This window comes from Myxine glutinosa, chromosome 4, assembly GCF_964187855.1.
Source record: "Myxine glutinosa chromosome 4, kmMyxGlut1.1, whole genome shotgun sequence".
Taxonomy (NCBI): domain Eukaryota; kingdom Metazoa; phylum Chordata; class Myxini; order Myxiniformes; family Myxinidae; genus Myxine; species Myxine glutinosa.
The window spans coordinates 65,977,313-66,048,297 of NC_136264.1; positions in this window are offsets into that span (position 1 = coordinate 65,977,313).

The following is a 70,985-nucleotide window of genomic DNA, read 5'->3' on the forward strand; positions in this document are numbered from 1 at the left end:
GCGTCATATAGTGTTGGTGGAGCGAGATATAGTGTTTGGGGAGCGAGAGATCGTGTTTGTGGAGCGAGAGATCGTGTTTGTGGAGCGTCATATAGTGTTGGTGGATCGAGATATTGTGTTTGTGGAGCGAGATATAGTGTTTGTGGAGCGAAAGATCATGTTGGTGGAGTGAGATATAGTGTTTGTGGAGCGAGATATCGTGTTTGTGGAGCAAGAGATCGTGTTTGTGGAGCGAGATATCGTGTTTGTGAAGCGAGATATCGTGTTTGTGGAGCAGAATATAGTGTTTATGGAGCGAGATATATTGGTTGTGGAGCAAGAGATCGTGTTTGTGGAGCGAGATATCGTGTTTGTGAAGCGAGATATCGTGTTTGTGGAGCAGAATATAGTGTTTATGGAGCGAGATATATTGGTTGTGGAGTGAGATATCGTGTTTGTGGAGCGAGATATAGTGTTTGTGGAGCGAGATATAGTGTTTGTGGAGCGAGATATAGTGTTTGTTGAGCAAGAGATCGTGTTTGTGGAGCGAGATATAGTGTTTGTGGAGCGAGATATAGTGTTTGTTGAGCAAGAGATCGTGTTGGTGGAGCGAGATATAGTGTTTGTGGAGCGAGATATAGTGTTTGGGGAGCGAGATATCGTGTTTGGGGAGCGAGATATATGTTTGTGGAGAGAGATATAGTGTTTGTGGAGCGAGATATATTGTTTGGGGATCGAGATATAGTGTTTGTGGAGCGAGATATAGTGTTTGTGGGGCGAGATATAGTGTTTGGGGAGCGAGATATAGTGTTTGTGGAGCGAGATATAGTGTTTGGGGAGCGAGATGTCGTGTTTGTGGAGTGAGATATCGTGTTTGTGGAGCGATATATAGTGTTTGTGGAGCGAGATATAGTGTTTGTGGAGCAAGAGATCGTGTTGGTGGAGCGAGATATAGTGTTTGTGGAGCGAGATATAGTGTTTGGGGAGCGAGCTATCGTGTTTGGGGAGCGAGATATATGTTTGTGGAGCGAGATATAGTGTTTGTGGAGCGAGATATAGTGTTTGTGAAGCGAGATGTAGTGTTTGTGGAGCGAGATATAGTGTTTGGGGAGCGAGATATAGTGTTTGTGGAGCGATATTTAGTATTTGGGGAGCGAGATATAGTGTTTGTCGAGCGAGAGATCGTGTTTGTGGAGTGAGATATGGTGTTTGTGGAGCGATATATAGTGTTTCTGGAGCGAGATATAGTGTTTGTGGAGCGAGATATAGTGTTTGTGAAGCGAGATATAGTGTTTGTGAAGCGAGATATAGTGTTTGTGAAACGAGATATAGTGTTTGTGGAGCGAGATGTAGTGTTTGTGGAGCGAGATGTCGTGTTTGTGGAGCGAGATATCGTAATTGTGGAGAGAGAGATCGTGTTTGTGGAGCGAGAGATCGTGTTTGTGAAGCGAGATATAGTGTTTGTGGAGCAAGATATTCATGTTGTGTTTGTGGAGCGAGATTTAGTGTTTGTGGAGCGAGATATAGTGTTTGTGGATCGAGATATAGTGTTTGTGGAGCGAGATATCGTGTTTATGGAGCGAGATATCGTGTTTGTGGAGCGAGATATAGTGTTTGTGGAGCGAGATATGGTGTTTGTGGAGCGAGATATGGTGTTTGTGAAGCGAGATATAGTGTTTGGGGAGCGAGATATCGTGTTTGTGGAGCGAGATATAGTGTTTGGGGAACGAGATATAGTGTTTGTGGAGCGAGATATCGTGTTTGTGGAGCGAGATATAGTGTTTGTGGAGCGAGATATAGTGTTTGTGGAGCGAGATATTGTGTTTGTAGAGCGAGGTATAGTGTTTGTGGAGCGAGATATAGTGTTTGTGGAGCGAGGTATAGTGTTTGTGAAGCGAGTTTTAGTGTTTGTGAAACGAGATATAGTGTTTGTCTAGTGAGATATAGTGTTTCTGGAGCGAGATATAGTGTTTGTGGAGCGAGATATAGTGTTTGTGGAGTGAGATATAGTGTTTGTAGAGCGAGATCGTGTTTGTGGGGCGAGAGATCGTGTTTGTGGAGCGAGATATAGTGTTTGTGGAGTGAGATATCGTGTTTGTGGATCGAGATATAGTGTTTGTGGAGCGAGAGATAGTTTTTTGTGGAGCGAGATATAGTGTTTGTGGAGCGAGAGATAGTGTTTATGGAGCGAGATATAGTGTTTGTGGAGCGAGATATAGTGTTTGGGGAGCGAGATATATTGTTTGTGGAGCGAGATATAGTGTTCGTGGAGCGAGATATAGTGTTTGTGGAGCGAGATATAGTGTTTGTGGAGCAAGAGATCGTGTTTGTGGAGAGAGATATAGTGTTTGTGGAGCGAGAGATAGTGTTTGTGGAGCGAGATTTAGTGTTTGTGGAGCGAGAGATCGTGTTTGTGGAGCGAGCGATCATCTTTGTGGAGCGAGAGATCGTGTTTGTGGTGCGAGATATCGTGTTTGTGGAGCGAGAGATCGTGTTTGTGGTCCGAGATATAGTGTTTGTGAAGCGAGATATATTGTTTGTGGAGCGAGCGATCATCTTTGTGGAGCGAGAGATCGTGTTTGTGGAGCGAGATATAGTGTTTGTGGAGCGAGATATAGTGTTTGGGGAGCGAGATATAATGTTTGTCGATCGATATATAGTGTTTGTGGAGCGAGAGATAGTGTTTGTGGAGCGAGATATAGTGTTTGTGGAGCGTCATATAGTGTTGGTGGAGCGAGATATAGTGTTTGGGGAGCGAGAGATCGTGTTTGTGGAGCGAGAGATCGTGTTTGTGGAGCGTCATATAGTGTTGGTGGATCGAGATATTGTGTTTGTGGAGCGAGATATAGTGTTTGTGGAGCGAAAGATCATGTTGGTGGAGTGAGATATAGTGTTTGTGGAGCGAGATATCGTGTTTGTGGAGCAAGAGATCGTGTTTGTGGAGCGAGATATCGTGTTTGTGAAGCGAGATATCGTGTTTGTGGAGCAGAATATAGTGTTTATGGAGCGAGATATATTGGTTGTGGAGCAAGAGATCGTGTTTGTGGAGCGAGATATCGTGTTTGTGAAGCGAGATATCGTGTTTGTGGAGCAGAATATAGTGTTTATGGAGCGAGATATATTGGTTGTGGAGTGAGATATCGTGTTTGTGGAGCGAGATATAGTGTTTGTGGAGCGAGATATAGTGTTTGTGGAGCGAGATATAGTGTTTGTTGAGCAAGAGATCGTGTTTGTGGAGCGAGATATAGTGTTTGTGGAGCGAGATATAGTGTTTGTTGAGCAAGAGATCGTGTTGGTGGAGCGAGATATAGTGTTTGTGGAGCGAGATATAGTGTTTGGGGAGCGAGATATCGTGTTTGGGGAGCGAGATATATGTTTGTGGAGAGAGATATAGTGTTTGTGGAGCGAGATATATTGTTTGGGGATCGAGATATAGTGTTTGTGGAGCGAGATATAGTGTTTGTGGGGCGAGATATAGTGTTTGGGGAGCGAGATATAGTGTTTGTGGAGCGAGATATAGTGTTTGGGGAGCGAGATGTCGTGTTTGTGGAGTGAGATATCGTGTTTGTGGAGCGATATATAGTGTTTGTGGAGCGAGATATAGTGTTTGTGGAGCAAGAGATCGTGTTGGTGGAGCGAGATATAGTGTTTGTGGAGCGAGATATAGTGTTTGGGGAGCGAGCTATCGTGTTTGGGGAGCGAGATATATGTTTGTGGAGCGAGATATAGTGTTTGTGGAGCGAGATATAGTGTTTGTGAAGCGAGATGTAGTGTTTGTGGAGCGAGATATAGTGTTTGGGGAGCGAGATATAGTGTTTGTGGAGCGATATTTAGTATTTGGGGAGCGAGATATAGTGTTTGTCGAGCGAGAGATCGTGTTTGTGGAGTGAGATATGGTGTTTGTGGAGCGATATATAGTGTTTCTGGAGCGAGATATAGTGTTTGTGGAGCGAGATATAGTGTTTGTGAAGCGAGATATAGTGTTTGTGAAGCGAGATATAGTGTTTGTGAAACGAGATATAGTGTTTGTGGAGCGAGATGTAGTGTTTGTGGAGCGAGATGTCGTGTTTGTGGAGCGAGATATCGTAATTGTGGAGAGAGAGATCGTGTTTGTGGAGCGAGAGATCGTGTTTGTGAAGCGAGATATAGTGTTTGTGGAGCAAGATATTCATGTTGTGTTTGTGGAGCGAGATTTAGTGTTTGTGGAGCGAGATATAGTGTTTGTGGATCGAGATATAGTGTTTGTGGAGCGAGATATCGTGTTTGTGGAGCGAGATATCGTGTTTGTGGAGCGAGATATAGTGTTTGTGGAGCGAGATATGGTGTTTGTGGAGCGAGATATGGTGTTTGTGAAGCGAGATATAGTGTTTGGGGAGCGAGATATCGTGTTTGTGGAGCGAGATATAGTGTTTGGGGAACGAGATATAGTGTTTGTGGAGCGAGATATCGTGTTTGTGGAGCGAGATATAGTGTTTGTGGAGCGAGATATAGTGTTTGTGGAGCGAGATATTGTGTTTGTAGAGCGAGGTATAGTGTTTGTGGAGCGAGATATAGTGTTTGTGGAGCGAGGTATAGTGTTTGTGAAGCGAGTTTTAGTGTTTGTGAAACGAGATATAGTGTTTGTCTAGTGAGATATAGTGTTTCTGGAGCGAGATATAGTGTTTGTGGAGCGAGATATAGTGTTTGTGGAGTGAGATATAGTGTTTGTAGAGCGAGATCGTGTTTGTGGGGCGAGAGATCGTGTTTGTGGAGCGAGATATAGTGTTTGTGGAGTGAGATATCGTGTTTGTGGATCGAGATATAGTGTTTGTGGAGCGAGAGATAGTTTTTTGTGGAGCGAGATATAGTGTTTGTGGAGCGAGAGATAGTGTTTATGGAGCGAGATATAGTGTTTGTGGAGCGAGATATAGTGTTTGGGGAGCGAGATATATTGTTTGTGGAGCGAGATATAGTGTTCGTGGAGCGAGATATAGTGTTTGTGGAGCGAGATATAGTGTTTGTGGAGCAAGAGATCGTGTTTGTGGAGAGAGATATAGTGTTTGTGGAGCGAGATATAGTGTTTGTGGAGCGAGATATAGTGTTTGTGGAGCGAGAGATCGTGTTTGTGGAGCGAGATATGGTGTTTGTGGAGCGAGATATAGTGTTTGTGGAGTGAGAGATCGTGTTTGTGAAGCGAGAGATAGTGTTTACGAAGCGAGATATCGTGTTTGTGGAGCGAGAGATAGTGTTTGTGAAGCGAGAGATAGTGTTTGTGGAGCGAGAGATAGTGTTTATGGAGCGAGATATAGTGTTTGTGGAGCGAGATATAGTGTTTGGGGAGCGAGATATATTGTTTGTGGAGCGAGATATAGTGTTCGTGGAGCGAGATATAGTGTTTGTGGAGCGAGATATAGTGTTTGTGGAGCAAGAGATCGTGTTTGTGGAGAGAGATATAGTGTTTGTGGAGTGAGATATGGTGTTTGTGGAGCGAGATATAGTGTTTGTGGAGCGAGAGATCGTGTTTGTGAAGCGAGAGATAGTGTTTACGAAGCGAGATATCGTGTTTGTGGAGCGAGAGATAGTGTTTGTGAAGCGAGAGATAGTGTTTGTGGAGCGAGAGATAGTGTTTATGGAGCGAGATATAGTGTTTGTGGAGCGAGATATAGTGTTTATGGAGCGAGAGATCGTGTTTGTGGAGCGAGATATAGTGTTTGTGGATCGAGATATAGTGTTTGTGGAGCGAGAGATAGTTTTTTGTGGAGCGAGATATAGTGTTTGTGGAGCGAGATATAGTGTTTGTGGAGCAAGAGATCGTGTTTGTGGAGAGAGATATAGTGTTTGTGGAGCGAGATATCGTGTTTTTGGAGCGAGATATAGTGTTTGTGGAGTGAGAGATCGTGTTTGTGAAGCGAGAGATAGTGTTTACGAAGCGATATATCGTGTTTGTGGATCGAGATATAGTGTTTGTGGAGCGAGAGATAGTTTTTTGTGGAGCGAGATATAGTGTTTGTGGAGCGATAGATCGTGTTTGTGGAGCGAGAGATCGTGTTTGTGGAGCGAGATATAGTGTTTATGGAGCGAGGCGTATTGTTTGTGGAGCGAGAGATCTTGTTTGAGGAGCGAGAGATCGTGTTTGTGAAGCGAGATATAGTGTTTGTGGAGTGGGATATAGTGTTTGTGGAGCGAGATATAGTGTTTGTGGAGCGAGATATAGTGTTTGTGGAGCGAGAGATCGTGTTTGTGGAGCGAGATATGGTGTTTGTGGAGCGAGATATAGTGTTTGTTGAGCGAGAGATCGTGTTTGTGGAGCTAGAGATAGTGTTTGTGGAGCGAGATATAGTGTTTGTGGAGTGAGATATAGTGTTTGTGGAGCGAGATATAGTGTTTGTTGAGCAAGAGATCGTGTTTGTGGAGTGAGATATAGTGTTTGTGGAGCGAGATATAGTGTTTGTTGAGCAAGAGATCGTGTTGGTGGAGCGAGATATAGTGTTTGTGGAGCGAGATATAGTGTTTGGGGAGCGAGATATCGTGTTTGGGGAGCGAGATATATGTTTGTGGAGCGAGATATAGTGTTTGTGGAGCGAGATATATTGTTTGGGGATCGAGATATAGTGTTTGTGGAGCGAGATATAGTGTTTGTGGGGCGAGATATAGTGTTTGGGGAGCGAGATATAGTGTTTGTGGAGCGAGATATAGTGTTTGGGGAGCGAGATGTCGTGTTTGTGGAGTGAGATATCGTGTTTGTGGAGCGATATATAGTGTTTGTGGAGCGAGATATAGTGTTTGTGGAGCAAGAGATCGTGTTGGTGGAGCGAGATATAGTGTTTGTGGAGCGAGATATAGTGTTTGGGGAGCGAGCTATCGTGTTTGGGGAGCGAGATATATGTTTGTGGAGCGAGATATAGTGTTTGTGGAGCGAGATATAGTGTTTGTGAAGCGAGATGTAGTGTTTGTGGAGCGAGATATAGTGTTTGGGGAGCGAGATATAGTGTTTGTGGAGCGATATTTAGTATTTGGGGAGCGAGATATAGTGTTTGTCGAGCGAGAGATCGTGTTTGTGGAGTGAGATATGGTGTTTGTGGAGCGATATATAGTGTTTCTGGAGCGAGATATAGTGTTTGTGGAGCGAGATATAGTGTTTGTGAAGCGAGATATAGTGTTTGTGAAGCGAGATATAGTGTTTGTGAAGCGAGATATAGTGTTTGTGGAGCGAGATGTAGTGTTTGTGGAGCGAGATGTCGTGTTTGTGGAGCGAGATATCGTAATTGTGGAGAGAGAGATCGTGTTTGTGGAGCGAGAGATCGTGTTTGTGAAGCGAGATATAGTGTTTGTGGAGCAAGATATTCATGTTGTGTTTGTGGAGCGAGATTTAGTGTTTGTGGAGCGAGATATAGTGTTTGTGGATCGAGATATAGTGTTTGTGGAGCGAGATATCGTGTTTGTGGAGCGAGATATCGTGTTTGTGGAGCGAGATATAGTGTTTGTGGAGCGAGATATGGTGTTTGTGGAGCGAGATATGGTGTTTGTGAAGCGAGATATAGTGTTTGGGGAGCGAGATATCGTGTTTGTGGAGCGAGATATAGTGTTTGGGGAACGAGATATAGTGTTTGTGGAGCGAGATATCGTGTTTGTGGAGCGAGATATAGTGTTTGTGGAGCGAGATATAGTGTTTGTGGAGCGAGATATTGTGTTTGTAGAGCGAGGTATAGTGTTTGTGGAGCGAGATATAGTGTTTGTGGAGCGAGGTATAGTGTTTGTGAAGCGAGTTTTAGTGTTTGTGAAACGAGATATAGTGTTTGTCTAGTGAGATATAGTGTTTCTGGAGCGAGATATAGTGTTTGTGGAGCGAGATATAGTGTTTGTGGAGTGAGATATAGTGTTTGTAGAGCGAGATCGTGTTTGTGGGGCGAGAGATCGTGTTTGTGGAGCGAGATATAGTGTTTGTGGAGTGAGATATCGTGTTTGTGGATCGAGATATAGTGTTTGTGGAGCGGGAGATAGTTTTTTGTGGAGCGAGATATAGTGTTTGTGGAGCGAGAGATAGTGTTTATGGAGCGAGATATAGTGTTTGTGGAGCGAGATATAGTGTTTGGGGAGCGAGATATATTGTTTGTGGAGCGAGATATAGTGTTCGTGGAGCGAGATATAGTGTTTGTGGAGCGAGATATAGTGTTTGTGGAGCAAGAGATCGTGTTTGTGGAGAGAGATATAGTGTTTGTGGAGCGAGATATAGTGTTTGTGGAGCGAGATATAGTGTTTGTGGAGCGAGAGATCGTGTTTGTGGAGCGAGATATGGTGTTTGTGGAGCGAGATATAGTGTTTGTGGAGTGAGAGATCGTGTTTGTGAAGCGAGAGATAGTGTTTACGAAGCGAGATATCGTGTTTGTGGAGCGAGAGATAGTGTTTGTGAAGCGAGAGATAGTGTTTGTGGAGCGAGAGATAGTGTTTATGGAGCGAGATATAGTGTTTGTGGAGCGAGATATAGTGTTTGGGGAGCGAGATATATTGTTTGTGGAGCGAGATATAGTGTTCGTGGAGCGAGATATAGTGTTTGTGGAGCGAGATATAGTGTTTGTGGAGCAAGAGATCGTGTTTGTGGAGAGAGATATAGTGTTTGTGGAGTGAGATATGGTGTTTGTGGAGCGAGATATAGTGTTTGTGGAGCGAGAGATCGTGTTTGTGAAGCGAGAGATAGTGTTTACGAAGCGAGATATCGTGTTTGTGGAGCGAGAGATAGTGTTTGTGAAGCGAGAGATAGTGTTTGTGGAGCGAGAGATAGTGTTTATGGAGCGAGATATAGTGTTTGTGGAGCGAGATATAGTGTTTATGGAGCGAGAGATCGTGTTTGTGGAGCGAGATATAGTGTTTGTGGATCGAGATATAGTGTTTGTGGAGCGAGAGATAGTTTTTTGTGGAGCGAGATATAGTGTTTGTGGAGCGAGATATAGTGTTTGTGGAGCAAGAGATCGTGTTTGTGGAGAGAGATATAGTGTTTGTGGAGCGAGATATCGTGTTTTTGGAGCGAGATATAGTGTTTGTGGAGTGAGAGATCGTGTTTGTGAAGCGAGAGATAGTGTTTACGAAGCGATATATCGTGTTTGTGGATCGAGATATAGTGTTTGTGGAGCGAGAGATAGTTTTTTGTGGAGCGAGATATAGTGTTTGTGGAGCGATAGATCGTGTTTGTGGAGCGAGAGATCGTGTTTGTGGAGCGAGATATAGTGTTTATGGAGCGAGGCGTATTGTTTGTGGAGCGAGAGATCTTGTTTGAGGAGCGAGAGATCGTGTTTGTGAAGCGAGATATAGTGTTTGTGGAGTGGGATATAGTGTTTGTGGAGCGAGATATAGTGTTTGTGGAGCGAGATATAGTGTTTGTGGAGCGAGAGATCGTGTTTGTGGAGCGAGATATGGTGTTTGTGGAGCGAGATATAGTGTTTGTTGAGCGAGAGATCGTGTTTGTGGAGCTAGAGATAGTGTTTGTGGAGCGAGATATAGTGTTTGTGGAGTGAGATATAGTGTTTGTGGAGCGAGATATAGTGTTTGTGGAGCAAGGCATCGTGTTTGTGGAGCGATATATAGTGTTTGTAGAGCGAGATCGTGTTTGTGGGGCGAGAGATCGTGTTTGTGGAGCGAGATATAGTGTTTGTGGAGCGAGATATGGTGTTTGTGGAGCGAGATATAGTGTTTGTGGAGCGAGATATATTGTTTGTGGAGCGACATATAGTGTTTGTGGAGCTAGAGATCGTGTTTGTGGAGCGAGAGATAGTGTTTGTGAAGCGAGAGATAGTGTTTGTGGACCGAGAGATAGTGTTTATGGAGCGAGAGATAGTGTTTGTGGAGTGAGATATCGTGTTTGTGGATCGAGATATAGTGTTTGTGGAGCGAGAGATAGTTTTTTGTGGAGCGAGATATAGTGTTTGTGGAGCGAGATATAGTGTTTGTGGAGCAAGAGATCGTGTTTGTGGAGAGATATATAGTGTTTTTGGAGCGAGATATAGTGTTTGTGGAGTGAGAGATCGTGTTTGTGAAGCGAGAGATAGTGTTTACGAAGCGAGATATCGTGTTTGTGGAGCAAGAGATCGTGTTTGTGGAGAGAGATACAGTGTTTGTGGAGCGAGATATAGTGTTTTTGGAGTGAGAGATAGTGTTTGTGAAGCGAGAGATAGTGTTTGTGGAGCGAGAGATAGTGTTTGTGAAGCGAGAGATAGTGTTTACGAAGCGAGATATCGTGTTTGTGGAGCAAGAGATCGTGTTTGTGGAGAGAGATACAGTGTTTGTGGAGCGAGATATAGTGTTTTTGGAGTGAGAGATAGTGTTTGTGAAGCGAGATATAGTGTTTTTGGAGTGAGAGATAGTGTTTGTGAAGCGAGATATAGTGTTTGTGGAGTGAGATATCGTGTTTGTGGATCGAGATATAGTGTTTGTGGAGCGAGAGATAGTTTTTTGTGGAGCGAGATATAGTGTTTGTGGAGCGAGATATAGTGTTTGTGGAGCAAGAGATCGTGTTTGTGGGGAGAGATATAGTGTTTTTGGAGCGAGATATAGTGTTTGTGGAGTGAGAGATCGTGTTTGTGAAGCGAGAGATAGTGTTTACGAAGCGAGATATCGTGTTTGTGGAGCAAGAGATCGTGTTTGTGGAGAGAGATATAGTGTTTGTGGAGCGAGATATAGTGTTTTTGGAGCGAGATATAGTGTTTGTGGAGTGAGAGATCGTGTTTGTGAAGCGAGAGATAGTGTTTACGAAGCGAGATATCGTGTTTGTGGAGCGAGAGATAGTGTTTGTGAAGCGAGAGATAGTGTTTGTGGAGCGAGAGATAGTGTTTATGGAGCGAGATATAGTGTTTGTGGAGCGAGATATAGTGTTTGGGGAGCGAGATCTATTGTTTGTGGAGCGAGATATAGTGTTCGTGGAGCGAGATATAGTGTTTGTGGAGCGAGATATAGTGTTTGTGGAGCAAGAGATCGTGTTTGTGGAGAGAGATATAGTGTTTGTGGAGCGAGATATAGTGTTTGTGGAGCGAGATATAGTGTTTGTGGAGCGAGAGATCGTGTTTGTGGAGCGAGATATGGTGTTTGTGGAGCGAGATATAGTGTTTGTGGAGTGAGAGATCGTGTTTGTGAAGCGAGAGATAGTGTTTACGAAGCGAGATATCGTGTTTGTGGAGCGAGAGATAGTGTTTGTGAAGCGAGAGATAGTGTTTGTGGAGCGAGAGATAGTGTTTATGGAGCGAGATATAGTGTTTGTGGAGCGAGATATAGTGTTTGGGGAGCGAGATATATTGTTTGTGGAGCGAGATATAGTGTTTGTGGAGCAAGAGATCGTGTTTGTGGAGAGAGATATAGTGTTTGTGGAGCGAGATATCGTGTTTTTGGAGCGAGATATAGTGTTTGTGGAGTGAGAGATCGTGTTTGTGAAGCGAGAGATAGTGTTTACGAAGCGATATATCGTGTTTGTGGATCGAGATATAGTTTTTTGTGGAGCGAGATATAGTGTTTGTGGAGCGATAGATCGTGTTTGTGGAGCGAGAGATCGTGTTTGTGGAGCGAGATATAGTGTTTATGGAGCGAGGCGTATTGTTTGTGGATTGAGAGATCTTGTTTGAGGAGCGAGAGATCGTGTTTGTGAAGCGAGATATAGTGTTTGTGAAGCGAGATATAGTGTTTGTGGAGCGAGATATAGTGTTTGTGGAGCGAGATATAGTGTTTGTGGAGCGAAATATAGTGTTTGTGGAGTGGGATATAGTGTTTGTGGAGCGAGTTATAGTGTTTGTGGAGCGAGATATAGTGTTTGTGGAGCGAGAGATCGTGTTTGTGGAGCGAGATATGGTGTTTGTGGAGCGAGAGATCGTGTTTGTGGAGCGAGATATGGTGTTTGTGGAGCGAGATATAGTGTTTTTGGAGCGAGAGATAGTGTTTGTGGAGCGAGATATAGTGTTTGTGGAGCGAGATAGTGTTTGTGGAGCGAGATATAGTGTTTGTGGAGCAAGGCATCGTGTTTGTGGAGCGATATATAGTGTTTGTAGAGCGAGATCGTGTTTGTGGGGCGAGAGATCGTGTTTGTGGAGCGAGATATAGTGTTTGTGGAGCGAGATATGGTGTTTGTGGAGCGAGATATAGTGTTTGTGGAGCGATATATAGTGTTTGTGGAGCGACATATAGTGTTTGTGGAGCTAGAGATCGTGTTTGTGGAGTGGAGATCGTGTTTGTGGAGCGAGAGATGGTGTTTGTGAAGCGAGATATAATGTTTGTGAAGCGAGATATAATGTTTGTGGAGTGAGATATAATGTTTGTGGAGCGAGATATAGTGTTTGTGGGGAGAGATATAGTGTTTGTGAAGCGAGATATAATGTTTGTGGAGCAAGATATAATGTTTGTGGAGCGAGATATAGTGTTTGTGGGGCGAGATATAGTGTTTGGGGAGCGAGATATATTGTTTGTGGAGCAAGATATAGTGTTGGTGTCGCGAGATATCGTGTTTGTGGAGCAAGATATAGTGTTTGTGGAGCGAGATATCGTGTTTGTGGAGCGAGATATAGTGTTTGTGAAGCGAGATATAGTGTTTGTGGAGCGAGATATAGTGTTTGTGGAGCGAGATATAGTGTTTGTGGAGTGAGATATAGTGTTTGTGGAGCGAGAGATCGTGTTTGTGGAGTGGAGATCGTGTTTGTGGAGCGAGAGATCGTGTTTGTGAAGCGAGATATAGTGTTTGTGGAGCAAGATATTCATGTTGTGTTTGTGGAGCGAGATTTAGTGTTTGTGGAGCGAGATATAGTGTTTGTGGATCGAGATATAGTGTTTGTGGAGCGAGATATCGTGTTTGTGGAGCGAGATATCGTGTTTGTGGAGCGAGATATAGTGTTTGTGGAGCGAGATATGGTGTTTGTGGAGCGAGATATGGTGTTTGTGAAGCGAGATATAGTGTTTGGGGAGCGAGATATCGTGTTTGTGGAGCGAGATATAGTGTTTGGGGAACGAGATATAGTGTTTGTGGAGCGAGATATCGTGTTTGTGGAGCGAGATATAGTGTTTGTGGAGCGAGATATAGTGTTTGTGGAGCGAGATATTGTGTTTGTAGAGCGAGGTATAGTGTTTGTGGAGCGAGATATAGTGTTTGTGGAGCGAGGTATAGTGTTTGTGAAGCGAGTTTTAGTGTTTGTGAAACGAGATATAGTGTTTGTCTAGTGAGATATAGTGTTTCTGGAGCGAGATATAGTGTTTGTGGAGCGAGATATAGTGTTTGTGGAGTGAGATATAGTGTTTGTAGAGCGAGATCGTGTTTGTGGGGCGAGAGATCGTGTTTGTGGAGCGAGATATAGTGTTTGTGGAGTGAGATATCGTGTTTGTGGATCGAGATATAGTGTTTGTGGAGCGAGAGATAGTTTTTTGTGGAGCGAGATATAGTGTTTGTGGAGCGAGAGATAGTGTTTATGGAGCGAGATATAGTGTTTGTGGAGCGAGATATAGTGTTTGGGGAGCGAGATATATTGTTTGTGGAGCGAGATATAGTGTTCGTGGAGCGAGATATAGTGTTTGTGGAGCGAGATATAGTGTTTGTGGAGCAAGAGATCGTGTTTGTGGAGAGAGATATAGTGTTTGTGGAGCGAGATATAGTGTTTGTGGAGCGAGATATAGTGTTTGTGGAGCGAGAGATCGTGTTTGTGGAGCGAGATATGGTGTTTGTGGAGCGAGATATAGTGTTTGTGGAGTGAGAGATCGTGTTTGTGAAGCGAGAGATAGTGTTTACGAAGCGAGATATCGTGTTTGTGGAGCGAGAGATAGTGTTTGTGAAGCGAGAGATAGTGTTTGTGGAGCGAGAGATAGTGTTTATGGAGCGAGATATAGTGTTTGTGGAGCGAGATATAGTGTTTGGGGAGCGAGATATATTGTTTGTGGAGCGAGATATAGTGTTCGTGGAGCGAGATATAGTGTTTGTGGAGCGAGATATAGTGTTTGTGGAGCAAGAGATCGTGTTTGTGGAGAGAGATATAGTGTTTGTGGAGTGAGATATGGTGTTTGTGGAGCGAGATATAGTGTTTGTGGAGCGAGAGATCGTGTTTGTGAAGCGAGAGATAGTGTTTACGAAGCGAGATATCGTGTTTGTGGAGCGAGAGATAGTGTTTGTGAAGCGAGAGATAGTGTTTGTGGAGCGAGAGATAGTGTTTATGGAGCGAGATATAGTGTTTGTGGAGCGAGATATAGTGTTTATGGAGCGAGAGATCGTGTTTGTGGAGCGAGATATAGTGTTTGTGGATCGAGATATAGTGTTTGTGGAGCGAGAGATAGTTTTTTGTGGAGCGAGATATAGTGTTTGTGGAGCGAGATATAGTGTTTGTGGAGCAAGAGATCGTGTTTGTGGAGAGAGATATAGTGTTTGTGGAGCGAGATATCATGTTTTTGGAGCGAGATATAGTGTTTGTGGAGTGAGAGATCGTGTTTGTGAAGCGAGAGATAGTGTTTACGAAGCGATATATCGTGTTTGTGGATCGAGATATAGTGTTTGTGGAGCGAGAGATAGTTTTTTGTGGAGCGAGATATAGTGTTTGTGGAGCGATAGATCGTGTTTGTGGAGCGAGAGATCGTGTTTGTGGAGCGAGATATAGTGTTTATGGAGCGAGGCGTATTGTTTGTGGAGCGAGAGATCTTGTTTGAGGAGCGAGAGATCGTGTTTGTGAAGCGAGATATAGTGTTTGTGGAGTGGGATATAGTGTTTGTGGAGCGAGATATAGTGTTTGTGGAGCGAGATATAGTGTTTGTGGAGCGAGAGATCGTGTTTGTGGAGCGAGATATGGTGTTTGTGGAGCGAGATATAGTGTTTGTTGAGCGAGAGATCGTGTTTGTGGAGCTAGAGATAGTGTTTGTGGAGCGAGATATAGTGTTTGTGGAGTGAGATATAGTGTTTGTGGAGCGAGATATAGTGTTTGTGGAGCAAGGCATCGTGTTTGTGGAGCGATATATAGTGTTTGTAGAGCGAGATCGTGTTTGTGGGGCGAGAGATCGTGTTTGTGGAGCGAGATATAGTGTTTGTGGAGCGAGATATGGTGTTTGTGGAGCGAGATATAGTGTTTGTGGAGCGAGATATATTGTTTGTGGAGCGACATATAGTGTTTGTGGAGCTAGAGATCGTGTTTGTGGAGCGAGAGATAGTGTTTGTGAAGCGAGAGATAGTGTTTGTGGACCGAGAGATAGTGTTTATGGAGCGAGAGATAGTGTTTGTGGAGTGAGATATCGTGTTTGTGGATCGAGATATAGTGTTTGTGGAGCGAGAGATAGTTTTTTGTGGAGCGAGATATAGTGTTTGTGGAGCGAGATATAGTGTTTGTGGAGCAAGAGATCGTGTTTGTGGAGAGATATATAGTGTTTTTGGAGCGAGATATAGTGTTTGTGGAGTGAGAGATCGTGTTTGTGAAGCGAGAGATAGTGTTTACGAAGCGAGATATCGTGTTTGTGGAGCAAGAGATCGTGTTTGTGGAGAGAGATACAGTGTTTGTGGAGCGAGATATAGTGTTTTTGGAGTGAGAGATAGTGTTTGTGAAGCGAGAGATAGTGTTTGTGGAGCGAGAGATAGTGTTTGTGAAGCGAGAGATAGTGTTTACGAAGCGAGATATCGTGTTTGTGGAGCAAGAGATCGTGTTTGTGGAGAGAGATACAGTGTTTGTGGAGCGAGATATAGTGTTTTTGGAGTGAGAGATAGTGTTTGTGAAGCGAGATATAGTGTTTTTGGAGTGAGAGATAGTGTTTGTGAAGCGAGATATAGTGTTTGTGGAGTGAGATATCGTGTTTGTGGATCGAGATATAGTGTTTGTGGAGCGAGAGATAGTTTTTTGTGGAGCGAGATATAGTGTTTGTGGAGCGAGATATAGTGTTTGTGGAGCAAGAGATCGTGTTTGTGGGGAGAGATATAGTGTTTTTGGAGCGAGATATAGTGTTTGTGGAGTGAGAGATCGTGTTTGTGAAGCGAGAGATAGTGTTTACGAAGCGAGATATCGTGTTTGTGGAGCAAGAGATCGTGTTTGTGGAGAGAGATATAGTGTTTGTGGAGCGAGATATAGTGTTTTTGGAGCGAGATATAGTGTTTGTGGAGTGAGAGATCGTGTTTGTGAAGCGAGAGATAGTGTTTACGAAGCGAGATATCGTGTTTGTGGAGCGAGAGATAGTGTTTGTGAAGCGAGAGATAGTGTTTGTGGAGCGAGAGATAGTGTTTATGGAGCGAGATATAGTGTTTGTGGAGCGAGATATAGTGTTTGGGGAGCGAGATATATTGTTTGTGGAGCGAGATATAGTGTTCGTGGAGCGAGATATAGTGTTTGTGGAGCGAGATATAGTGTTTGTGGAGCAAGAGATCGTGTTTGTGGAGAGAGATATAGTGTTTGTGGAGCGAGATATAGTGTTTGTGGAGCGAGATATAGTGTTTGTGGAGCGAGAGATCGTGTTTGTGGAGCGAGATATGGTGTTTGTGGAGCGAGATATAGTGTTTGTGGAGTGAGAGATCGTGTTTGTGAAGCGAGAGATAGTGTTTACGAAGCGAGATATCGTGTTTGTGGAGCGAGAGATAGTGTTTGTGAAGCGAGAGATAGTGTTTGTGGAGCGAGAGATAGTGTTTATGGAGCGAGATATAGTGTTTGTGGAGCGAGATATAGTGTTTGGGGAGCGAGATATATTGTTTGTGGAGCGAGATATAGTGTTTGTGGAGCAAGAGATCGTGTTTGTGGAGAGAGATATAGTGTTTGTGGAGCGAGATATCGTGTTTTTGGAGCGAGATATAGTGTTTGTGGAGTGAGAGATCGTGTTTGTGAAGTGAGAGATAGTGTTTACGAAGCGATATATCGTGTTTGTGGATCGAGATATAGTTTTTTGTGGAGCGAGATATAGTGTTTGTGGAGCGATAGATCGTGTTTGTGGAGCGAGAGATCGTGTTTGTGGAGCGAGATATAGTGTTTATGGAGCGAGGCGTATTGTTTGTGGATTGAGAGATCTTGTTTGAGGAGCGAGAGATCGTGTTTGTGAAGCGAGATATAGTGTTTGTGAAGCGAGATATAGTGTTTGTGGAGCGAGATATAGTGTTTGTGGAGCGAGATATAGTGTTTGTGGAGCGAAATATAGTGTTTGTGGAGTGGGATATAGTGTTTGTGGAGCGAGTTATAGTGTTTGTGGAGCGAGATATAGTGTTTGTGGAGCGAGAGATCGTGTTTGTGGAGCGAGATATGGTGTTTGTGGAGCGAGAGATCGTGTTTGTGGAGCGAGATATGGTGTTTGTGGAGCGAGATATAGTGTTTTTGGAGCGAGAGATAGTGTTTGTGGAGCGAGATATAGTGTTTGTGGAGCGAGATAGTGTTTGTGGAGCGAGATATAGTGTTTGTGGAGCAAGGCATCGTGTTTGTGGAGCGATATATAGTGTTTGTAGAGCGAGATCGTGTTTGTGGGGCGAGAGATCGTGTTTGTGGAGCGAGATATAGTGTTTGTGGAGCGAGATATGGTGTTTGTGGAGCGAGATATAGTGTTTGTGGAGCGATATATAGTGTTTGTGGAGCGACATATAGTGTTTGTGGAGCTAGAGATCGTGTTTGTGGAGTGGAGATCGTGTTTGTGGAGCGAGAGATGGTGTTTGTGAAGCGAGATATAATGTTTGTGAAGCGAGATATAATGTTTGTGGAGTGAGATATAATGTTTGTGGAGCGAGATATAGTGTTTGTGGGGCGAGATATAGTGTTTGTGAAGCGAGATATAATGTTTGTGGAGCAAGATATAATGTTTGTGGAGCGAGATATAGTGTTTGTGGGGCGAGATATAGTGTTTGGGGAGCGAGATATATTGTTTGTGGAGCAAGATATAGTGTTGGTGTCGCGAGATATCGTGTTTGTGGAGCAAGATATAGTGTTTGTGGAGCGAGATATCGTGTTTGTGGAGCGAGATATAGTGTTTGTGAAGCGAGATATAGTGTTTGTGGAGCGAGATATAGTGTTTGTGGAGCGAGATATAGTGTTTGTGGAGTGAGATATAGTGTTTGTGGAGCGAGAGATCGTGTTTGTGGAGTGGAGATCGTGTTTGTGGAGAGAGAGATGGTGTTTGTGAAGCGAGATATAATGTTTGTGGAGCGAGATATAATGTTTGTGGAGCGAGATATAGTGTTTGTGGGGCGAGATATAGTGTTTGTGGAGCGAGATATAGTGTTTGTGGAGCGAGATATAGTGTTTGTGGAGCTAGATATAGTGTTTGTGGAGTGAGATATAGTGTTTGTGGAGCGAGATATAGTGTTTGGGGAGCGAGATATATTGTTTGTGGAGCGAGATATAGTGTTGGTGTCGTGAGATATCGTGTTTGTGGAGCGAGAGATCGTGTTTGTGGAACGAGATATAGTGTTTGTGGAGCGGAATATAGTGTTTGTGGAGCGAGATATATTGTTTGTGGAGCGAGATATACTGTTTGTGGAGCAAGATAGTGTTTGTGGAGCAAGATATCGTGTTTGTGGAGCGAGGTATCGTGTTTGTGGAGTGAGATATAGTGTTTGTGGAGTGAGATATAGTGTTTGTGGAGCGAGATATAGTGTTTGTGGAGTGAGATATGGTGTTTGTGGAGCGAGATATAGTGTTTGTGGAGTGAGATATAGTGTTTGTGGAGCGAGATATCGTGTTTGTGGAGCGAGATATAGTGTTTGTGGAGCGAGATATAGTGTTTGTGGAGCTAGATATAGTGTTTGTGGAGTGAGATATAGTGTTTTGTGGAGCGAGATATAGTGTTTGTGGAGCTAGATATAGTGTTTGTGGAGTGAGATATAGTGTTTGTGGAGCGAGATATCGTGTTTGTGGAGCGAGATATAGTGTTTGTGGAGCGAGATATGGTGTTTGTGGAGTGAGATATGGTGTTTGTGGAGCGAGATATAGTGTTTGTGGAGTGAGATATAGTGTTTGTGGAGCGAGATATCGTGTTTGTGGAGCGAGATATAGTGTTTGTGGAGCGAGATATAGTGTTTGTGGAGCGAGATATAGTGTTTGTGGAGTGAGATATAGTGTTTGTGGAGCGAGATATAGTGTTTGTGGAGCGAGATCTAGTGTTTGTGGAGTGAGATATAGTGTTTGTGGAGCGAGATATCGTGTCTGTGGAGCGAGATATAGTGTTTGTGGAGCGAGATATAGTGTTTGTGGAGCGAGATATCGTGTTTGTGGAGCGAGATATAGTGTTTGTGGAGCGAGAGATGGTGTTTGAAGCGAGATATAATGTTGGTGAAGCGAGATATAATGTTTGTGGAGCGAGATATAATGTCTGTGGAGCGAGATATAGTGTTTGTGGGGCGAGATATAGTGTTTGTGGAGCGAGATATAGTGTTTGTGGAGCGAGATATAGTGTTTGTGGAGCTAGATATAGTGTTTTTGGAGCGAGATATAGTGTTTGTGGAGTGAGATATAGTGTTTGGGGAGCGAGATATAGTGTTTGGGAAGCGAGGTATAGTGTTTGTGGAGCGAGATATAGTGTTTGTGGAGCGAGATATAGTGTTTGTGGAGCTAGATATAGTGTTTGTGGAGCGAGATATTCATATAGTGTTTGTGGAGCGAGATATAGTGTTTGCGGAGCGAGATATAGTGTTTGTGGAGCGTGATATCGTGTTTGTGGAGTGACATATAGTGTTTGTGGAGCGTGATATAGTGTTTGTGGAGCGAGATATAGTGTTTGTGGAGCGAGAGATCGTGTTTGTGGAGCGAGAGATAGTGTTTGTGGAGTGAGAGATAGTGTTTGTGGAGCGAGATATAGTGTTTGTGGAGCGAGAGATAGTGTTTGTGGAGCGAGATATAGTGTTTGTGGAGCGAGATATAGTGTTTGTGGAGCAAGAGATCATGTTTGTGGAGCGAGATATAGTGTTTCTGGAGCGAGATATAGTGTTTGTGGAGCGAGATAAAGTGTTTGTGGAGCGAGAGATAGTGTTTGTGAAGCGAGAGATAGTGTTTATGAAGCGAGATATCGTGTTTGTCGATCGAGATATAGTGTTTGTGGAGCGAGAGATAGTGTTTGTGGAGCGAGATTTAGTGTTTGTGGAGCGAGAGATCGTGTTTGTGGAGCGAGCGATCATCTTTGTGGAGCGAGAGATCGTGTTTGTGGTGCGAGATATAGTGTTTGTGGAGCGAGAGATCGTGTTTGTGGTCCGAGATATAGTGTTTGTGAAGCGAGATATATTGTTTGTGGAGCAAGCGATCATCTTTGTGGAGCGAGAGATCGTGTTTGTGGAGCGAGATATAGTGTTTGTGGAGCGAGATATAGTGTTTGGGGGGCGAGATATAATGTTTGTCGATCGATATATAGTGTTTGTGGAGCGAGAGATAGTGTTTGTGGAGCGAGATATAGTGTTGTGGAGCGAAAGATCGTGTTTGTGGACCGAGATATAGTGTTTGTGGAGTGAGAGATCGTTTTGTGGAGCGAGATATAGTGTTTGTGGAGCAAGATAGAGTGTTTGTGGAGCGAGAGATCGTGTTTGTGGAGCGAGAGATCGTGTTTGTGGAGCGAGAGATCGTGTTTGTGGAGCGTCATATAGTGTTGGTGGATCGAGATATTGTGTTTGTGGAGCGAGATATAGTGTTTGTGGAGCGAAATATCATGTTGGTGGAGTGAGATATAGTGTTTGTGGAGCGAGATATCGTGTTTGTGGAGCAAGAGATCGTGTTTGTGGAGCGAGATATCGTGTTTGTGAAGCGAGATATCGTGTTTGTGGAGCAGAATATAGTGTTTATGGAGCGAGATATATTGGTTGTGGAGCAAGAGATCGTGTTTGTGGAGCGAGATATCGTGTTTGTGAAGCGAGATATCGTGTTTGTGGAGCAGAATATAGTGTTTATGGAGCGAGATATATTGGTTGTGGAGTGAGATATCGTGTTTGTGGAGCGAGATATAGTGTTTGTGGAGCGAGATATAGTGTTTGTGGAGCGAGATATAGTGTTTGTGGAGCGAGATATAGTGTTTGTTGAGCAAGAGATCGTGTTGGTGGAGCGAGATATAGTGTTTGTGGAGCGAGATATAGTGTTTGGGGAGCGAGATATCGTGTTTGGGGAGCGAGATATATGTTTGTGGAGCGAGATATAGTGTTTGTGGAGCGAGATATATTGTTTGGGGATCGAGATATAGTGTTTGTGGAGCGAGATATAGTGTTTGTGGGGCGAGATATAGTGTTTAGGGAGCGAGATATAGTGTTTGTGGAGCGAGATATAGTGTTTGGGGAGCGAGATGTCGTGTTTGTGGAGCGAGAGATGGTGTTTGTGAAGCGAGATATAATGTTTGTGAAGCGAGATATAATGTTTGTGGAGTGAGATATAATGTTTGTGGAGCGAGATATAGTGTTTGTGGGGCGAGATATAGTGTTTGTGAAGCGAGATATAATGTTTGTGGAGCAAGATATAATGTTTGTGGAGCGAGATATAGTGTTTGTGGGGCGAGATATAGTGTTTGGGGAGCGAGATATATTGTTTGTGGAGCAAGATATAGTGTTGGTGTCGCGAGATATCGTGTTTGTGGAGCAAGATATAGTGTTTGTGGAGCGAGATATCGTGTTTGTGGAGCGAGATATAGTGTTTGTGAAGCGAGATATAGTGTTTGTGGAGCGAGATATAGTGTTTGTGGAGCGAGATATAGTGTTTGTGGAGTGAGATATAGTGTTTGTGGAGCGAGAGATCGTGTTTGTGGAGTGGAGATCGTGTTTGTGGAGCGAGAGATGGTGTTTGTGAAGCGAGATATAATGTTTGTGGAGCGAGATATAATGTTTGTGGAGCGAGATATAGTGTTTGTGGGGCGAGATATAGTGTTTGTGGAGCGAGATATAGTGTTTGTGGAGCGAGATATAGTGTTTGTGGAGCTAGATATAGTGTTTGTGGAGTGAGATATAGTGTTTGTGGAGCGAGATATAGTGTTTGGGGAGCGAGATATATTGTTTGTGGAGCGAGATATAGTGTTGGTGTCGTGAGATATCGTGTTTGTGGAGCGAGAGATCGTGTTTGTGGAACGAGATATAGTGTTTGTGGAGCGGAATATAGTGTTTGTGGAGCGAGATATATTGTTTGTGGAGCGAGATATACTGTTTGTGGAGCAAGATAGTGTTTGTGGAGCAAGATATCGTGTTTGTGGAGCGAGGTATCGTGTTTGTGGAGTGAGATATAGTGTTTGTGGAGTGAGATATAGTGTTTGTGGAGCGAGATATAGTGTTTGTGGAGTGAGATATGGTGTTTGTGGAGCGAGATATAGTGTTTGTGGAGTGAGATATAGTGTTTGTGGAGCGAGATATCGTGTTTGTGGAGCGAGATATAGTGTTTGTGGAGCGAGATATAGTGTTTGTGGAGCTAGATATAGTGTTTGTGGAGTGAGATATAGTGTTTTGTGGAGCGAGATATAGTGTTTGTGGAGCTAGATATAGTGTTTGTGGAGTGAGATATAGTGTTTGTGGAGCGAGATATCGTGTTTGTGGAGCGAGATATAGTGTTTGTGGAGCGAGATATGGTGTTTGTGGAGTGAGATATGGTGTTTGTGGAGCGAGATATAGTGTTTGTGGAGTGAGATATAGTGTTTGTGGAGCGAGATATCGTGTTTGTGGAGCGAGATATAGTGTTTGTGGAGCGAGATATAGTGTTTGTGGAGCGAGATATAGTGTTTGTGGAGTGAGATATAGTGTTTGTGGAGCGAGATATAGTGTTTGTGGAGCGAGATCTAGTGTTTGTGGAGTGAGATATAGTGTTTGTGGAGCGAGATATCGTGTCTGTGGAGCGAGATATAGTGTTTGTGGAGCGAGATATAGTGTTTGTGGAGCGAGATATCGTGTTTGTGGAGCGAGATATAGTGTTTGTGGAGCGAGAGATGGTGTTTGAAGCGAGATATAATGTTGGTGAAGCGAGATATAATGTTTGTGGAGCGAGATATAATGTCTGTGGAGCGAGATATAGTGTTTGTGGGGCGAGATATAGTGTTTGTGGAGCGAGATATAGTGTTTGTGGAGCGAGATATAGTGTTTGTGGAGCTAGATATCGTGTTTTTGGAGCGAGATATAGTGTTTGTGGAGTGAGATATAGTGTTTGGGGAGCGAGATATAGTGTTTGGGAAGCGAGGTATAGTGTTTGTGGAGCGAGATATAGTGTTTGTGGAGCGAGATATAGTGTTTGTGGAGCTAGATATAGTGTTTGTGGAGCAAGATATTCATATAGTGTTTGTGGAGCGAGATATAGTGTTTGCGGAGCGAGATATAGTGTTTGTGGAGCGTGATATCGTGTTTGTGGAGTGACATATAGTGTTTGTGGAGCGTGATATAGTGTTTGTGGAGCGAGATATAGTGTTTGTGGAGCGAGAGATCGTGTTTGTGGAGCGAGAGATAGTGTTTGTGGAGTGAGAGATAGTGTTTGTGGAGCGAGATATAGTGTTTGTGGAGCGAGAGATAGTGTTTGTGGAGCGAGATATAGTGTTTGTGGAGCGAGATATAGTGTTTGTGGAGCAAGAGATCATATTTGTGGAGCGAGATATAGTGTTTCTGGAGCGAGATATAGTGTTTGTGGAGCGAGATAAAGTGTTTGTGGAGCGAGAGATAGTGTTTGTGAAGCGAGAGATAGTGTTTATGAAGCGAGATATCGTGTTTGTCGATCGAGATATAGTGTTTGTGGAGCGAGAGATAGTGTTTGTGGAGCGAGATTTAGTGTTTGTGGAGCGAGAGATCGTGTTTGTGGAGCGAGCGATCATCTTTGTGGAGCGAGAGATCGTGTTTGTGGTGCGAGATATAGTGTTTGTGGAGCGAGAGATCGTGTTTGTGGTCCGAGATATAGTGTTTGTGAAGCGAGATATATTGTTTGTGGAGCAAGCGATCATCTTTGTGGAGCGAGAGATCGTGTTTGTGGAGCGAGATATAGTGTTTGTGGAGCGAGATATAGTGTTTGGGGGGCGAGATATAATGTTTGTCGATCGATATATAGTGTTTGTGGAGCGAGAGATAGTGTTTGTGGAGCGAGATATAGTGTTGTGGAGCGAAAGATCGTGTTTGTGGACCGAGATATAGTGTTTGTGGAGTGAGAGATCGTTTTGTGGAGCGAGATATAGTGTTTGTGGAGCAAGATAGAGTGTTTGTGGAGCGAGAGATCGTGTTTGTGGAGCGAGAGATCGTGTTTGTGGAGCGAGAGATCGTGTTTGTGGAGCGTCATATAGTGTTGGTGGATCGAGATATTGTGTTTGTGGAGCGAGATATAGTGTTTGTGGAGCGAAAGATCATGTTGGTGGAGTGAGATATAGTGTTTGTGGAGCGAGATATCGTGTTTGTGGAGCAAGAGATCGTGTTTGTGGAGCGAGATATCGTGTTTGTGAAGCGAGATATCGTGTTTGTGGAGCAGAATATAGTGTTTATGGAGCGAGATATATTGGTTGTGGAGCAAGAGATCGTGTTTGTGGAGCGAGATATCGTGTTTGTGAAGCGAGATATCGTGTTTGTGGAGCAGAATATAGTGTTTATGGAGCGAGATATATTGGTTGTGGAGTGAGATATCGTGTTTGTGGAGCGAGATATAGTGTTTGTGGAGCGAGATATAGTGTTTGTGGAGCGAGATATAGTGTTTGTGGAGCGAGATATAGTGTTTGTTGAGCAAGAGATCGTGTTGGTGGAGCGAGATATAGTGTTTGTGGAGCGAGATATAGTGTTTGGGGAGCGAGATATCGTGTTTGGGGAGCGAGATATATGTTTGTGGAGCGAGATATAGTGTTTGTGGAGCGAGATATATTGTTTGGGGATCGAGATATAGTGTTTGTGGAGCGAGATATAGTGTTTGTGGGGCGAGATATAGTGTTTGGGGAGCGAGATATAGTGTTTGTGGAGCGAGATATAGTGTTTGGGGAGCGAGATGTCGTGTTTGTGGAGTGAGATATCGTGTTTGTGGAGCGATATATAGTGTTTGTGGAGCGAGATATAGTGTTTGTGGAGCAAGAGATCGTGTTGGTGGAGCGAGATATAGTGTTTGTGGAGCGAGATATAGTGTTTGGGGAGCGAGCTATCGTGTTTGGGGAGCGAGATATATGTTTGTGGAGCGAGATATAGTGTTTGTGGAGCGAGATATAGTGTTTGTGAAGCGAGATGTAGTGTTTGTGGAGCGAGATATAGTGTTTGGGGAGCGAGATATAGTGTTTGTGGAGCGATATTTAGTATTTGGGGAGCGAGATATAGTGTTTGTCGAGCGAGATATAGTGTTTGTGGAGCGAGATATAGTGTTTGTGGAGCGATATATAGTGTTTCTGGAGCGAGATATAGTGTTTGTGGAGCGAGATATAGTGTTTGTGAAGCGAGATATAGTGTTTGTGGAGCGAGATATCGTGTTTGTGGAGCGAGATATAGTGTTTGTGGAGCGAGATATGGTGTTTGTGGAGTGAGATATGGTGTTTGTGGAGCGAGATATAGTGTTTGTGGAGTGAGATATAGTGTTTGTGGAGCGAGATATCGTGTTTGTGGAGCGAGATATAGTGTTTGTGGAGCGAGATATAGTGTTTGTGGAGCGAGATATAGTGTTTGTGGGGTGAGATATAGTGTTTGTGGAGCGAGATATAGTGTTTGTGGAGCGAGATATAGTGTTTGTGGAGTGAGATATAGTGTTTGTGGAGCGAGATATCGTGTCTGTGGAGCGAGATATAGTGTTTGTGGAGCGAGATATAGTGTTTGTGGAGCGAGATATCGTGTTTGTGGAGCGAGATATAGTGTTTGTGGAGCGAGAGATGGTGTTTGAAGCGAGATATAATGTTGGTGAAGCGAGATATAATGTTTGTGGAGCGAGATATAATGTCTGTGGAGCGAGATATAGTGTTTTTGGGGCGAGATATAGTGTTTGTGGAGCGAGATATAGTGTTTGTGGAGCGAGATATAGTGTTTGTGGAGCTAGATATAGTGTTTTTGGAGCGAGATATAGTGTTTGTGGAGTGAGATATAGTGTTTGGGGAGCGAGATATAGTGTTTGGGAAGCGAGGTATAGTGTTTGTGGAGCGAGATATAGTGTTTGTGGAGCGAGATATAGTGTTTGTGGAGCGAGATATAGTGTTTGTGGAGCGAGATATTCATATAGTGTTTGTGGAGCGAGATATAGTGTTTGCGGAGCGAGATATAGTGTTTGTGGAGCGTGATATCGTGTTTGTGGAGTGACATATAGTGTTTGTGGAGCGTGATATAGTGTTTGTGGAGCGAGATATAGTGTTTGTGGAGCGAGAGATCGTGTTTGTGGAGCGAGAGATAGTGTTTGTGGAGTGAGAGATAGTGTTTGTGGAGCGAGATATAGTGTTTGTGGAGCGAGAGATAGTGTTTGTGGAGCGAGATATAGTGTTTGTGGAGCGAGATATAGTGTTTGTGGAGCAAGAGATCATGTTTGTGGAGCGAGATATAGTGTTTCTGGAGCGAGATATAGTGTTTGTGGAGCGAGATAAAGTGTTTGTGGAGCGAGAGATAGTGTTTGTGAAGCGAGAGATAGTGTTTATGAAGCGAGATATCGTGTTTGTCGATCGAGATATAGTGTTTGTGGAGCGAGAGATAGTGTTTGTGGAGCGAGATTTAGTGTTTGTGGAGCGAGAGATCGTGTTTGTGGAGCGAGCGATCATCTTTGTGGAGCGAGAGATCGTGTTTGTGGTGCGAGATATAGTGTTTGTGGAGCGAGAGATCGTGTTTGTGGTCCGAGATATAGTGTTTGTGAAGCGAGATATATTGTTTGTGGAGCGAGCGATCATCTTTGTGGAGCGAGAGATCGTGTTTGTGGAGCGAGATATAGTGTTTGTGGAGCGAGATATAGTGTTTGGGGAGCGAGATATAATGTTTGTCGATCGATATATAGTGTTTGTGGAGCGAGAGATAGTGTTTGTGGAGCGAGATATAGTGTTGTGGAGCGAAAGATCGCGTTTGTGGACCGAGATATAGTGTTTGTGGAGTGAGAGATCGTTTTGTGGAGCGAGATATAGTGTTTGTGGAGCAAGATAGAGTGTTTGTGGAGCGAGAGATCGTGTTTGTGGAGCGAGAGATCGTGTTTGTGGAGCGAGAGATCGTGTTTGTGGAGCGTCATATAGTGTTGGTGGATCGAGATATTGTGTTTGTGGAGCAAGATATAGTGTTTGTGGAGCGAAAGATCATGTTGGTGGAGTGAGATATAGTGTTTGTGGAGCGAGATATCGTGTTTGTGGAGCAAGAGATCGTGTTTGTGGAGCGAGATATCGTGTTTGTGAAGCGAGATATCGTGTTTGTGGAGCAGAATATAGTGTTTATGGAGCGAGATATATTGGTTGTGGAGCAAGAGATCGTGTTTGTGGAGCGAGATATCGTGTTTGTGAAGCGAGATATCGTGTTTGTGGAGCAGAATATAGTGTTTATGGAGCGAGATATATTGGTTGTGGAGTGAGATATCGTGTTTGTGGAGCGAGATATAGTGTTTGTGGAGCGAGATATAGTGTTTGTGGAGCGAGATATAGTGTTTGTGGAGCGAGATATAGTGTTTGTTGAGCAAGAGATCGTGTTGGTGGAGCGAGATATAGTGTTTGTGGAGCGAGATATAGTGTTTGGGGAGCGAGATATCGTGTTTGGGGAGCGAGATATATGTTTGTGGAGCGAGATATAGTGTTTGTGGAGCGAGATATATTGTTTGGGGATCGAGATATAGTGTTTGTGGAGCGAGATATAGTGTTTGTGGGGCGAGATATAGTGTTTGGGGAGCGAGATATAGTGTTTGTGGAGCGAGATATAGTGTTTGGGGAGCGAGATGTCGTGTTTGTGGAGTGAGATATCGTGTTTGTGGAGCGATATATAGTGTTTGTGGAGCGAGATATAGTGTTTGTGGAGCAAGAGATCGTGTTGGTGGAGCGAGATATAGTGTTTGTGGAGCGAGATATAGTGTTTGGGGAGCGAGCTATCGTGTTTGGGGAGCGAGATATATGTTTGTGGAGCGAGATATAGTGTTTGTGGAGCGAGATATAGTGTTTGTGAAGCGAGATGTAGTGTTTGTGGAGCGAGATATAGTGTTTGGGGAGCGAGATATAGTGTTTGTGGAGCGATATTTAGTATTTGGGGAGCGAGATATAGTGTTTGTCGAGCGAGAGATCGTGTTTGTGGAGTGAGATATGGTGTTTGTGGAGCGATATATAGTGTTTCTGGAGCGAGATATAGTGTTTGTGGAGCGAGATATAGTGTTTGTGAAGCGAGATATAGTGTTTGTGAAGCGAGATATAGTGTTTGTGAAGCGAGATATAGTGTTTGTGGAGCGAGATGTAGTGTTTGTGGAGCGAGATGTCGTGTTTGTGGAGCGAGATATCGTAATTGTGGAGAGAGAGATCGTGTTTGTGGAGCGAGAGATCGTGTTTGTGAAGCGAGATATAGTGTTTGTGGAGCAAGATATTCATGTTGTGTTTGTGGAGCGAGATTTAGTGTTTGTGGAGCGAGATATAGTGTTTGTGGATCGAGATATAGTGTTTGTGGAGCGAGATATCGTGTTTGTGGAGCGAGATATCGTGTTTGTGGAGCGAGATATAGTGTTTGTGGAGCGAGATATGGTGTTTGTGGAGCGAGATATGGTGTTTGTGAAGCGAGATATAGTGTTTGGGGAGCGAGATATCGTGTTTGTGGAGCGAGATATAGTGTTTGGGGAACGAGATATAGTGTTTGTGGAGCGAGATATCGTGTTTGTGGAGCGAGATATAGTGTTTGTGGAGCGAGATATAGTGTTTGTGGAGCGAGATATTGTGTTTGTAGAGCGAGGTATAGTGTTTGTGGAGCGAGATATAGTGTTTGTGGAGCGAGGTATAGTGTTTGTGAAGCGAGTTTTAGTGTTTGTGAAACGAGATATAGTGTTTGTCTAGTGAGATATAGTGTTTCTGGAGCGAGATATAGTGTTTGTGGAGCGAGATATAGTGTTTGTGGAGTGAGATATAGTGTTTGTAGAGCGAGATCGTGTTTGTGGGGCGAGAGATCGTGTTTGTGGAGCGAGATATAGTGTTTGTGGAGCGAGATATGGTGTTTGTGGAGCGAGATATAGTGTTTGTGGAGCGAGATGTATTGTTTGTGGAGCGACATATAGTGTTTGTGGAGCTAGAGATCGTGTTTGTGGAGCGAGAGATAGTGTTTGTGAAGCGAGAGATAGTGTTTGTGGAGCGAGAGATAGTGTTTGTGGAGTGAAATATCGTGTTTGTGGATCGAGATATAGTGTTTGTGGAGCGAGAGATAGTTTTTTGTGGAGCGAGATATAGTGTTTGTGGAGCGAGATATATTGTTTGGGGATCGAGATATAGTGTTTGTGGAGCGAGATATAGTGTTTGTGGGGCGAGATATAGTGTTTGGGGAGCGAGATATAGTGTTTGTGGAGCGAGATATAGTGTTTGGGGAGCGAGATGTCGTGTTTGTGGAGTGAGATATCGTGTTTGTGGAGCGATATATAGTGTTTGTGGAGCGAGATATAGTGTTTGTGGAGCAAGAGATCGTGTTGGTGGAGCGAGATATAGTGTTTGTGGAGCGAGATATAGTGTTTGGGGAGCGAGCTATCGTGTTTGGGGAGCGAGATATATGTTTGTGGAGCGAGATATAGTGTTTGTGGAGCGAGATATAGTGTTTGTGAAGCGAGATGTAGTGTTTGTGGAGCGAGATATAGTGTTTGGGGAGCGAGATATAGTGTTTGTGGAGCGATATTTAGTATTTGGGGAGCGAGATATAGTGTTTGTCGAGCGAGAGATCGTGTTTGTGGAGTGAGATATAGTGTTTGTGGAGCGATATATAGTGTTTCTGGAGCGAGATATAGTGTTTGTGGAGCGAGATATAGTGTTTGTGGAGCGAGATATAGTGTTTGTGGAGCGAGATATCGTGTTTGTGGAGCGAGATATAGTGTTTGTGGAGCGAGATATAGTGTTTGTGGAGCGAGATATCGTGTTTGTGGAGCGAGATATAGTGTTTGTGGAGCGAGAGATGGTGTTTGAAGCGAGATATAATGTTGGTGAAGCGAGATATAATGTTTGTGGAGCGAGATATAATGTCTGTGGAGCGAGATATAGTGTTTGTGGGGCGAGATATAGTGTTTGTGGAGCGAGATATAGTGTTTGTGGAGCGAGATATAGTGTTTGTGGAGCTAGATATAGTGTTTTTGGAGCGAGATATAGTGTTTGTGGAGTGAGATATAGTGTTTGGGGAGCGAGATATAGTGTTTGGGAAGCGAGGTATAGTGTTTGTGGAGCGAGATATAGTGTTTGTGGAGCGAGATATAGTGTTTGTGGAGCGAGATATAGTGTTTGTGGAGCGAGATATTCATATAGTGTTTGTGGAGCGAGATATAGTGTTTGCGGAGCGAGATATAGTGTTTGTGGAGCGTGATATCGTGTTTGTGGAGTGACATATAGTGTTTGTGGAGCGTGATATAGTGTTTGTGGAGCGAGATATAGTGTTTGTGGAGCGAGAGATCGTGTTTGTGGAGCGAGAGATAGTGTTTGTGGAGTGAGAGATAGTGTTTGTGGAGCGAGATATAGTGTTTGTGGAGCGAGAGATAGTGTTTGTGGAGCGAGATATAGTGTTTGTGGAGCGAGATATAGTGTTTGTGGAGCAAGAGATCATGTTTGTGGAGCGAGATATAGTGTTTCTGGAGCGAGATATAGTGTTTGTGGAGCGAGATAAAGTGTTTGTGGAGCGAGAGATAGTGTTTGTGAAGCGAGAGATAGTGTTTATGAAGCGAGATATCGTGTTTGTCGATCGAGATATAGTGTTTGTGGAGCGAGAGATAGTGTTTGTGGAGCGAGATTTAGTGTTTGTGGAGCGAGAGATCGTGTTTGTGGAGCGAGCGATCATCTTTGTGGAGCGAGAGATCGTGTTTGTGGTGCGAGATATAGTGTTTGTGGAGCGAGAGATCGTGTTTGTGGTCCGAGATATAGTGTTTGTGAAGCGAGATATATTGTTTGTGGAGCGAGCGATCATTTTTGTGGAGCGAGAGATCGTGTTTGTGGAGCGAGATATAGTGTTTGTGGAGCGAGATATAGTGTTTGGGGAGCGAGATATAATGTTTGTCGATCGATATATAGTGTTTGTGGAGCGAGAGATAGTGTTTGTGGAGCGAGATATAGTGTTGTGGAGCGAAAGATCGCGTTTGTGGACCGAGATATAGTGTTTGTGGAGTGAGAGATCGTTTTGTGGAGCGAGATATAGTGTTTGTGGAGCAAGATAGAGTGTTTGTGGAGCGAGAGATCGTGTTTGTGGAGCGAGAGATCGTGTTTGTGGAGCGAGAGATCGTGTTTGTGGAGCGTCATATAGTGTTGGTGGATCGAGATATTGTGTTTGTGGAGCGAGATATAGTGTTTGTGGAGCGAAAGATCATGTTGGTGGAGTGAGATATAGTGTTTGTGGAGCGAGATATCGTGTTTGTGGAGCAAGAGATCGTGTTTGTGGAGCGAGATATCGTGTTTGTGAAGCGAGATATCGTGTTTGTGGAGCAGAATATAGTGTTTATGGAGCGAGATATATTGGTTGTGGAGCAAGAGATCGTGTTTGTGGAGCGAGATATAGTGTTTGTGAAGCGAGATATCGTGTTTGTGGAGCAGAATATAGTGTTTATGGAGCGAGATATATTGGTTGTGGAGTGAGATATCGTGTTTGTGGAGCGAGATATAGTGTTTGTGGAGCGAGATATAGTGTTTGTGGAGCGAGATATAGTGTTTGTGGAGCGAGATATAGTGTTTGTTGAGCAAGAGATCGTGTTGGTGGAGCGAGATATAGTGTTTGTGGAGCGAGATATAGTGTTTGGGGAGCGAGATATCGTGTTTGGGGAGCGAGATATATGTTTGTGGAGCGAGATATAGTGTTTGTGGAGCGAGATATATTGTTTGGGGATCGAGATATAGTGTTTGTGGAGCGAGATATAGTGTTTGTGGGGCGAGATATAGTGTTTGGGGAGCGAGATATAGTGTTTGTGGAGCGAGATATAGTGTTTGGGGAGCGAGATGTCGTGTTTGTGGAGTGAGATATCGTGTTTGTGGAGCGATATATAGTGTTTGTGGAGCGAGATATAGTGTTTGTGGAGCAAGAGATCGTGTTGGTGGAGCGAGATATAGTGTTTGTGGAGCGAGATATAGTGTTTGGGGAGCGAGCTATCGTGTTTGGGGAGCGAGATATATGTTTGTGGAGCGAGATATAGTGTTTTTGGAGCGAGATATAGTGTTTGTGAAGCGAGATGTAGTGTTTGTGGAGCGAGATATAGTGTTTGGGGAGCGAGATATAGTGTTTGTGGAGCGATATTTAGTATTTGGGGAGCGAGATATAGTGTTTGTCGAGCGAGAGATCGTGTTTGTGGAGTGAGATATAGTGTTTGTGGAGCGATATATAGTGTTTCTGGAGCGAGATATAGTGTTTGTGGAGCGAGATATAGTGTTTGTGAAGCGAGATATAGTGTTTGTGAAGCGAGATATAGTGTTTGTGAAGCGAGATATAGTGTTTGTGGAGCGAGATGTAGTGTTTGTGGAGCGAGATGTAGTGTTTGTGGAGCGAGATATCGTAATTGTGGAGAGAGAGATCGTGTTTGTGGAGCGAGAGATCGTGTTTGTGAAGCGAGATATAGTGTTTGTGGAGCAAGATATTCATGTTGTGTTTGTGGAGCGAGATTTAGTGTTTGTGGAGCGAGATATAGTGTTTGTGGATCGAGATATAGTGTTTGTGGAGCGAGATATCGTGTTTGTGGAGCGAGATATCGTGTTTGTGGAGCGAGATATAGTGTTTGTGGAGCGAGATATGGTGTTTGTGGAGCGAGATATGGTGTTTGTGAAGCGAGATATAGTGTTTGGGGAGCGAGATATCGTGTTTGTGGAGCGAGATATAGTGTTTGGGGAACGAGATATAGTGTTTGTGGAGCGAGATATCGTGTTTGTGGAGCGAGATATAGTGTTTGTGGAGCGAGATATAGTGTTTGTGGAGCGAGATATTGTGTTTGTAGAGCGAGGTATAGTGTTTGTGGAGCGAGATATAGTGTTTGTGGAGCGAGGTATAGTGTTTGTGAAGCGAGTTTTAGTGTTTGTGAAACGAGATATAGTGTTTGTCTAGTGAGATATAGTGTTTCTGGAGCGAGATATAGTGTTTGTGGAGCGAGATATAGTGTTTGTGGAGTGAGATATAGTGTTTGTAGAGCGAGATCGTGTTTGTGGGGCGAGAGATCGTGTTTGTGGAGCGAGATATAGTGTTTGTGGAGCGAGATATAGTGTTTGTGGAGCGAGATATGGTGTTTGTGGAGCGAGATATAGTGTTTGTGGAGCGAGATGTATTGTTTGTGGAGCGACATATAGTGTTTGTGGATCTAGAGATCGTGTTTGTGGAGCGAGAGATAGTGTTTGTGAAGCGAGAGATAGTGTTTGTGGAGTGAGAGATAGTGTTTGTGGAGTGAGATATCGTGTTTGTGGATCGAGATATAGTGTTTGTGGAGCGAGAGATAGTTTTTTGTGGAGCGAGATATAGTGTTTGTGGAGCGAGATATAGTGTTTGTGGAGCAAGAGATCGTGTTTGTGGAGAGAGATATAGTGTTTTTGGAGTGAGATATAGTGTTTGTGGAGTGAGAGATCGTGTTTGTGAAGCGAGAGATAGTGTTTACGAAGCGAGATATCGTGTTTGTGGAGCAAGAGATCGTGTTTGTGGAGAGAGATACAGTGTTTGTGGAGCGAGATATAGTGTATTTGGAGCGAGAGATAATGTTTGTGAAGCGAGAGATAGTGTTTGTGGAGCGAGAGATAGTGTTTATGGAGCGAGAGATAGTGTTTGTGGAGTGAGATATCGTGTTTGTGGATCGAGATATAGTGTTTGTGGAGCGAGAGATATTTTTTTGTGGAGCGAGATATAGTGTTTGTGGAGCGAGATATAGTGTTTGTGGAGCAAGAGATCGTGTTTGTGGAGAGAGATATAGTGTTTTTGGAGCGAGATATAGTGTTTGTGGAGTGAGAGATCGTGTTTGTGAAGCGAGAGATAGTGTTTACGATGCGAGATATCGTGTTTGTGGAGCAAGAGATCGTGTTTGTGGAGAGAGATATAGTGTTTTTGGAGCGAGATATAGTGTTTGTGGAGTGAGAGATCGTGTTTGTGGGGAGAGATATAGTGTTTACGAAGCGAGATATCGTGTTTGTAGAGCGAGAGATAGTGTTTGTGAAGCGAGAGATAGTGTTTACGAAGCGAGATATCGTGTTTGTGGAGCAAGAGATCGTGTTTGTGGAGAGAGATATAGTGTTTGTGGAGCGAGATATAGTGTTTTTGGAGCGAGATATAGTGTTTGTGGAGTGAGAGATCGTGTTTGTGAAGCGAGAGATAGTGTTTACGAAGCGAGATATCGTGTTTGTAGAGCGAGAGATAGTGTTTGTGAAGCGAGAGATAGTGTTTGTGGAGCGAGAGATAGTGTTTATGGAGCGAGATATAGTGTTTGTGGAGCGAGATATAGTGTTTGGGGAGCGAGATATATTGTTTGTGGAGCGAGATATAGTGTTCGTGGAGCGAGATATAGTGTTTGTGGAGCGAGATATAGTGTTTGTGGAGCAAGAGATCGTGTTTGTGGAGAGAGATATAGTGTTTGTGGAGCGAGATATAGTGTTTTTGGAGCGAGATATAGTGTTTGTGGAGCGAGATATAGTGTTTGTGGAGCAAGAGATCGTGTTTGTGGGGAGAGATATAGTGTTTTTGGAGCGAGCTATAGTGTTTGTGGAGTGAGAGATCGTGTTTGTGAAGCGAGAGATAGTGTTTACGAAGCGAGATATCGTGTTTGTGGAGCAAGAGATCGTGTTTGTGGAGAGAGATATAGTGTTTGTGGAGCGAGATATAGTGTTTTTGGAGCGAGATATAGTGTTTGTGGAGTGAGAGATCGTGTTTGTGAAGCGAGAGATAGTGTTTACGAAGCGAGATATCGTGTTTGTGGAGCGAGAGATAGTGTTTGTGAAGCGAGAGATCGTGTTTGTGGAGCGAGAGATAGTGTTTATGGAGCGAGATATAGTGTTTGTGGAGCGAGATATAGTGTTTGGGGAGCGAGATATATTGTTTGTGGAGCGAGATATAGTGTTCGTGGAGCGAGATATAGTGTTTGTGGAGCGAGATATAGTGTTTGTGGAGCAAGAGATCGTGTTTGTGGAGAGAGATATAGTGTTTGTGGAGCGAGATATAGTGTTTTTGGAGCGAGATATAGTGTTTGTGGAGTGAGAGATCGTGTTTGTGAAGCGAGAGATTGTGTTTACGAAGCGAGATATCGTGTTTGTGGATCGAGATATAGTGTTTGTGGAGCGAGAGATAGTTTTTTGTGGAGCGAGATATAGTGTTTGTGGAGCGAGAGATCGTGTTTGTGGAGCGAGAGATCGTGTTTGTGGAACGAGATGTAGTGTTTATGGAGCGAGACGTATTGTTTGTGGAGCGAGATATAGTGTTTGGGGAGCGAGATATAGTTTTTTGTGGAGCGAGATATAGTGTTTGTGGAGCGAGAGATCGTGTTTGTGGAGCGAGATATGGCGTTTGTGGAGCGAGATATAGTGTTTTTGGAGCGAGAGATAGTGTTTGTGGAGCGAGAGATCATGTTTGTGGAGCGAGAGATCGTGTTTGTGGAACGAGATATAATGTTTATGGAGCGAGACATATTGTTTGTGGAGCGAGATATAGTGTTTGTGGAGTGGGATATAGTGTTTGTGGAGCGAGATATAGTGTTTGTGGAGCGAGAGATCGTGTTTGTGGAGCGAGATATGGTGTTTGTGGAGCGAGATATAGTGTTTTTGGAGCGAGAGATAGTGTTTGTGGAGCGAGATATAGTGTTTGTGGAGCGAGATATAGTGTTTGTGGAGCGAGATATAGTGTTTGTGGAGCAAGGCATCGTGTTTGTGGAGCGATATATCGTGTTTGTAGAGCGAGATCGTGTTTGTGGGGCGAGAGATCGTGTTTGTGGAGCGAGATATAGTGTTTGTGGAGCGAGATATGGTGTTTGTGGAGCGAGATATAGTGTTTGTGGAGCGATATATAGTGTTTGTGGAGCGACATATAGTGTTTGTGGAGCTAGAGATCGTGTTTGTGGAGTGGAGATCGTGTTTGTGGAGCGAGAGATGGTGTTTGTGAAGCGAGATATAATGTTTGTGAAGCGAGATATAATGTTTGTGGAGTGAGATATAATGTTTGTGGAGCGAGATATAGTGTTTGTGGGGCGAGATATAGTGTTTGTGAAGCGAGATATAATGTTTGTGGAGCAAGATATAATGTTTGTGGAGCGAGATATAGTGTTTGTGGGGCGAGATATAGTGTTTGGGGAGCGATATATATTGTTTGTGGAGCAAGATATAGTGTTGGTGTCGCGAGATATCGTGTTTGTGGAGCAAGATATAGTGTTTGTGGAGCGAGATATCGTGTTTGTGGAGCGAGATATAGTGTTTGTGAAGCGAGATATAGTGTTTGTGGAGCGAGATATAGTGTTTGTGGAGCGAGATATAGTGTTTGTGGAGTGAGATATAGTGTTTGTGGAGCGAGAGATCGTGTTTGTGGAGTGGAGATCGTGTTTGTGGAGCGAGAGATGGTGTTTGTGAAGCGAGATATAATGTTTGTGGAGCGAGATATAATGTTTGTGGAGCGAGATATAGTGTTTGTGGGGCGAGATATAGTGTTTGTGGAGCGAGATATAGTGTTTGTGGAGCGAGATATAGTGTTTGTGGAGCTAGATATAGTGTTTGTGGAGTGAGATATAGTGTTTGTGGAGCGAGATATAGTGTTTGGGGAGCGAGATATATTGTTTGTGGAGCGAGATATAGTGTTGGTGTCGTGAGATATCGTGTTTGTGGAGCGAGAGATCGTGTTTGTGGAACGAGATATAGTGTTTGTGGAGCGGAATATAGTGTTTGTGGAGCGAGATATATTGTTTGTGGAGCGAGATATACTGTTTGTGGAGCAAGATAGTGTTTGTGGAGCAAGATATCGTGTTTGTGGAGCGAGGTATCGTGTTTGTGGAGTGAGATATAGTGTTTGTGGAGTGAGATATAGTGTTTGTGGAGCGAGATATAGTGTTTGTGGAGTGAGATATGGTGTTTGTGGAGCGAGATATAGTGTTTGTGGAGTGAGATATAGTGTTTGTGGAGCGAGATATCGTGTTTGTGGAGCGAGATATAGTGTTTGTGGAGCGAGATATAGTGTTTGTGGAGCTAGATATAGTGTTTGTGGAGTGAGATATAGTGTTTTGTGGAGCGAGATATAGTGTTTGTGGAGCTAGATATAGTGTTTCTGGAGTGAGATATAGTGTTTGTGGAGCGAGATATCGTGTTTGTGGAGCGAGATATGGTATTTGTGGAGTGAGATATGGTGTTTGTGGAGCGAGATATAGTGTTTGTGGAGTGAGATATAGTGTTTGTGGAGCGAGATATCGTGTTTGTGGAGCGAGATATAGTGTTTGTGGAGCGAGATATAGTGTTTGTGGAGCGAGATATAGTGTTTGTGGAGTGAGATATAGTGTTTGTGGAGCGAGATATAGTGTTTGTGGAGCGAGATATAGTGTTTGTGGAGTGAGATATAGTGTTTGTGGAGCGAGATATAGTGTTTGTGGAGCGAGATATCGTGTTTGTGGAGCGAGATATAGTGTTTGTGGAGCGAGAGATGGTGTTTGAAGCGAGATATAATGTTTGTGAAGCGAGATATAATGTTTGTGGAGCGAGATATAATGTCTGTGGAGTGAGATATAGTGTTTTGTGGAGCGAGATATAGTGTTTGTGGAGCGAGATATGGTGTTTGTGAAGCGAGATAAAGTGTTTGGGGAGCGAGATATCGTGTTTGTGGAGCGAGATATAGTGTTTGGGGAACGAGATATAGTGTTTGTGGAGCGAGATATCGTGTTTGTGGAGCGAGATATCGTGTTTGTGGAGCGAGATATAGTGTTTGGGGAACGAGATATAGTGTTTGTGGAGCGAGATATCGTGTTTGTGGAGCGAGATATAGTGTTTGTGGAGCGAGATATAGTGTTTTGTGGAGCGAGATATAGTGTTTGTGGAGCGAGATATGGTGTTTGTGAAGCGAGATATAGTGTTTGGGGAGCGAGATATCGTGTTTGTGGAGCGAGATATAGTGTTTGGGGAACGAGATATAGTGTTTGTGGAGCGAGATATCGTGTTTGTGGAGCGAGATATCGTGTTTGTGGAGCGAGATATAGTGTTTGGGGAACGAGATATAGTGTTTGTGGAACGAGATATCGTGTTTGTGGAGCGAGATATAGTGTTTGTGGAGCGAGGTATAGTGTTTGTGGGGCGAGATATAGTGTTTGTGGAGCGAGCTATGGTGTTTGTGAAGCGAGATATAATGTTTGTGGAGCAAGATATAATGTTTGTGGAGCGAGATATAGTGTTTGTGGGGTGAGATATAGTGTTTGGGGAGCGAGATATATTGTTTGTGGAGCAAGATATAGTGTTGGTGTCGCGAGATATCGTGTTTGTGGAGCAAGATATAGTGTTTGTGGAGCGAGATATCGTGTTTGTGGAGTGAGATATAGTGTTTGTGAAGCGAGATATATTGTTTGTGGAGCGAGACGTATTGTTTGTGGAGCGAGATATAGTGTTTGGGGAGCGAGATATAGTTTTTTGTGGAGCGAGATATAGTGTTTGTGGAGCGAGAGATCGTGTTTGTGGAGCGAGATATGGTGTTTGTGGAGCGAGATATAGTGTTTTTGGAGCGAGAGATAGTGTTTGTGGAGCGAGATGTAGTGTTTGTGGAGCGAGATATCGTAATTGTGGAGAGAGAGATCGTGTTTGTGGAGCGAGAGATCGTGTTTGTGAAGCGAGATATAGTGTTTGTGAAGCGAGATATAGTGTTTGTGGAGCGAGATGTAGTGTTTGTGGAGCGAGATATAGTGTTTGTGAAGCGAGATATAGTGTTTGTGAAGCGAGATATAGTGTTTGTGAAGCGAGATATAGTGTTTGTGGAGCGAGATGTAGTGTTTGTGGAGCGAGATGTAGTGTTTGTGGAGCGAGATATCGTAATTGTGGAGAGAGAGATCGTGTTTGTGGAGCGAGAGATCGTGTTTGTGAAGCGAGATATAGTGTTTGTGGAGCAAGATATTCATGTTGTGTTTGTGGAGCGAGATTTAGTGTTTGTGGAGCGAGATATAGTGTTTGTGGATCGAGATATAGTGTTTGTGGAGCGAGATATCGTGTTTGTGGAGCGAGATATCGTGTTTGTGGAGCGAGATATAGTGTTTGTGGAGCGAGATATGGTGTTTGTGGAGCGAGATATGGTGTTTGTGAAGCGAGATATAGTGTTTGGGGAGCGAGATATCGTGTTTGTGGAGCGAGATATAGTGTTTGGGGAACGAGATATAGTGTTTGTGGAGCGAGATATCGTGTTTGTGGAGCGAGATATAGTGTTTGTGGAGCGAGATATAGTGTTTGTGGAGCGAGATATTGTGTTTGTAGAGCGAGGTATAGTGTTTGTGGAGCGAGATATAGTGTTTGTGGAGCGAGGTATAGTGTTTGTGAAGCGAGTTTTAGTGTTTGTGAAACGAGATATAGTGTTTGTCTAGTGAGATATAGTGTTTCTGGAGCGAGATATAGTGTTTGTGGAGCGAGATATAGTGTTTGTGGAGTGAGATATAGTGTTTGTAGAGCGAGATCGTGTTTGTGGGGCGAGAGATCGTGTTTGTGGAGCGAGATTTAGTGTTTGTGGAGCGAGATATGGTGTTTGTGGAGCGAGATATAGTGTTTGTGGAGCGAGATGTATTGTTTGTGGAGCGACATATAGTGTTTGTGGAGCTAGAGATCGTGTTTGTGGAGCGAGAGATAGTGTTTGTGAAGCGAGAGATAGTGTTTGTGGAGCGAGAGATAGTGTTTATGGAGCGAGAGATAGTGTTTGTGGAGTGAGATATCGTGTTTGTGGATCGAGATATAGTGTTTGTGGAGCGAGAGATAGTTTTTTGTGGAGCGAGATATAGTGTTTGTGGAGCGAGATATAGTGTTTGTGGAGCAAGAGATCGTGTTTGTGGAGAGAGATATAGTGTTTTTGGAGCGAGATATAGTGTTTGTGGAGTGAGAGATCGTGTTTGTGAAGCGAGAGATAGTGTTTACGAAGCGAGATATCGTGTTTGTGGAGCAAGAGATCGTGTTTGTGGAGAGAGATACAGTGTTTGTGGAGCGAGATATAGTGTATTTGGAGCGAGAGATAGTGTTTGTGAAGCGAGAGATAGTGTTTGTGGAGCGAGAGATAGTGTTTATGGAGCGAGAGATAGTGTTTGTGGAGTGAGATATCGTGTTTGTGGATCGAGATATAGTGTTTGTGGAGCGAGAGATAGTTTTTTGTGGAGCGAGATATAGTGTTTGTGGAGCGAGATATAGTGTTTGTGGAGCAAGAGATCGTGTTTGTGGAGAGAGATATAGTGTTTTTGGAGCGAGATATAGTGTTTGTGGAGTGAGAGATCGTGTTTGTGAAGCGAGAGATAGTGTTTACGATGCGAGATATCGTGTTTGTGGAGCAAGAGATCGTGTTTGTGGAGAGAGATATAGTGTTTGTGGAGCGAGATATAGTGTTTTTGGAGCGAGATATAGTGTTTGTGGAGTGAGAGATCGTGTTTGTGAAGCGAGAGATAGTGTTTACGAAGCGAGATATCGTGTTTGTAGAGCGAGAGATAGTGTTTGTGAAGCGAGAGATAGTGTTTGTGGAGCGAGAGATAGTGTTTATGGAGCGAGATATAGTGTTTGTGGAGCGAGATATAGTGTTTGGGGAGCGAGATATATTGTTTGTGGAGCGAGATATAGTGTTCGTGGAGCGAGATATAGTGTTTGTGGAGCGAGATATAGTGTTTGTGGAGCAAGAGATCGTGTTTGTGGAGAGAGATATAGTGTTTGTGGAGCGAGATATAGTGTTTTTGGAGCGAGATATAGTGTTTGTGGAGTGAGAGATCGTGTTTGTGAAGCGAGAGATTGTGTTTACGAAGCGAGATATCGTGTTTGTGGATCGAGATATAGTGTTTGTGGAGCGAGAGATAGTTTTTTGTGGAGCGAGATATAGTGTTTGTGGAGTGAGAGATCGTGTTTGTGGAGCGAGAGATCGTGTTTGTGGAGCGAGAGATCGTGTTTGTGGAACGAGATGTAGTGTTTATGGAGCGAGACGTATTGTTTGTGGAGCGAGATATAGTGTTTGGGGAGCGAGATATAGTTTTTTGTGGAGCGAGATATAGTGTTTGTGGAGCGAGAGATCGTGTTTGTGGAGCGAGATATGGTGTTTGTGGAGCGAGATATAGTGTTTTTGGAGCGAGAGATAGTGTTTGTGGAGCGAGAGATCATGTTTGTGGAGCGAGAGATCGTGTTTGTGGAACGAGATATAGTGTTTATGGAGCGAGACGTATTGTTTGTGGAGCGAGATATAGTGTTTGTGGAGTGGGATATAGTGTTTGTGGAGCGAGATATAGTGTTTGTGGAGCGAGAGATCGTGTTTGTGGAGCGAGATATAGTGTTTGGGGAGCGAGATGTCGTGTTTGTGGAGTGAGATATCGTGTTTGTGGAGCGATATATAGTGTTTGTGGAGCGAGATATAGTGTTTGTGGAGCAAGAGATCGTGTTGGTGGAGCGAGATATAGTGTTTGTGGAGCGAGATATAGTGTTTGGGGAGCGAGCTATCGTGTTTGGGGAGCGAGATATATGTTTGTGGAGCGAGATATAGTGTTTTTGGAGCGAGATATAGTGTTTGTGAAGCGAGATGTAGTGTTTGTGGAGCGAGATATAGTGTTTGGGGAGCGAGATATAGTGTTTGTGGAGCGATATTTAGTATTTGGGGAGCGAGATATAGTGTTTGTCGAGCGAGAGATCGTGTTTGTGGAGTGAGATATAGTGTTTGTGGAGCGATATATAGTGTTTCTGGAGCGAGATATAGTGTTTGTGGAGCGAGATATAGTGTTTGTGAAGCGAGATATAGTGTTTGTGAAGCGAGATATAGTGTTTGTGAAGCGAGATATAGTGTTTGTGGAGCGAGATGTAGTGTTTGTGGAGCGAGATGTAGTGTTTGTGGAGCGAGATATCGTAATTGTGGAGAGAGAGATCGTGTTTGTGGAGCGAGAGATCGTGTTTGTGAAGCGAGATATAGTGTTTGTGGAGCAAGATATTCATGTTGTGTTTGTGGAGCGAGATTTAGTGTTTGTGGAGCGAGATATAGTGTTTGTGGATCGAGATATAGTGTTTGTGGAGCGAGATATCGTGTTTGTGGAGCGAGATATCGTGTTTGTGGAGCGAGATATAGTGTTTGTGGAGCGAGATATGGTGTTTGTGGAGCGAGATATGGTGTTTGTGAAGCGAGATATAGTGTTTGGGGAGCGAGATATCGTGTTTGTGGAGCGAGATATAGTGTTTGGGGAACGAGATATAGTGTTTGTGGAGCGAGATATCGTGTTTGTGGAGCGAGATATAGTGTTTGTGGAGCGAGATATAGTGTTTGTGGAGCGAGATATTGTGTTTGTAGAGCGAGGTATAGTGTTTGTGGAGCGAGATATAGTGTTTGTGGAGCGAGGTATAGTGTTTGTGAAGCGAGTTTTAGTGTTTGTGAAACGAGATATAGTGTTTGTCTAGTGAGATATAGTGTTTCTGGAGCGAGATATAGTGTTTGTGGAGCGAGATATAGTGTTTGTGGAGTGAGATATAGTGTTTGTAGAGCGAGATCGTGTTTGTGGGGCGAGAGATCGTGTTTGTGGAGCGAGATATAGTGTTTGTGGAGCGAGATATAGTGTTTGTGGAGCGAGATATGGTGTTTGTGGAGCGAGATATAGTGTTTGTGGAGCGAGATGTATTGTTTGTGGAGCGACATATAGTGTTTGTGGATCTAGAGATCGTGTTTGTGGAGCGAGAGATAGTGTTTGTGAAGCGAGAGATAGTGTTTGTGGAGTGAGAGATAGTGTTTGTGGAGTGAGATATCGTGTTTGTGGATCGAGATATAGTGTTTGTGGAGCGAGAGATAGTTTTTTGTGGAGCGAGATATAGTGTTTGTGGAGCGAGATATAGTGTTTGTGGAGCAAGAGATCGTGTTTGTGGAGAGAGATATAGTGTTTTTGGAGTGAGATATAGTGTTTGTGGAGTGAGAGATCGTGTTTGTGAAGCGAGAGATAGTGTTTACGAAGCGAGATATCGTGTTTGTGGAGCAAGAGATCGTGTTTGTGGAGAGAGATACAGTGTTTGTGGAGCGAGATATAGTGTATTTGGAGCGAGAGATAATGTTTGTGAAGCGAGAGATAGTGTTTGTGGAGCGAGAGATAGTGTTTATGGAGCGAGAGATAGTGTTTGTGGAGTGAGATATCGTGTTTGTGGATCGAGATATAGTGTTTGTGGAGCGAGAGATATTTTTTTGTGGAGCGAGATATAGTGTTTGTGGAGCGAGATATAGTGTTTGTGGAGCAAGAGATCGTGTTTGTGGAGAGAGATATAGTGTTTTTGGAGCGAGATATAGTGTTTGTGGAGTGAGAGATCGTGTTTGTGAAGCGAGAGATAGTGTTTACGATGCGAGATATCGTGTTTGTGGAGCAAGAGATCGTGTTTGTGGAGAGAGATATAGTGTTTTTGGAGCGAGATATAGTGTTTGTGGAGTGAGAGATCGTGTTTGTGGGGAGAGATATAGTGTTTACGAAGCGAGATATCGTGTTTGTAGAGCGAGAGATAGTGTTTGTGAAGCGAGAGATAGTGTTTACGAAGCGAGATATCGTGTTTGTGGAGCAAGAGATCGTGTTTGTGGAGAGAGATATAGTGTTTGTGGAGCGAGATATAGTGTTTTTGGAGCGAGATATAGTGTTTGTGGAGTGAGAGATCGTGTTTGTGAAGCGAGAGATAGTGTTTACGAAGCGAGATATCGTGTTTGTAGAGCGAGAGATAGTGTTTGTGAAGCGAGAGATAGTGTTTGTGGAGCGAGAGATAGTGTTTATGGAGCGAGATATAGTGTTTGTGGAGCGAGATATAGTGTTTGGGGAGCGAGATATATTGTTTGTGGAGCGAGATATAGTGTTCGTGGAGCGAGATATAGTGTTTGTGGAGCGAGATATAGTGTTTGTGGAGCAAGAGATCGTGTTTGTGGAGAGAGATATAGTGTTTGTGGAGCGAGATATAGTGTTTTTGGAGCGAGATATAGTGTTTGTGGAGCGAGATATAGTGTTTGTGGAGCAAGAGATCGTGTTTGTGGGGAGAGATATAGTGTTTTTGGAGCGAGCTATAGTGTTTGTGGAGTGAGAGATCGTGTTTGTGAAGCGAGAGATAGTGTTTACGAAGCGAGATATCGTGTTTGTGGAGCAAGAGATCGTGTTTGTGGAGAGAGATATAGTGTTTGTGGAGCGAGATATAGTGTTTTTGGAGCGAGATATAGTGTTTGTGGAGTGAGAGATCGTGTTTGTGAAGCGAGAGATAGTGTTTACGAAGCGAGATATCGTGTTTGTGGAGCGACAGATAGTGTTTGTGAAGCGAGAGATCGTGTTTGTGGAGCGAGAGATAGTGTTTATGGAGCGAGATATAGTGTTTGTGGAGCGAGATATAGTGTTTGGGGAGCGAGATATATTGTTTGTGGAGCGAGATATAGTGTTCGTGGAGCGAGATATAGTGTTTGTGGAGCGAGATATAGTGTTTGTGGAGCAAGAGATCGTGTTTGTGGAGAGAGATATAGTGTTTGTGGAGCGAGATATAGTGTTTTTGGAGCGAGATATAGTGTTTGTGGAGTGAGAGATCGTGTTTGTGAAGCGAGAGATTGTGTTTACGAAGCGAGATATCGTGTTTGTGGATCGAGATATAGTGTTTGTGGAGCGAGAGATAGTTTTTTGTGGAGCGAGATATAGTGTTTGTGGAGCGAGAGATCGTGTTTGTGGAGCGAGAGATCGTGTTTGTGGAACGAGATGTAGTGTTTATGGAGCGAGACGTATTGTTTGTGGAGCGAGATATAGTGTTTGTGGAGCGAGATATAGTGTTTGTGGAGTGAGATATAGTGTTTGTGGAGCGAGAGATCGTGTTTGTGGAGTGGAGATCGTGTTTGTGGAGCGAGAGATGGTGTTTGTGAAGCGAGATATAATGTTTGTGGAGCGAGATATAATGTTTGTGGAGCGAGATATAGTGTTTGTGGGGCGAGATATAGTGTTTGTGGAGCGAGATATAGTGTTTGTGGAGCGAGATATAGTGTTTGTGGAGCTAGATATAGTGTTTGTGGAGTGAGATATAGTGTTTGTGGAGCGAGATATAGTGTTTGGGGAGCGAGATATATTGTTTGTGGAGCGAGATATAGTGTTGGTGTCGTGAGATATCGTGTTTGTGGAGCGAGAGATCGTGTTTGTGGAACGAGATATAGTGTTTGTGGAGCGGAATATAGTGTTTGTGGAGCGAGATATATTGTTTGTGGAGCGAGATATACTGTTTGTGGAGCAAGATAGTGTTTGTGGAGCAAGATATCGTGTTTGTGGAGCGAGGTATCGTGTTTGTGGAGTGAGATATAGTGTTTGTGGAGTGAGATATAGTGTTTGTGGAGCGAGATATAGTGTTTGTGGAGTGAGATATGGTGTTTGTGGAGCGAGATATAGTGTTTGTGGAGTGAGATATAGTGTTTGTGGAGCGAGATATCGTGTTTGTGGAGCGAGATATAGTGTTTGTGGAGCGAGATATAGTGTTTGTGGAGCTAGATATAGTGTTTGTGGAGTGAGATATAGTGTTTTGTGGAGCGAGATATAGTGTTTGTGGAGCTAGATATAGTGTTTCTGGAGTGAGATATAGTGTTTGTGGAGCGAGATATCGTGTTTGTGGAGCGAGATATGGTATTTGTGGAGTGAGATATGGTGTTTGTGGAGCGAGATATAGTGTTTGTGGAGTGAGATATAGTGTTTGTGGAGCGAGATATCGTGTTTGTGGAGCGAGATATAGTGTTTGTGGAGCGAGATATAGTGTTTGTGGAGCGAGATATAGTGTTTGTGGAGTGAGATATAGTGTTTGTGGAGCGAGATATAGTGTTTGTGGAGCGAGATATAGTGTTTGTGGAGTGAGATATAGTGTTTGTGGAGCGAGATATAGTGTTTGTGGAGCGAGATATCGTGTTTGTGGAGCGAGATATAGTGTTTGTGGAGCGAGAGATGGTGTTTGAAGCGAGATATAATGTTTGTGAAGCGAGATATAATGTTTGTGGAGCGAGATATAATGTCTGTGGAGTGAGATATAGTGTTTTGTGGAGCGAGATATAGTGTTTGTGGAGCGAGATATGGTGTTTGTGAAGCGAGATAAAGTGTTTGGGGAGCGAGATATCGTGTTTGTGGAGCGAGATATAGTGTTTGGGGAACGAGATATAGTGTTTGTGGAGCGAGATATCGTGTTTGTGGAGCGAGATATCGTGTTTGTGGAGCGAGATATAGTGTTTGGGGAACGAGATATAGTGTTTGTGGAGCGAGATATCGTGTTTGTGGAGCGAGATATAGTGTTTGTGGAGCGAGATATAGTGTTTTGTGGAGCGAGATATAGTGTTTGTGGAGCGAGATATGGTGTTTGTGAAGCGAGATATAGTGTTTGGGGAGCGAGATATCGTGTTTGTGGAGCGAGATATAGTGTTTGGGGAACGAGATATAGTGTTTGTGGAGCGAGATATCGTGTTTGTGGAGCGAGATATCGTGTTTGTGGAGCGAGATATAGTGTTTGGGGAACGAGATATAGTGTTTGTGGAACGAGATATCGTGTTTGTGGAGCGAGATATAGTGTTTGTGGAGCGAGGTATAGTGTTTGTGGGGCGAGATATAGTGTTTGTGGAGCGAGCTATGGTGTTTGTGAAGCGAGATATAATGTTTGTGGAGCAAGATATAATGTTTGTGGAGCGAGATATAGTGTTTGTGGGGTGAGATATAGTGTTTGGGGAGCGAGATATATTGTTTGTGGAGCAAGATATAGTGTTGGTGTCGCGAGATATCGTGTTTGTGGAGCAAGATATAGTGTTTGTGGAGCGAGATATCGTGTTTGTGGAGTGAGATATAGTGTTTGTGAAGCGAGATATATTGTTTGTGGAGCGAGACGTATTGTTTGTGGAGCGAGATATAGTGTTTGGGGAGCGAGATATAGTTTTTTGTGGAGCGAGATATAGTGTTTGTGGAGCGAGAGATCGTGTTTGTGGAGCGAGATATGGTGTTTGTGGAGCGAGATATAGTGTTTTTGGAGCGAGAGATAGTGTTTGTGGAGCGAGATGTAGTGTTTGTGGAGCGAGATATCGTAATTGTGGAGAGAGAGATCGTGTTTGTGGAGCGAGAGATCGTGTTTGTGAAGCGAGATATAGTGTTTGTGAAGCGAGATATAGTGTTTGTGGAGCGAGATGTAGTGTTTGTGGAGCGAGATATAGTGTTTGTGAAGCGAGATATAGTGTTTGTGAAGCGAGATATAGTGTTTGTGAAGCGAGATATAGTGTTTGTGGAGCGAGATGTAGTGTTTGTGGAGCGAGATGTAGTGTTTGTGGAGCGAGATATCGTAATTGTGGAGAGAGAGATCGTGTTTGTGGAGCGAGAGATCGTGTTTGTGAAGCGAGATATAGTGTTTGTGGAGCAAGATATTCATGTTGTGTTTGTGGAGCGAGATTTAGTGTTTGTGGAGCGAGATATAGTGTTTGTGGATCGAGATATAGTGTTTGTGGAGCGAGATATCGTGTTTGTGGAGCGAGATATCGTGTTTGTGGAGCGAGATATAGTGTTTGTGGAGCGAGATATGGTGTTTGTGGAGCGAGATATGGTGTTTGTGAAGCGAGATATAGTGTTTGGGGAGCGAGATATCGTGTTTGTGGAGCGAGATATAGTGTTTGGGGAACGAGATATAGTGTTTGTGGAGCGAGATATCGTGTTTGTGGAGCGAGATATAGTGTTTGTGGAGCGAGATATAGTGTTTGTGGAGCGAGATATTGTGTTTGTAGAGCGAGGTATAGTGTTTGTGGAGCGAGATATAGTGTTTGTGGAGCGAGGTATAGTGTTTGTGAAGCGAGTTTTAGTGTTTGTGAAACGAGATATAGTGTTTGTCTAGTGAGATATAGTGTTTCTGGAGCGAGATATAGTGTTTGTGGAGCGAGATATAGTGTTTGTGGAGTGAGATATAGTGTTTGTAGAGCGAGATCGTGTTTGTGGGGCGAGAGATCGTGTTTGTGGAGCGAGATTTAGTGTTTGTGGAGCGAGATATGGTGTTTGTGGAGCGAGATATAGTGTTTGTGGAGCGAGATGTATTGTTTGTGGAGCGACATATAGTGTTTGTGGAGCTAGAGATCGTGTTTGTGGAGCGAGAGATAGTGTTTGTGAAGCGAGAGATAGTGTTTGTGGAGCGAGAGATAGTGTTTATGGAGCGAGAGATAGTGTTTGTGGAGTGAGATATCGTGTTTGTGGATCGAGATATAGTGTTTGTGGAGCGAGAGATAGTTTTTTGTGGAGCGAGATATAGTGTTTGTGGAGCGAGATATAGTGTTTGTGGAGCAAGAGATCGTGTTTGTGGAGAGAGATATAGTGTTTTTGGAGCGAGATATAGTGTTTGTGGAGTGAGAGATCGTGTTTGTGAAGCGAGAGATAGTGTTTACGAAGCGAGATATCGTGTTTGTGGAGCAAGAGATCGTGTTTGTGGAGAGAGATACAGTGTTTGTGGAGCGAGATATAGTGTATTTGGAGCGAGAGATAGTGTTTGTGAAGCGAGAGATAGTGTTTGTGGAGCGAGAGATAGTGTTTATGGAGCGAGAGATAGTGTTTGTGGAGTGAGATATCGTGTTTGTGGATCGAGATATAGTGTTTGTGGAGCGAGAGATAGTTTTTTGTGGAGCGAGATATAGTGTTTGTGGAGCGAGATATAGTGTTTGTGGAGCAAGAGATCGTGTTTGTGGAGAGAGATATAGTGTTTTTGGAGCGAGATATAGTGTTTGTGGAGTGAGAGATCGTGTTTGTGAAGCGAGAGATAGTGTTTACGATGCGAGATATCGTGTTTGTGGAGCAAGAGATCGTGTTTGTGGAGAGAGATATAGTGTTTGTGGAGCGAGATATAGTGTTTTTGGAGCGAGATATAGTGTTTGTGGAGTGAGAGATCGTGTTTGTGAAGCGAGAGATAGTGTTTACGAAGCGAGATATCGTGTTTGTAGAGCGAGAGATAGTGTTTGTGAAGCGAGAGATAGTGTTTGTGGAGCGAGAGATAGTGTTTATGGAGCGAGATATAGTGTTTGTGGAGCGAGATATAGTGTTTGGGGAGCGAGATATATTGTTTGTGGAGCGAGATATAGTGTTCGTGGAGCGAGATATAGTGTTTGTGGAGCGAGATATAGTGTTTGTGGAGCAAGAGATCGTGTTTGTGGAGAGAGATATAGTGTTTGTGGAGCGAGATATAGTGTTTTTGGAGCGAGATATAGTGTTTGTGGAGTGAGAGATCGTGTTTGTGAAGCGAGAGATTGTGTTTACGAAGCGAGATATCGTGTTTGTGGATCGAGATATAGTGTTTGTGGAGCGAGAGATAGTTTTTTGTGGAGCGAGATATAGTGTTTGTGGAGTGAGAGATCGTGTTTGTGGAGCGAGAGATCGTGTTTGTGGAGCGAGAGATCGTGTTTGTGGAACGAGATGTAGTGTTTATGGAGCGAGACGTATTGTTTGTGGAGCGAGATATAGTGTTTGGGGAGCGAGATATAGTTTTTTGTGGAGCGAGATATAGTGTTTGTGGAGCGAGAGATCGTGTTTGTGGAGCGAGATATGGTGTTTGTGGAGCGAGATATAGTGTTTTTGGAGCGAGAGATAGTGTTTGTGGAGCGAGAGATCATGTTTGTGGAGCGAGAGATCGTGTTTGTGGAACGAGATATAGTGTTTATGGAGCGAGACGTATTGTTTGTGGAGCGAGATATAGTGTTTGTGGAGTGGGATATAGTGTTTGTGGAGCGAGATATAGTGTTTGTGGAGCGAGAGATCGTGTTTGTGGAGCGAGATATAGTGTTTGGGGAGCGAGATGTCGTGTTTGTGGAGTGAGATATCGTGTTTGTGGAGCGATATATAGTGTTTGTGGAGCGAGATATAGTGTTTGTGGAGCAAGAGATCGTGTTGGTGGAGCGAGATATAGTGTTTGTGGAGCGAGATATAGTGTTTGGGGAGCGAGCTATCGTGTTTGGGGAGCGAGATATATGTTTGTGGAGCGAGATATAGTGTTTTTGGAGCGAGATATAGTGTTTGTGAAGCGAGATGTAGTGTTTGTGGAGCGAGATATAGTGTTTGGGGAGCGAGATATAGTGTTTGTGGAGCGATATTTAGTATTTGGGGAGCGAGATATAGTGTTTGTCGAGCGAGAGATCGTGTTTGTGGAGTGAGATATAGTGTTTGTGGAGCGATATATAGTGTTTCTGGAGCGAGATATAGTGTTTGTGGAGCGAGATATAGTGTTTGTGAAGCGAGATATAGTGTTTGTGAAGCGAGATATAGTGTTTGTGAAGCGAGATATAGTGTTTGTGGAGCGAGATGTAGTGTTTGTGGAGCGAGATGTAGTGTTTGTGGAGCGAGATATCGTAATTGTGGAGAGAGAGATCGTGTTTGTGGAGCGAGAGATCGTGTTTGTGAAGCGAGATATAGTGTTTGTGGAGCAAGATATTCATGTTGTGTTTGTGGAGCGAGATTTAGTGTTTGTGGAGCGAGATATAGTGTTTGTGGATCGAGATATAGTGTTTGTGGAGCGAGATATCGTGTTTGTGGAGCGAGATATCGTGTTTGTGGAGCGAGATATAGTGTTTGTGGAGCGAGATATGGTGTTTGTGGAGCGAGATATGGTGTTTGTGAAGCGAGATATAGTGTTTGGGGAGCGAGATATCGTGTTTGTGGAGCGAGATATAGTGTTTGGGGAACGAGATATAGTGTTTGTGGAGCGAGATATCGTGTTTGTGGAGCGAGATATAGTGTTTGTGGAGCGAGATATAGTGTTTGTGGAGCGAGATATTGTGTTTGTAGAGCGAGGTATAGTGTTTGTGGAGCGAGATATAGTGTTTGTGGAGCGAGGTATAGTGTTTGTGAAGCGAGTTTTAGTGTTTGTGAAACGAGATATAGTGTTTGTCTAGTGAGATATAGTGTTTCTGGAGCGAGATATAGTGTTTGTGGAGCGAGATATAGTGTTTGTGGAGTGAGATATAGTGTTTGTAGAGCGAGATCGTGTTTGTGGGGCGAGAGATCGTGTTTGTGGAGCGAGATATAGTGTTTGTGGAGCGAGATATAGTGTTTGTGGAGCGAGATATGGTGTTTGTGGAGCGAGATATAGTGTTTGTGGAGCGAGATGTATTGTTTGTGGAGCGACATATAGTGTTTGTGGATCTAGAGATCGTGTTTGTGGAGCGAGAGATAGTGTTTGTGAAGCGAGAGATAGTGTTTGTGGAGTGAGAGATAGTGTTTGTGGAGTGAGATATCGTGTTTGTGGATCGAGATATAGTGTTTGTGGAGCGAGAGATAGTTTTTTGTGGAGCGAGATATAGTGTTTGTGGAGCGAGATATAGTGTTTGTGGAGCAAGAGATCGTGTTTGTGGAGAGAGATATAGTGTTTTTGGAGTGAGATATAGTGTTTGTGGAGTGAGAGATCGTGTTTGTGAAGCGAGAGATAGTGTTTACGAAGCGAGATATCGTGTTTGTGGAGCAAGAGATCGTGTTTGTGGAGAGAGATACAGTGTTTGTGGAGCGAGATATAGTGTATTTGGAGCGAGAGATAATGTTTGTGAAGCGAGAGATAGTGTTTGTGGAGCGAGAGATAGTGTTTATGGAGCGAGAGATAGTGTTTGTGGAGTGAGATATCGTGTTTGTGGATCGAGATATAGTGTTTGTGGAGCGAGAGATATTTTTTTGTGGAGCGAGATATAGTGTTTGTGGAGCGAGATATAGTGTTTGTGGAGCAAGAGATCGTGTTTGTGGAGAGAGATATAGTGTTTTTGGAGCGAGATATAGTGTTTGTGGAGTGAGAGATCGTGTTTGTGAAGCGAGAGATAGTGTTTACGATGCGAGATATCGTGTTTGTGGAGCAAGAGATCGTGTTTGTGGAGAGAGATATAGTGTTTTTGGAGCGAGATATAGTGTTTGTGGAGTGAGAGATCGTGTTTGTGGGGAGAGATATAGTGTTTACGAAGCGAGATATCGTGTTTGTAGAGCGAGAGATAGTGTTTGTGAAGCGAGAGATAGTGTTTACGAAGCGAGATATCGTGTTTGTGGAGCAAGAGATCGTGTTTGTGGAGAGAGATATAGTGTTTGTGGAGCGAGATATAGTGTTTTTGGAGCGAGATATAGTGTTTGTGGAGTGAGAGATCGTGTTTGTGAAGCGAGAGATAGTGTTTACGAAGCGAGATATCGTGTTTGTAGAGCGAGAGATAGTGTTTGTGAAGCGAGAGATAGTGTTTGTGGAGCGAGAGATAGTGTTTATGGAGCGAGATATAGTGTTTGTGGAGCGAGATATAGTGTTTGGGGAGCGAGATATATTGTTTGTGGAGCGAGATATAGTGTTCGTGGAGCGAGATATAGTGTTTGTGGAGCGAGATATAGTGTTTGTGGAGCAAGAGATCGTGTTTGTGGAGAGAGATATAGTGTTTGTGGAGCGAGATATAGTGTTTTTGGAGCGAGATATAGTGTTTGTGGAGCGAGATATAGTGTTTGTGGAGCAAGAGATCGTGTTTGTGGGGAGAGATATAGTGTTTTTGGAGCGAGCTATAGTGTTTGTGGAGTGAGAGATCGTGTTTGTGAAGCGAGAGATAGTGTTTACGAAGCGAGATATCGTGTTTGTGGAGCAAGAGATCGTGTTTGTGGAGAGAGATATAGTGTTTGTGGAGCGAGATATAGTGTTTTTGGAGCGAGATATAGTGTTTGTGGAGTGAGAGATCGTGTTTGTGAAGCGAGAGATAGTGTTTACGAAGCGAGATATCGTGTTTGTGGAGCGACAGATAGTGTTTGTGAAGCGAGAGATCGTGTTTGTGGAGCGAGAGATAGTGTTTATGGAGCGAGATATAGTGTTTGTGGAGCGAGATATAGTGTTTGGGGAGCGAGATATATTGTTTGTGGAGCGAGATATAGTGTTCGTGGAGCGAGATATAGTGTTTGTGGAGCGAGATATAGTGTTTGTGGAGCAAGAGATCGTGTTTGTGGAGAGAGATATAGTGTTTGTGGAGCGAGATATAGTGTTTTTGGAGCGAGATATAGTGTTTGTGGAGTGAGAGATCGTGTTTGTGAAGCGAGAGATTGTGTTTACGAAGCGAGATATCGTGTTTGTGGATCGAGATATAGTGTTTGTGGAGCGAGAGATAGTTTTTTGTGGAGCGAGATATAGTGTTTGTGGAGCGAGAGATCGTGTTTGTGGAGCGAGAGATCGTGTTTGTGGAACGAGATGTAGTGTTTATGGAGCGAGACGTATTGTTTGTGGAGCGAGATATAGTGTTTGGGGAGCGAGATATAGTTTTTTGTGGAGCGAGATATAGTGTTTGTGGAGCGAGAGATCGTGTTTGTGGAGCGAGATATGGCGTTTGTGGAGCGAGATATAGTGTTTTTGGAGCGAGAGATAGTGTTTGTGGAGCGAGAGATCATGTTTGTGGAGCGAGAGATCGTGTTTGTGGAACGAGATATAATGTTTATGGAGCGAGACGTATTGTTTGTGGAGCGAGATATAGTGTTTGTGGAGTGGGATATAGTGTTTGTGGAGCGAGATATATTGTTTGTGGAGCGAGAGATCGTGTTTGTGGAGCGAGATATGGTGTTTGTGGAGCGAGATATAGTGTTTTTGGAGCGAGAGATAGTGTTTGTGGAGCGAGATATAGTGTTTGTGGAGCGAGATATAGTGTTTGTGGAGCGAGATATAGTGTTTGTGGAGCAAGGCATCGTGTTTGTGGAGCGATATATCGTGTTTGTAGAGCGAGATCGTGTTTGTGGGGCGAGAGATCGTGTTTGTGGAGCGAGATATAGTGTTTGTGGAGCGAGATATGGTGTTTGTGGAGCGAGATATAGTGTTTGTGGAGCGATATATAGTGTTTGTGGAGCGACATATAGTGTTTGTGGAGCTAGAGATCGTGTTTGTGGAGTGGAGATCGTGTTTGTGGAGCGAGAGATGGTGTTTGTGAAGCGAGATATAATGTTTGTGAAGCGAGATATAATGTTTGTGGAGTGAGATATAATGTTTGTGGAGCGAGATATAGTGTTTGTGGGGCGAGATATAGTGTTTGTGAAGCGAGATATAATGTTTGTGGAGCAAGATATAATGTTTGTGGAGCGAGATATAGTGTTTGTGGGGCGAGATATAGTGTTTGGGGAGCGATATATATTGTTTGTGGAGCAAGATATAGTGTTGGTGTCGCGAGATATCGTGTTTGTGGAGCAAGATATAGTGTTTGTGGAGCGAGATATCGTGTTTGTGGAGCGAGATATAGTGTTTGTGAAGCGAGATATAGTGTTTGTGGAGCGAGATATAGTGTTTGTGGAGCGAGATATAGTGTTTGTGGAGTGAGATATAGTGTTTGTGGAGCGAGAGATCGTGTTTGTGGAGTGGAGATCGTGTTTGTGGAGCGAGAGATGGTGTTTGTGAAGCGAGATATAATGTTTGTGGAGCGAGATATAATGTTTGTGGAGCGAGATATAGTGTTTGTGGGGCGAGATATAGTGTTTGTGGAGCGAGATATAGTGTTTGTGGAGCGAGATATAGTGTTTGTGGAGCTAGATATAGTGTTTGTGGAGTGAGATATAGTGTTTGTGGAGCGAGATATAGTGTTTGGGGAGCGAGATATATTGTTTGTGGAGCGAGATATAGTGTTGGTGTCGTGAGATATCGTGTTTGTGGAGCGAGAGATCGTGTTTGTGGAACGAGATATAGTGTTTGTGGAGCGGAATATAGTGTTTGTGGAGCGAGATATATTGTTTGTGGAGCGAGATATACTGTTTGTGGAGCAAGATAGTGTTTGTGGAGCAAGATATCGTGTTTGTGGAGCGAGGTATCGTGTTTGTGGAGTGAGATATAGTGTTTGTGGAGTGAGATATAGTGTTTTTGGAGCGAGATATAGTGTTTGTGGAGCGAGATATAGTGTTTGTGGGGCGAGATATAGTGTTTGGGGAGCGAGATATAGTGTTTGTGGAGCGAGATATAGTGTTTGGGGAGCGAGATGTCGTGTTTGTGGAGTGAGATATCGTGTTTGTGGAGCGATATATAGTGTTTGTGGAGCGAGATATAGTGTTTGTGGAGCAAGAGATCGTGTTGGTGGAGCGAGATATAGTGTTTGTGGAGCGAGATATAGTGTTTGGGGAGCGAGCTATCGTGTTTGGGGAGCGAGATATATGTTTGTGGAGCGAGATATAGTGTTTTTGGAGCGAGATATAGTGTTTGTGAAGCGAGATGTAGTGTTTGTGGAGCGAGATATAGTGTTTGGGGAGCGAGATATAGTGTTTGTGGAGCGATATTTAGTATTTGGGGAGCGAGATATAGTGTTTGTCGAGCGAGAGATCGTGTTTGTGGAGTGAGATATAGTGTTTGTGGAGCGATATATAGTGTTTCTGGAGCGAGATATAGTGTTTGTGGAGCGAGATATAGTGTTTGTGAAGCGAGATATAGTGTTTGTGAAGCGAGATATAGTGTTTGTGAAGCGAGATATAGTGTTTGTGGAGCGAGATGTAGTGTTTGTGGAGCGAGATGTAGTGTTTGTGGAGCGAGATATCGTAATTGTGGAGAGAGAGATCGTGTTTGTGGAGCGAGAGATCGTGTTTGTGAAGCGAGATATAGTGTTTGTGGAGCAAGATATTCATGTTGTGTTTGTGGAGCGAGATTTAGTGTTTGTGGAGCGAGATATAGTGTTTGTGGATCGAGATATAGTGTTTGTGGAGCGAGATATCGTGTTTGTGGAGCGAGATATCGTGTTTGTGGAGCGAGATATAGTGTTTGTGGAGCGAGATATGGTGTTTGTGGAGCGAGATATGGTGTTTGTGAAGCGAGATATAGTGTTTGGGGAGCGAGATATCGTGTTTGTGGAGCGAGATATAGTGTTTGGGGAACGAGATATAGTGTTTGTGGAGCGAGATATCGTGTTTGTGGAGCGAGATATAGTGTTTGTGGAGCGAGATATAGTGTTTGTGGAGCGAGATATTGTGTTTGTAGAGCGAGGTATAGTGTTTGTGGAGCGAGATATAGTGTTTGTGGAGCGAGGTATAGTGTTTGTGAAGCGAGTTTTAGTGTTTGTGAAACGAGATATAGTGTTTGTCTAGTGAGATATAGTGTTTCTGGAGCGAGATATAGTGTTTGTGGAGCGAGATATAGTGTTTGTGGAGTGAGATATAGTGTTTGTAGAGCGAGATCGTGTTTGTGGGGCGAGAGATCGTGTTTGTGGAGCGAGATATAGTGTTTGTGGAGCGAGATATAGTGTTTGTGGAGCGAGATATGGTGTTTGTGGAGCGAGATATAGTGTTTGTGGAGCGAGATGTATTGTTTGTGGAGCGACATATAGTGTTTGTGGATCTAGAGATCGTGTTTGTGGAGCGAGAGATAGTGTTTGTGAAGCGAGAGATAGTGTTTGTGGAGTGAGAGATAGTGTTTGTGGAGTGAGATATCGTGTTTGTGGATCGAGATATAGTGTTTGTGGAGCGAGAGATAGTTTTTTGTGGAGCGAGATATAGTGTTTGTGGAGCGAGATATAGTGTTTGTGGAGCAAGAGATCGTGTTTGTGGAGAGAGATATAGTGTTTTTGGAGTGAGATATAGTGTTTGTGGAGTGAGAGATCGTGTTTGTGAAGCGAGAGATAGTGTTTACGAAGCGAGATATCGTGTTTGTGGAGCAAGAGATCGTGTTTGTGGAGAGAGATACAGTGTTTGTGGAGCGAGATATAGTGTATTTGGAGCGAGAGATAATGTTTGTGAAGCGAGAGATAGTGTTTGTGGAGCGAGAGATAGTGTTTATGGAGCGAGAGATAGTGTTTGTGGAGTGAGATATCGTGTTTGTGGATCGAGATATAGTGTTTGTGGAGCGAGAGATATTTTTTTGTGGAGCGAGATATAGTGTTTGTGGAGCGAGATATAGTGTTTGTGGAGCAAGAGATCGTGTTTGTGGAGAGAGATATAGTGTTTTTGGAGCGAGATATAGTGTTTGTGGAGTGAGAGATCGTGTTTGTGAAGCGAGAGATAGTGTTTACGATGCGAGATATCGTGTTTGTGGAGCAAGAGATCGTGTTTGTGGAGAGAGATATAGTGTTTTTGGAGCGAGATATAGTGTTTGTGGAGTGAGAGATCGTGTTTGTGGGGAGAGATATAGTGTTTACGAAGCGAGATATCGTGTTTGTAGAGCGAGAGATAGTGTTTGTGAAGCGAGAGATAGTGTTTACGAAGCGAGATATCGTGTTTGTGGAGCAAGAGATCGTGTTTGTGGAGAGAGATATAGTGTTTGTGGAGCGAGATATAGTGTTTTTGGAGCGAGATATAGTGTTTGTGGAGTGAGAGATCGTGTTTGTGAAGCGAGAGATAGTGTTTACGAAGCGAGATATCGTGTTTGTAGAGCGAGAGATAGTGTTTGTGAAGCGAGAGATAGTGTTTGTGGAGCGAGAGATAGTGTTTATGGAGCGAGATATAGTGTTTGTGGAGCGAGATATAGTGTTTGGGGAGCGAGATATATTGTTTGTGGAGCGAGATATAGTGTTCGTGGAGCGAGATATAGTGTTTGTGGAGCGAGATATAGTGTTTGTGGAGCAAGAGATCGTGTTTGTGGAGAGAGATATAGTGTTTGTGGAGCGAGATATAGTGTTTTTGGAGCGAGATATAGTGTTTGTGGAGCGAGATATAGTGTTTGTGGAGCAAGAGATCGTGTTTGTGGGGAGAGATATAGTGTTTTTGGAGCGAGCTATAGTGTTTGTGGAGTGAGAGATCGTGTTTGTGAAGCGAGAGATAGTGTTTACGAAGCGAGATATCGTGTTTGTGGAGCAAGAGATCGTGTTTGTGGAGAGAGATATAGTGTTTGTGGAGCGAGATATAGTGTTTTTGGAGCGAGATATAGTGTTTGTGGAGTGAGAGATCGTGTTTGTGAAGCGAGAGATAGTGTTTACGAAGCGAGATATCGTGTTTGTGGAGCGAGAGATAGTGTTTGTGAAGCGAGAGATCGTGTTTGTGGAGCGAGAGATAGTGTTTATGGAGCGAGATATAGTGTTTGTGGAGCGAGATATAGTGTTTGGGGAGCGAGATATATTGTTTGTGGAGCGAGATATAGTGTTCGTGGAGCGAGATATAGTGTTTGTGGAGCGAGATATAGTGTTTGTGGAGCAAGAGATCGTGTTTGTGGAGAGAGATATAGTGTTTGTGGAGCGAGATATAGTGTTTTTGGAGCGAGATATAGTGTTTGTGGAGTGAGAGATCGTGTTTGTGAAGCGAGAGATTGTGTTTACGAAGCGAGATATCGTGTTTGTGGATCGAGATATAGTGTTTGTGGAGCGAGAGATAGTTTTTTGTGGAGCGAGATATAGTGTTTGTGGAGCGAGAGATCGTGTTTGTGGAGCGAGAGATCGTGTTTGTGGAACGAGATGTAGTGTTTATGGAGCGAGACGTATTGTTTGTGGAGCGAGATATAGTGTTTGGGGAGCGAGATATAGTTTTTTGTGGAGCGAGATATAGTGTTTGTGGAGCGAGAGATCGTGTTTGTGGAGCGAGATATGGCGTTTGTGGAGCGAGATATAGTGTTTTTGGAGCGAGAGATAGTGTTTGTGGAGCGAGAGATCATGTTTGTGGAGCGAGAGATCGTGTTTGTGGAACGAGATATAATGTTTATGGAGCGAGACATATTGTTTGTGGAGCGAGATATAGTGTTTGTGGAGTGGGATATAGTGTTTGTGGAGCGAGATATAGTGTTTGTGGAGCGAGAGATCGTGTTTGTGGAGCGAGATATGGTGTTTGTGGAGCGAGATATAGTGTTTTTGGAGCGAGAGATAGTGTTTGTGGAGCGAGATATAGTGTTTGTGGAGCGAGATATAGTGTTTGTGGAGCGAGATATAGTGTTTGTGGAGCAAGGCATCGTGTTTGTGGAGCGATATATCGTGTTTGTAGAGCGAGATCGTGTTTGTGGGGCGAGAGATCGTGTTTGTGGAGCGAGATATAGTGTTTGTGGAGCGAGATATGGTGTTTGTGGAGCGAGATATAGTGTTTGTGGAGCGATATATAGTGTTTGTGGAGCGACATATAGTGTTTGTGGAGCTAGAGATCGTGTTTGTGGAGTGGAGATCGTGTTTGTGGAGCGAGAGATGGTGTTTGTGAAGCGAGATATAATGTTTGTGAAGCGAGATATAATGTTTGTGGAGTGAGATATAATGTTTGTGGAGCGAGATATAGTGTTTGTGGGGCGAGATATAGTGTTTGTGAAGCGAGATATAATGTTTGTGGAGCAAGATATAATGTTTGTGGAGCGAGATATAGTGTTTGTGGGGCGAGATATAGTGTTTGGGGAGCGATATATATTGTTTGTGGAGCAAGATATAGTGTTGGTGTCGCGAGATATCGTGTTTGTGGAGCAAGATATAGTGTTTGTGGAGCGAGATATCGTGTTTGTGGAGCGAGATATAGTGTTTGTGAAGCGAGATATAGTGTTTGTGGAGCGAGATATAGTGTTTGTGGAGCGAGATATAGTGTTTGTGGAGTGAGATATAGTGTTTGTGGAGCGAGAGATCGTGTTTGTGGAGTGGAGATCGTGTTTGTGGAGCGAGAGATGGTGTTTGTGAAGCGAGATATAATGTTTGTGGAGCGAGATATAATGTTTGTGGAGCGAGATATAGTGTTTGTGGGGCGAGATATAGTGTTTGTGGAGCGAGATATAGTGTTTGTGGAGCGAGATATAGTGTTTGTGGAGCTAGATATAGTGTTTGTGGAGTGAGATATAGTGTTTGTGGAGCGAGATATAGTGTTTGGGGAGCGAGATATATTGTTTGTGGAGCGAGATATAGTGTTGGTGTCGTGAGATATCGTGTTTGTGGAGCGAGAGATCGTGTTTGTGGAACGAGATATAGTGTTTGTGGAGCGGAATATAGTGTTTGTGGAGCGAGATATATTGTTTGTGGAGCGAGATATACTGTTTGTGGAGCAAGATAGTGTTTGTGGAGCAAGATATCGTGTTTGTGGAGCGAGGTATCGTGTTTGTGGAGTGAGATATAGTGTTTGTGGAGTGAGATATAGTGTTTGTGGAGCGAGATATAGTGTTTGTGGAGTGAGATATGGTGTTTGTGGAGCGAGATATAGTGTTTGTGGAGTGAGATATAGTGTTTGTGGAGCGAGATATCGTGTTTGTGGAGCGAGATATAGTGTTTGTGGAGCGAGATATAGTGTTTGTGGAGCTAGATATAGTGTTTGTGGAGTGAGATATAGTGTTTTGTGGAGCGAGATATAGTGTTTGTGGAGCTAGATATAGTGTTTCTGGAGTGAGATATAGTGTTTGTGGAGCGAGATATCGTGTTTGTGGAGCGAGATATGGTATTTGTGGAGTGAGATATGGTGTTTGTGGAGCGAGATATAGTGTTTGTGGAGTGAGATATAGTGTTTGTGGAGCGAGATATCGTGTTTGTGGAGCGAGATATAGTGTTTGTGGAGCGAGATATAGTGTTTGTGGAGCGAGATATAGTGTTTGTGGAGTGAGATATAGTGTTTGTGGAGCGAGATATAGTGTTTGTGGAGCGAGATATAGTGTTTGTGGAGTGAGATATAGTGTTTGTGGAGCGAGATATAGTGTTTGTGGAGCGAGATATCGTGTTTGTGGAGCGAGATATAGTGTTTGTGGAGCGAGAGATGGTGTTTGAAGCGAGATATAATGTTTGTGAAGCGAGATATAATGTTTGTGGAGCGAGATATAATGTCTGTGGAGTGAGATATAGTGTTTTGTGGAGCGAGATATAGTGTTTGTGGAGCGAGATATGGTGTTTGTGAAGCGAGATAAAGTGTTTGGGGAGCGAGATATCGTGTTTGTGGAGCGAGATATAGTGTTTGGGGAACGAGATATAGTGTTTGTGGAGCGAGATATCGTGTTTGTGGAGCGAGATATCGTGTTTGTGGAGCGAGATATAGTGTTTGGGGAACGAGATATAGTGTTTGTGGAGCGAGATATCGTGTTTGTGGAGCGAGATATAGTGTTTGTGGAGCGAGATATAGTGTTTTGTGGAGCGAGATATAGTGTTTGTGGAGCGAGATATGGTGTTTGTGAAGCGAGATATAGTGTTTGGGGAGCGAGATATCGTGTTTGTGGAGCGAGATATAGTGTTTGGGGAACGAGATATAGTGTTTGTGGAGCGAGATATCGTGTTTGTGGAGCGAGATATCGTGTTTGTGGAGCGAGATATAGTGTTTGGGGAACGAGATATAGTGTTTGTGGAACGAGATATCGTGTTTGTGGAGCGAGATATAGTGTTTGTGGAGCGAGGTATAGTGTTTGTGGGGCGAGATATAGTGTTTGTGGAGCGAGCTATGGTGTTTGTGAAGCGAGATATAATGTTTGTGGAGCAAGATATAATGTTTGTGGAGCGAGATATAGTGTTTGTGGGGTGAGATATAGTGTTTGGGGAGCGAGATATATTGTTTGTGGAGCAAGATATAGTGTTGGTGTCGCGAGATATCGTGTTTGTGGAGCAAGATATAGTGTTTGTGGAGCGAGATATCGTGTTTGTGGAGTGAGATATAGTGTTTGTGAAGCGAGATATATTGTTTGTGGAGCGAGACGTATTGTTTGTGGAGCGAGATATAGTGTTTGGGGAGCGAGATATAGTTTTTTGTGGAGCGAGATATAGTGTTTGTGGAGCGAGAGATCGTGTTTGTGGAGCGAGATATGGTGTTTGTGGAGCGAGATATAGTGTTTTTGGAGCGAGAGATAGTGTTTGTGGAGCGAGATGTAGTGTTTGTGGAGCGAGATATCGTAATTGTGGAGAGAGAGATCGTGTTTGTGGAGCGAGAGATCGTGTTTGTGAAGCGAGATATAGTGTTTGTGAAGCGAGATATAGTGTTTGTGGAGCGAGATGTAGTGTTTGTGGAGCGAGATATAGTGTTTGTGAAGCGAGATATAGTGTTTGTGAAGCGAGATATAGTGTTTGTGAAGCGAGATATAGTGTTTGTGGAGCGAGATGTAGTGTTTGTGGAGCGAGATGTAGTGTTTGTGGAGCGAGATATCGTAATTGTGGAGAGAGAGATCGTGTTTGTGGAGCGAGAGATCGTGTTTGTGAAGCGAGATATAGTGTTTGTGGAGCAAGATATTCATGTTGTGTTTGTGGAGCGAGATTTAGTGTTTGTGGAGCGAGATATAGTGTTTGTGGATCGAGATATAGTGTTTGTGGAGCGAGATATCGTGTTTGTGGAGCGAGATATCGTGTTTGTGGAGCGAGATATAGTGTTTGTGGAGCGAGATATGGTGTTTGTGGAGCGAGATATGGTGTTTGTGAAGCGAGATATAGTGTTTGGGGAGCGAGATATCGTGTTTGTGGAGCGAGATATAGTGTTTGGGGAACGAGATATAGTGTTTGTGGAGCGAGATATCGTGTTTGTGGAGCGAGATATAGTGTTTGTGGAGCGAGATATAGTGTTTGTGGAGCGAGATATTGTGTTTGTAGAGCGAGGTATAGTGTTTGTGGAGCGAGATATAGTGTTTGTGGAGCGAGGTATAGTGTTTGTGAAGCGAGTTTTAGTGTTTGTGAAACGAGATATAGTGTTTGTCTAGTGAGATATAGTGTTTCTGGAGCGAGATATAGTGTTTGTGGAGCGAGATATAGTGTTTGTGGAGTGAGATATAGTGTTTGTAGAGCGAGATCGTGTTTGTGGGGCGAGAGATCGTGTTTGTGGAGCGAGATTTAGTGTTTGTGGAGCGAGATATGGTGTTTGTGGAGCGAGATATAGTGTTTGTGGAGCGAGATGTATTGTTTGTGGAGCGACATATAGTGTTTGTGGAGCTAGAGATCGTGTTTGTGGAGCGAGAGATAGTGTTTGTGAAGCGAGAGATAGTGTTTGTGGAGCGAGAGATAGTGTTTATGGAGCGAGAGATAGTGTTTGTGGAGTGAGATATCGTGTTTGTGGATCGAGATATAGTGTTTGTGGAGCGAGAGATAGTTTTTTGTGGAGCGAGATATAGTGTTTGTGGAGCGAGATATAGTGTTTGTGGAGCAAGAGATCGTGTTTGTGGAGAGAGATATAGTGTTTTTGGAGCGAGATATAGTGTTTGTGGAGTGAGAGATCGTGTTTGTGAAGCGAGAGATAGTGTTTACGAAGCGAGATATCGTGTTTGTGGAGCAAGAGATCGTGTTTGTGGAGAGAGATACAGTGTTTGTGGAGCGAGATATAGTGTATTTGGAGCGAGAGATAGTGTTTGTGAAGCGAGAGATAGTGTTTGTGGAGCGAGAGATAGTGTTTATGGAGCGAGAGATAGTGTTTGTGGAGTGAGATATCGTGTTTGTGGATCGAGATATAGTGTTTGTGGAGCGAGAGATAGTTTTTTGTGGAGCGAGATATAGTGTTTGTGGAGCGAGATATAGTGTTTGTGGAGCAAGAGATCGTGTTTGTGGAGAGAGATATAGTGTTTTTGGAGCGAGATATAGTGTTTGTGGAGTGAGAGATCGTGTTTGTGAAGCGAGAGATAGTGTTTACGATGCGAGATATCGTGTTTGTGGAGCAAGAGATCGTGTTTGTGGAGAGAGATATAGTGTTTGTGGAGCGAGATATAGTGTTTTTGGAGCGAGATATAGTGTTTGTGGAGTGAGAGATCGTGTTTGTGAAGCGAGAGATAGTGTTTACGAAGCGAGATATCGTGTTTGTAGAGCGAGAGATAGTGTTTGTGAAGCGAGAGATAGTGTTTGTGGAGCGAGAGATAGTGTTTATGGAGCGAGATATAGTGTTTGTGGAGCGAGATATAGTGTTTGGGGAGCGAGATATATTGTTTGTGGAGCGAGATATAGTGTTCGTGGAGCGAGATATAGTGTTTGTGGAGCGAGATATAGTGTTTGTGGAGCAAGAGATCGTGTTTGTGGAGAGAGATATAGTGTTTGTGGAGCGAGATATAGTGTTTTTGGAGCGAGATATAGTGTTTGTGGAGTGAGAGATCGTGTTTGTGAAGCGAGAGATTGTGTTTACGAAGCGAGATATCGTGTTTGTGGATCGAGATATAGTGTTTGTGGAGCGAGAGATAGTTTTTTGTGGAGCGAGATATAGTGTTTGTGGAGTGAGAGATCGTGTTTGTGGAGCGAGAGATCGTGTTTGTGGAGCGAGAGATCGTGTTTGTGGAACGAGATGTAGTGTTTATGGAGCGAGACGTATTGTTTGTGGAGCGAGATATAGTGTTTGGGGAGCGAGATATAGTTTTTTGTGGAGCGAGATATAGTGTTTGTGGAGCGAGAGATCGTGTTTGTGGAGCGAGATATGGTGTTTGTGGAGCGAGATATAGTGTTTTTGGAGCGAGAGATAGTGTTTGTGGAGCGAGAGATCATGTTTGTGGAGCGAGAGATCGTGTTTGTGGAACGAGATATAGTGTTTATGGAGCGAGACGTATTGTTTGTGGAGCGAGATATAGTGTTTGTGGAGTGGGATATAGTGTTTGTGGAGCGAGATATAGTGTTTGTGGAGCGAGAGATCGTGTTTGTGGAGCGAGATATAGTGTTTGGGGAGCGAGATGTCGTGTTTGTGGAGTGAGATATCGTGTTTGTGGAGCGATATATAGTGTTTGTGGAGCGAGATATAGTGTTTGTGGAGCAAGAGATCGTGTTGGTGGAGCGAGATATAGTGTTTGTGGAGCGAGATATAGTGTTTGGGGAGCGAGCTATCGTGTTTGGGGAGCGAGATATATGTTTGTGGAGCGAGATATAGTGTTTTTGGAGCGAGATATAGTGTTTGTGAAGCGAGATGTAGTGTTTGTGGAGCGAGATATAGTGTTTGGGGAGCGAGATATAGTGTTTGTGGAGCGATATTTAGTATTTGGGGAGCGAGATATAGTGTTTGTCGAGCGAGAGATCGTGTTTGTGGAGTGAGATATAGTGTTTGTGGAGCGATATATAGTGTTTCTGGAGCGAGATATAGTGTTTGTGGAGCGAGATATAGTGTTTGTGAAGCGAGATATAGTGTTTGTGAAGCGAGATATAGTGTTTGTGAAGCGAGATATAGTGTTTGTGGAGCGAGATGTAGTGTTTGTGGAGCGAGATGTAGTGTTTGTGGAGCGAGATATCGTAATTGTGGAGAGAGAGATCGTGTTTGTGGAGCGAGAGATCGTGTTTGTGAAGCGAGATATAGTGTTTGTGGAGCAAGATATTCATGTTGTGTTTGTGGAGCGAGATTTAGTGTTTGTGGAGCGAGATATAGTGTTTGTGGATCGAGATATAGTGTTTGTGGAGCGAGATATCGTGTTTGTGGAGCGAGATATCGTGTTTGTGGAGCGAGATATAGTGTTTGTGGAGCGAGATATGGTGTTTGTGGAGCGAGATATGGTGTTTGTGAAGCGAGATATAGTGTTTGGGGAGCGAGATATCGTGTTTGTGGAGCGAGATATAGTGTTTGGGGAACGAGATATAGTGTTTGTGGAGCGAGATATCGTGTTTGTGGAGCGAGATATAGTGTTTGTGGAGCGAGATATAGTGTTTGTGGAGCGAGATATTGTGTTTGTAGAGCGAGGTATAGTGTTTGTGGAGCGAGATATAGTGTTTGTGGAGCGAGGTATAGTGTTTGTGAAGCGAGTTTTAGTGTTTGTGAAACGAGATATAGTGTTTGTCTAGTGAGATATAGTGTTTCTGGAGCGAGATATAGTGTTTGTGGAGCGAGATATAGTGTTTGTGGAGTGAGATATAGTGTTTGTAGAGCGAGATCGTGTTTGTGGGGCGAGAGATCGTGTTTGTGGAGCGAGATATAGTGTTTGTGGAGCGAGATATAGTGTTTGTGGAGCGAGATATGGTGTTTGTGGAGCGAGATATAGTGTTTGTGGAGCGAGATGTATTGTTTGTGGAGCGACATATAGTGTTTGTGGATCTAGAGATCGTGTTTGTGGAGCGAGAGATAGTGTTTGTGAAGCGAGAGATAGTGTTTGTGGAGTGAGAGATAGTGTTTGTGGAGTGAGATATCGTGTTTGTGGATCGAGATATAGTGTTTGTGGAGCGAGAGATAGTTTTTTGTGGAGCGAGATATAGTGTTTGTGGAGCGAGATATAGTGTTTGTGGAGCAAGAGATCGTGTTTGTGGAGAGAGATATAGTGTTTTTGGAGTGAGATATAGTGTTTGTGGAGTGAGAGATCGTGTTTGTGAAGCGAGAGATAGTGTTTACGAAGCGAGATATCGTGTTTGTGGAGCAAGAGATCGTGTTTGTGGAGAGAGATACAGTGTTTGTGGAGCGAGATATAGTGTATTTGGAGCGAGAGATAATGTTTGTGAAGCGAGAGATAGTGTTTGTGGAGCGAGAGATAGTGTTTATGGAGCGAGAGATAGTGTTTGTGGAGTGAGATATCGTGTTTGTGGATCGAGATATAGTGTTTGTGGAGCGAGAGATATTTTTTTGTGGAGCGAGATATAGTGTTTGTGGAGCGAGATATAGTGTTTGTGGAGCAAGAGATCGTGTTTGTGGAGAGAGATATAGTGTTTTTGGAGCGAGATATAGTGTTTGTGGAGTGAGAGATCGTGTTTGTGAAGCGAGAGATAGTGTTTACGATGCGAGATATCGTGTTTGTGGAGCAAGAGATCGTGTTTGTGGAGAGAGATATAGTGTTTTTGGAGCGAGATATAGTGTTTGTGGAGTGAGAGATCGTGTTTGTGGGGAGAGATATAGTGTTTACGAAGCGAGATATCGTGTTTGTAGAGCGAGAGATAGTGTTTGTGAAGCGAGAGATAGTGTTTACGAAGCGAGATATCGTGTTTGTGGAGCAAGAGATCGTGTTTGTGGAGAGAGATATAGTGTTTGTGGAGCGAGATATAGTGTTTTTGGAGCGAGATATAGTGTTTGTGGAGTGAGAGATCGTGTTTGTGAAGCGAGAGATAGTGTTTACGAAGCGAGATATCGTGTTTGTAGAGCGAGAGATAGTGTTTGTGAAGCGAGAGATAGTGTTTGTGGAGCGAGAGATAGTGTTTATGGAGCGAGATATAGTGTTTGTGGAGCGAGATATAGTGTTTGGGGAGCGAGATATATTGTTTGTGGAGCGAGATATAGTGTTCGTGGAGCGAGATATAGTGTTTGTGGAGCGAGATATAGTGTTTGTGGAGCAAGAGATCGTGTTTGTGGAGAGAGATATAGTGTTTGTGGAGCGAGATATAGTGTTTTTGGAGCGAGATATAGTGTTTGTGGAGCGAGATATAGTGTTTGTGGAGCAAGAGATCGTGTTTGTGGGGAGAGATATAGTGTTTTTGGAGCGAGCTATAGTGTTTGTGGAGTGAGAGATCGTGTTTGTGAAGCGAGAGATAGTGTTTACGAAGCGAGATATCGTGTTTGTGGAGCAAGAGATCGTGTTTGTGGAGAGAGATATAGTGTTTGTGGAGCGAGATATAGTGTTTTTGGAGCGAGATATAGTGTTTGTGGAGTGAGAGATCGTGTTTGTGAAGCGAGAGATAGTGTTTACGAAGCGAGATATCGTGTTTGTGGAGCGACAGATAGTGTTTGTGAAGCGAGAGATCGTGTTTGTGGAGCGAGAGATAGTGTTTATGGAGCGAGATATAGTGTTTGTGGAGCGAGATATAGTGTTTGGGGAGCGAGATATATTGTTTGTGGAGCGAGATATAGTGTTCGTGGAGCGAGATATAGTGTTTGTGGAGCGAGATATAGTGTTTGTGGAGCAAGAGATCGTGTTTGTGGAGAGAGATATAGTGTTTGTGGAGCGAGATATAGTGTTTTTGGAGCGAGATATAGTGTTTGTGGAGTGAGAGATCGTGTTTGTGAAGCGAGAGATTGTGTTTACGAAGCGAGATATCGTGTTTGTGGATCGAGATATAGTGTTTGTGGAGCGAGAGATAGTTTTTTGTGGAGCGAGATATAGTGTTTGTGGAGCGAGAGATCGTGTTTGTGGAGCGAGAGATCGTGTTTGTGGAACGAGATGTAGTGTTTATGGAGCGAGACGTATTGTTTGTGGAGCGAGATATAGTGTTTGGGGAGCGAGATATAGTTTTTTGTGGAGCGAGATATAGTGTTTGTGGAGCGAGAGATCGTGTTTGTGGAGCGAGATATGGCGTTTGTGGAGCGAGATATAGTGTTTTTGGAGCGAGAGATAGTGTTTGTGGAGCGAGAGATCATGTTTGTGGAGCGAGAGATCGTGTTTGTGGAACGAGATATAATGTTTATGGAGCGAGACGTATTGTTTGTGGAGCGAGATATAGTGTTTGTGGAGTGGGATATAGTGTTTGTGGAGCGAGATATATTGTTTGTGGAGCGAGAGATCGTGTTTGTGGAGCGAGATATGGTGTTTGTGGAGCGAGATATAGTGTTTTTGGAGCGAGAGATAGTGTTTGTGGAGCGAGATATAGTGTTTGTGGAGCGAGATATAGTGTTTGTGGAGCGAGATATAGTGTTTGTGGAGCAAGGCATCGTGTTTGTGGAGCGATATATCGTGTTTGTAGAGCGAGATCGTGTTTGTGGGGCGAGAGATCGTGTTTGTGGAGCGAGATATAGTGTTTGTGGAGCGAGATATGGTGTTTGTGGAGCGAGATATAGTGTTTGTGGAGCGATATATAGTGTTTGTGGAGCGACATATAGTGTTTGTGGAGCTAGAGATCGTGTTTGTGGAGTGGAGATCGTGTTTGTGGAGCGAGAGATGGTGTTTGTGAAGCGAGATATAATGTTTGTGAAGCGAGATATAATGTTTGTGGAGTGAGATATAATGTTTGTGGAGCGAGATATAGTGTTTGTGGGGCGAGATATAGTGTTTGTGAAGCGAGATATAATGTTTGTGGAGCAAGATATAATGTTTGTGGAGCGAGATATAGTGTTTGTGGGGCGAGATATAGTGTTTGGGGAGCGATATATATTGTTTGTGGAGCAAGATATAGTGTTGGTGTCGCGAGATATCGTGTTTGTGGAGCAAGATATAGTGTTTGTGGAGCGAGATATCGTGTTTGTGGAGCGAGATATAGTGTTTGTGAAGCGAGATATAGTGTTTGTGGAGCGAGATATAGTGTTTGTGGAGCGAGATATAGTGTTTGTGGAGTGAGATATAGTGTTTGTGGAGCGAGAGATCGTGTTTGTGGAGTGGAGATCGTGTTTGTGGAGCGAGAGATGGTGTTTGTGAAGCGAGATATAATGTTTGTGGAGCGAGATATAATGTTTGTGGAGCGAGATATAGTGTTTGTGGGGCGAGATATAGTGTTTGTGGAGCGAGATATAGTGTTTGTGGAGCGAGATATAGTGTTTGTGGAGCTAGATATAGTGTTTGTGGAGTGAGATATAGTGTTTGTGGAGCGAGATATAGTGTTTGGGGAGCGAGATATATTGTTTGTGGAGCGAGATATAGTGTTGGTGTCGTGAGATATCGTGTTTGTGGAGCGAGAGATCGTGTTTGTGGAACGAGATATAGTGTTTGTGGAGCGGAATATAGTGTTTGTGGAGCGAGATATATTGTTTGTGGAGCGAGATATACTGTTTGTGGAGCAAGATAGTGTTTGTGGAGCAAGATATCGTGTTTGTGGAGCGAGGTATCGTGTTTGTGGAGTGAGATATAGTGTTTGTGGAGTGAGATATAGTGTTTGTGGAGCGAGATATAGTGTTTGTGGAGTGAGATATGGTGTTTGTGGAGCGAGATATAGTGTTTGTGGAGTGAGATATAGTGTTTGTGGAGCGAGATATCGTGTTTGTGGAGCGAGATATAGTGTTTGTGGAGCGAGATATAGTGTTTGTGGAGCTAGATATAGTGTTTGTGGAGTGAGATATAGTGTTTTGTGGAGCGAGATATAGTGTTTGTGGAGCTAGATATAGTGTTTCTGGAGTGAGATATAGTGTTTGTGGAGCGAGATATCGTGTTTGTGGAGCGAGATATGGTATTTGTGGAGTGAGATATGGTGTTTGTGGAGCGAGATATAGTGTTTGTGGAGTGAGATATAGTGTTTGTGGAGCGAGATATCGTGTTTGTGGAGCGAGATATAGTGTTTGTGGAGCGAGATATAGTGTTTGTGGAGCGAGATATAGTGTTTGTGGAGTGAGATATAGTGTTTGTGGAGCGAGATATAGTGTTTGTGGAGCGAGATATAGTGTTTGTGGAGTGAGATATAGTGTTTGTGGAGCGAGATATAGTGTTTGTGGAGCGAGATATCGTGTTTGTGGAGCGAGATATAGTGTTTGTGGAGCGAGAGATGGTGTTTGAAGCGAGATATAATGTTTGTGAAGCGAGATATAATGTTTGTGGAGCGAGATATAATGTCTGTGGAGTGAGATATAGTGTTTTGTGGAGCGAGATATAGTGTTTGTGGAGCGAGATATGGTGTTTGTGAAGCGAGATATAGTGTTTGGGGAGCGAGATATCGTGTTTGTGGAGCGAGATATAGTGTTTGGGGAACGAGATATAGTGTTTGTGGAGCGAGATATCGTGTTTGTGGAGCGAGATATCGTGTTTGTGGAGCGAGATATAGTGTTTGGGGAACGAGATATAGTGTTTGTGGAGCGAGATATCGTGTTTGTGGAGCGAGATATAGTGTTTGTGGAGCGAGATATAGTGTTTTGTGGAGCGAGATATAGTGTTTGTGGAGCGAGATATGGTGTTTGTGAAGCGAGATATAGTGTTTGGGGAGCGAGATATCGTGTTTGTGGAGCGAGATATAGTGTTTGGGGAACGAGATATAGTGTTTGTGGAGCGAGATATCGTGTTTGTGGAGCGAGATATCGTGTTTGTGGAGCGAGATATAGTGTTTGGGGAACGAGATATAGTGTTTGTGGAACGAGATATCGTGTTTGTGGAGCGAGATATAGTGTTTGTGGAGCGAGGTATAGTGTTTGTGGGGCGAGATATAGTGTTTGTGGAGCGAGCTATGGTGTTTGTGAAGCGAGATATAATGTTTGTGGAGCAAGATATAATGTTTGTGGAGCGAGATATAGTGTTTGTGGGGTGAGATATAGTGTTTGGGGAGCGAGATATATTGTTTGTGGAGCAAGATATAGTGTTGGTGTCGCGAGATATCGTGTTTGTGGAGCAAGATATAGTGTTTGTGGAGCGAGATATCGTGTTTGTGGAGTGAGATATAGTGTTTGTGAAGCGAGATATATTGTTTG